Consider the following 60,948-nt stretch of genomic DNA (forward strand, 5'->3'; position numbering starts at 1 on the left):
CAGGTCACGGATTGTTAACAGGTCTATTGGGTATGAAATGAATAGTGACGGTGTCATGACTGCTGGATTTCGTCTAGTCCAATGATGTCACTTGCTGCACACGCTCCAGGCTTTTCAAGAAATCAACCAAGTCTAGGGGGAGGAGAACGAGAACGTGGTGTGGGTGTAAAGGTGGTGAAGTCGGAAGAACATGATCCACATCTAACAGAGGGGTAGGGATGAGAATGTGATTCATCTTCCTATCTGGATCATGTTTTGCTCTTATCTCCCCACCCGCCCCCCACCCCCCCCACATCCTTCGGACCTGCCTCACGTTCCACCCCATCCTCACAGTTTTCTGTGCTCTTTCCTCTCTCCACCCACCCCCCCCCCCCCCCCCCCCCCACCACTCTCTCCTCCTCCCGAGTTGCTGACCTTCTTTACATAATAGGAGCAGGAGTAGGTCATTTGGCTCCTCGAGCATTCAATAAGATCATGGCTGATCTGATCCTGGCCTCAAATCCATTTCCCCGCCCACTCCCCATAACCCTGGACTCCCTTGTCGTTCAAAAATCTGTCGATCTCCACCTTGAATATTCAATGACCCAGTCTCAACAGCTCTCTGGGATAGAGAATTCCAAAGATTCACGACCCTCAGAGAAGAAATTCCTTCTTGTTTCCGTTTTAAAAGGCGACCCCTTATTCTGAAACTATACCCCCTAGTTCTAGATTCCCCCACGAGTGGAAACATCCTCTCTGCATCTACCCTGTCAAGCTGCCTCTGAATCTTATACGTTTCAACAAGATCACCTTCATTCTTCTAAACTCCAATGAGTGTAGGCCCAACTTTCTCAACCTTTCTTCATACAACCCCTTCATCTCAGGAATCAACCCCGTGAATCTTTTCTGAACTGCCTCCAATGCAAGTATATCCTTCCTTAAATAAGGAAACCAAAACTGTACGCAGTACTCTAGGTGTGTTCTTACCAACACCCTGTACAGTTGTAGCAGGACTTTCCTACTTTTATACTCCATCCCCCTTGCAATAAAGGCCAACATTCCATTTTCTTTCCTAATTACCTGCATGCTAACTTTTTGTGGTTCATGTAGCAGGACCCCCAGATCCCTCTGTACTGCAGCATTGTCTAATCTTTCCCCATTTAAATAATAATTAGCTTTTTATTTTTCCTACTAAAGTGGATAACCGCACATTTTCCCACATTATACTCTATCTGCCAAATTTTTGCCCACTCACTTAGCCTATCTATATCCCTTTGTAGATTCTCTGCGTCCTCCTCACACCTTGCTTTCCCACCTACCTTTGTATCATCAGCAAATTTGGCTACATTACACTCGGTCCCTTCATCCAAGTCATTAATATAAATTGTAAATAGTTGATGCTCCAGCACTGATCCCTGTCACACCCCACTAGTTACAGTTTGCCAATCTGAAAATGACCCATTTTTCCCGACTCTCTGTTTTGTTAGTTAGCCAATCCTCTATCCATGCTAATATATTACCAACAACCCCATGAGCTCTTATCTTGTGCAGTAACTTTTTATGTGGCACCTTTTCGAATGCTTTCTGGCAATCCAAATACACGACATCTACTGGTTCCCCTTTATCCACCCTGCTCGTTACATTCTCAAAGAACTCCAGCAAATTTGTCATATGATTTCCCTTTCATAAAACCATGCTGACTGCTTGACTGCATTATGATTTTCTAAATGTCCTGCTACTACTTCCTTTACAATGGACTCCAGCAATTTCCCAACGACAGATGTTTGGCTAACTGATCTATAGTTTTCTTTCGGTCTCCCTCCTTTCTTAAAAAGGGGCGTTACATTTGTGGTTTTCCAGTCCACTGGGACCTCTCCAGAATCCAGGGAATTTTGGTTGATTCAAACCAATGCATCCACTATCTCTGCAGCCACCTCTTTCCTGCCTTCCGTCCCTCTCTTCTCTCCCCACCCCACACTACACCCGATCCCCTAACCTTCACTATATGGAACCGAGAGAAGTGTGGCAGTGCAGATCGCAGCCGCCACCGCACCGTTTGGTGCTGCACATGCGCGACCGGGCCGCGCGCGGTTGTGCAAAGTTAGTCAAAAATGCTTTGCCAATCACTCCAAAATCTTATGTGCATATGTTCGGTACTGGAAATCATCATCATCATAGGCAGTCCCTCGAAATCGAGGAAAACTTGCTTCCACTCGAAAAATTAGTTCTTGGGTGACTGAACAGTCCAATACGGGAATTACAGTCTCTGTCACAGGTGGGACAGACAGTCGTTGAAGGAAAGGGTGGTTGGGACTGGTTTGTCGCACGCTCCTTCCGCTACCTGTGCTTGGCTTCTGCATGTTTATGGCAATGAGACTCGAGGTGCTCAGCGCCCTCCCGGATATACTTCCTCCACCTAGGGCAGTCTTTAGCCAGGAACTCCCAGGTGCCGGTGGGGATGTTGCACTTTATCAAGGAGGCTTTGAGGGTGTCCTTGAAACGTTTCCTCTGCCCACCTTGGGACCGCCTGCCATATAGGAGTTCCGAGTAAGCACTTACTTTGGGAGTCTTGTGTCAGGCATGCAAACAATGTGGCCTGCCCAGCAGAGCTGGTTGACTGTGGTCAGTGCCTCGATGCTGGAGATGTTGGCCTGGTCAAGGACACTAACGTTGGTGCGTCTGTCATCCCAAGGGATTTGCAGGAGCCTGCGGAGACATTGTTGGTGGTATTGCTACAGCGATTTGTGGTGTCTCCTGTATATGGTCCATGTCTCTGAGCCATACAGGAGGGCGGGTATCACTACAGCCAAGTACACCATGAGCTTGGTGGCAGATTTGAGGTCATGATCTTCGAACACTCTTTTCCTCAGGCGGATGAAGGCTGCGCTGGTGCACTGAAGGCGGTGTTGAATCTCATCATTGATGTCTGCCCTTGCTCCCGAGGTATGGAAAGTGGTCTACGTTGTCCAGGGCCATGCCGTGGATCTTGATGACTGTGGGGCAGTGCTGTGTGGCGGGGACAGACTGGTGGAGGACCGTTGTCTTACGGATGTTTAGTGTAAGGCCCATGTTTTGGTACGCCTCAATGAAGGTGTTGACTATGACTTGGAGTTCAGCCTCTGTATGTGCGCAGACGCATGCGTCATCCGCGTACTGTAGCTCGACGACAGAGGTTGCGACGGTCTTGGATCTAGCCTGGAGATGACAAAGGGTGAACAGGTTCCTACTGGTTCTGTAGTTTAGTTCTGCTCCAGCGGAGAGCTTGTGGAGTGTGAGGTGGGGCAGCGCAGCGAGGAAGATTGAGAAGAAGGTTGGCGCGATGACGCAGCCCAGCTTGACCCCTGTCCAGACGTGGATTGGGTCTGTAATCAATCCGTTGGATTGGGTCTGTAATGGGTCAGGATCACGGCTTGCATGTCGTCGTGGAGCAGGCGGAGGATGGTGACAAACTTTTGGGGGCAGTCGAAACGGAGGAGGACAGTGTCAAAGGCCTTTGTAAGATCAAAGAAGGCCATGTACAAGGGTTGCTGCTGTTCCCTGCATTTTTCTTGCAGCTGTCGCTCTGTAAAAATCATGTCCATTGTACCCCGAAGAGGACGAAATCCGCAGTGTGATCCCAGGAGGAGCTCCTCAACCACAGGGAGAAGACGGTTGAGGAGGATTCTAACGATGACTTTCCCAGTGGTTGATAACAGGGAGATCCCTCTGTAGTTGCCGCAGTCGGACTTGTCCCCTTTTTTAAAAAAGGTGGTCACGATTACTTCATCTCTGCGATCTCCCAGCATGCTCTCCTCCTTCCAGATGAGAGATAAGGTCATGCATTCATGCCAATAGTGCCTTTCCGCCATACTTTAGTGCCTCAGTGGGGATTCCCCAGAGGGCTGTGTCCTTGCTGACTCTGGTGTTGAAGTCGCTGAGGAGGATTAGTTTGTCGTCCGTAGGGACGTGGGACAGCGATTTTTCGAAGCCCTGGAGTAAAAACCCTCTTTGCATTGAGTGTTAGGACGTACGCACTTATGACTGTGACGCATTGGTTCCAGGATAGGGTGAGTCAGAGGGTCGTGAGACATTCGTTAATCCCGTAGGGGGAGTCTCTGAGGCAGTCAACCAGCTCGTTCTTGATGGCGAAACCGACTCCGTGGAGGCGGCGTTATTCCTTTGGTTTGCCTTTCCAGAAGGTGTAACCTCCACTTTGTTCTTTGAGCTGGAAATCAATGTCAGTCCCACTCACAGGCACAGACTCTCTCAGCACACATACACACACTAACAACATGCAACTGTAACTGCACTGTAATGAGAGTTTAAAGAGAATATTAAACATGGGCACCACAGAAATAATTACACACTAAGTGTCAAGATCACAGCAACTCATTGCCACGATTCTGTAGATATTGTGGGAGGCCGACTCGTTCGGTGACAAGAGGTGATCTGCCCGGGAAAAGTCAAAACAATCGATCGATTTATAACCATTCTGCATTGTTTTCAAAATTCTGACCCATCATTACCTTAAATTGGTGCCCTCTAGTTACTGACCTTCCTGCCACTGGAAAGTTTTATTTAGTTTATCAAAACCCTTCACGATAAAGCGATATAGAAGGTTCTATACTCCCTTTCCCTGCCTCTACATTGTTTTAAGCTTGTTACATCTCTAACTTATTCCACTGGTGACGAAAGGCCATCGACCTGAAACGTTAACTGTTTTTTTCTCCGCAGGCGCTGCCTGGCCCGCTCAGTATTTCTAGCATTTTCTATTTCCGCAGTATTTTGCTCTTGTGTTGATGTAGTAGGAACTATTCCCGCACTCTGTAAGATATAAAAATGATATGCAAATCTGCAAAGAGCAAAATTAAATAAACTGTCACACAAACGTGACTTGAAGCGAAAGCGCTGACCTGGCCGGGCGCCGTGTCACTAACGGGGCTCCGGGTGGTACTTTCAGGGCTCGCTTTGCAAGGAGTTTCCAGCCATTCGAATTTGTAATTGAAAAAAAAAAACTGTTGTAGCGATTTATTCTTCTTAACTTTACCAGGTATGCTGTTGTGTCGATAGTTTATCCCCACCCCCACCACAAATCGAAAGAATGTTTTCTAATCAAAGAGAATCTAGGTCGTAAAATTAAATGAGATTCGCTTTGCGGCTGCCAAAGTCGCGCCCCGATGACGTCAGGGCGTCGGCAACGCTGTCCCTCCCGATAAAATAAATCCGTCAATTAATTAAAGAGCGATATCGAGCACTGGATGGTTGGTGGGCAACGGAGTCTTAGGCCAATATGCGGTTTCGATGGTTCCTGGGTGTCGGGTATGTCATCTGAGCAGCAAGCGATCGGAGAAAGAAAAAAGCAGGCGCCATTCGTTAAAGAAAAGACCGGCGGGGAGGGAACGAAGGGAGGAGGTTTTCTCAATAAACGTTGTTGGAGGATATTGACGGCGGCCGTCGCTTCGTCGTCACCACCATCATCATCATCATCGTCCTTGCCCGTTGTCAGCCTCCCGGCCGTTTGAGGAGAAAGCTCGAACCCAGAGACGGGGGGGGGGGGGGGGAGAGGAGCGAGCACCAACTGTCCCCTCCCATCGTTGTAAGCGGGAGGAGACTAGGGGAGAAGCTCGAGTTCCGAAACAGCGCGCGCGCGCGCGCACACACACACACACACACCAACCGCGCGAGCGTCAGCTACCCATTGTTGGAAGTGAGAGGAGCCAATAGGGGAGAAGCTCCTCGAGACCAGACAAGCGGGAGCGAGCTACCAACTGCCCCCTTCCGATCGCTGGAAGTGGGAGGAGACAATCGGGGTGGAGCTCAAAGATAGCTCCCGCGCACGCACAACACACATCAACCGTGCGACCGTCAGCTCTCGCGCGCGCGCGCTCTCTCTCTCTCTCTTCCCCCCTCCCCATCATCGTTGGAAGCGAGAGGAGACAATAGGGGAGAAATTCCTCGAGCGAGCTATCAACTTCCCGCGCGCATCCATCCATCCACCCGCCCCAACCGACGCCCGCGCGAGCCGCTGGATGCCCCCTCACCGTGCGCCTGCAAAGCCACATCGTGCCCTGTCGCTGTGCACGCCAGGTGGGTGGACTGTTTTTACTGTTGCACAATGCAGTCTTAATCTCTCCTCAAACAGTTTTAGTTTTATATAAACTGATGGACCGTGCCAGATTTCATCTTGAGGGGGAAAGATTTTATTTTGTAAATGCAATTTTTTTTTAAAGAAACGGAATATTGGAATATGGTTAACTTATTTTTTCTTATTGGGAAAAAGAGCTGGGGATGTAGGGCTTATTGGATAGCTCCTTTTAAAGAGTTGGCACAGGCACGATGAGCCGAATGGCCTCATTCTATGATTATTGTTTTTAAAAGGTGGAACAGTGTTGCAAAAAAAAAATAAAGTCTTGAAAAAGAAACAGAATATTGCCCTCCCTAATCCTCTCTGCCTCCTTTTAATTTGCTCCTTAAAACCCACCTCTTTGACCAAGCATTTTGTATTTCTTTGTGGCTCGGTGTCAAATTCTGTTTGATAACACTCCGATGAAGTGCCTTGGGATATTTTACTGCGTTAAATATGCTATATAAATACAAGTTATTGTTGTGAATCAGGTGTTGCTCCTTTGCACCCGGCTGTAGATCTATTAGTGGGTAAAACTAAGTTGACAAAATTATTTTGTTTTAACTAGGTGGGTTGTATGATTTGTTTTGAGGTGGTTGAAGGAGTTTTGGTTTTGTTTGTATTGGAACCTGCAAATAAATGATTTGTAATTTTAATTTGAAGTAAGCTAAGAAATATCCAAAGCAGTAATGCTGAACATGCTACTTTGTAATTTTTTTGCTTAGTGAGTGAAGAATAATATTTTCAGGATGTAACGAACCCAACCTTTCAGATAAAAGCATAAAATTGTTGCAAATGTTTTTATTTTTATTTCAGATCTCCAATATTTGCAGGTTTTACTTCCTATTTGAGCTCAATTGATCGAATTGAAAATCCAAATCATGGGGCACTTTATTGCATGCTGGTGTGAACATTCATAAATATTTACATGACCAAATATTGTTTTATTGTATTGTACTACCTGTATCATTTATGATTCCAGTTTGATGATTTTTCAAACTTGCAGATTCAGAGGAGTTTTTAATTTGCAGATTGAGGATTATGCAGCAGGGAGATAGGAACTCCAGATTTTTGTAATAAGACGGAGACAGTCAGTGGCAGAGACCAGGGTGGGTTGGGGGAGGCAGAGGGTTATTACTTGAGCCTTTTATCCCACTCTAACCACTACAAGCAAAATGAACATTGCAACTGAATGGTGAAGTGCCAAAACCATTTTGCCTATTTCCTTAGTGACTCTTCCTTTTCCCAGTTCTTCATTTTTTTTGTACTTTGCTATTTTTAATTCACATTTCACAGTTTCATTACTCACTCCAGAAGTGCTTTTACTTTTCCCTTTTCCAACAATTCTGTATAATTTTTTTTTTCTGTGGCTGATTGTGCTTTTTTTCTTGTAAGATTAATTCCTCTTTTTTTGAAGGTTGAAAATGAGATTCCTCGGGGGCGGTTGGCGATTAAGAGAGTGAGCACACTAGCAGGAGCCAGGACAAAGCAGTAGTGTGGCCTGGGATTGGGCAAGCAGAAACTGTATCAACTGGGAAAGGGTAGGGAGAGAGGGAACATCAGCATTAGTCAGAAAGCAGTAGTGAAACTCACAACCAGAGAGCAGGGCTTTGAAAGAAAGAGAGAGAGACTGTCAGCACCAACTCTGACTTGGGAAGGAGCTGGTACCCGGGCGGAGCTTTTATTTAACAATTATTTTTGAAAATGCCTTGCAATTTTCTTTTTTTCAACTGAAATAAAGAGATTGGCAAATCAAAGTAATAATTCATTCAGATCACTGAATACAAATGGGCTTTTTTCAAGAGCTACCAAGGAACTTGCAATGGTCCAGAGACTTTAAAAGATTTATCCTGTGATTCATACTTCAAAAAAAATGATCTTTGCCATGGTGTAACTTGCAAACTCAGTATATTTTATTGAATTACATGTACAGAATTTTATCCCTATTGATTCTTGCACATTTTTGGGGGGGGTTGGTGAGGGCTGACATGAATCACTGGTATTTTAATTGTTTTGCAGGTTGTTTTTCAATCGATGCTGATGATAGTCTTGCAGAGCTAAGAAATTCTAGGTTTAAAAGGTAGCCAAAAATCATCTTTCACCCATTTTCCATTGAACAAAAGCTTGACTTCTCCAGTTATGTAAAACCTGACTGGAGTTGTGTTTGCTATATCTCAACAGGTCTGCATTGTGATCATGTCACTTTCAATATAGCCGTGGTCTAATGGTTGGGTTAACCGTACATTTTTGTTAATCTAATTGTACCTCCAGGAAGTGAACATGAAATGTGACAGTGCCCTCAAAATATACTGGGAGCAATTGATTTAAGATCTGGTTGAAGAAATAGTGTTTTTTCTTTGTAGTATAGTAGCTGGTTTGAACCACCGCTTCAGGGCAATGATGCTTTCCAACTGGCTGACTGTGAACGTTTGCTAAACAGAATTCAGACATGTCAGAGAATGCCTTTCTGTGAATTTTAGTTTTTTTTGGTAACGGTACCATTATTCGTTTTTATGTAATGTGCAAGAATATTTTGTTCTTGAAATGAAACTATAGCCCTGATTTTAAACTCGGGGCAGCAGTCGTGCAGCCGGGGGTCGAGGCAGGCCTATTCCCAGGCCTCAATTGCATAGGCCCCATCAGTCTCCGAGTTGAAGCGGCAGCTGGAATTTGGGCGGGCAGAAGCGGAATGTCAGGCGGCAGGATGCCACCACTGTGGACAGAAGCAATGGTCCCAAATAATAACTTCACGGTGGGGCGGGCAATAAACAAGGGAATAATGGAGGCATGTGAAAAAGGAACGGCAGTAGTCATGTAGGATTTTAACCTACATATCGATTGGTCAACTCGAATTGCACAGGGTAGCCTGGAGGAGGAATTCATAGAATGCATACGGGATTGTTTCTTAGAACAGTATGTAACAGAACCTACAAGGGGGAGCAAGCCATCTTAGATCTGGTCCTGTGTAATGAGACAGGAAAAATAAACGATCTCCTAGTAAAAGATCCTCTCGGAATGAGTGATCACAATATGGTTGAATTTGTAATACAGATTGAGGATGAGGAAGTTGTGTCAGAAACGAGCGTACTATGCTTAAACAAAGGGGACTACAGTGGGATGAGGGCAGAGTTGGCTAAAGTAGACTGGAAACAAGGACTAAACGGTGGCACAATTGAGGAACAGTGGAGTACTTTTAAGGAGCTCTTTCATAGTGCGCAACAAAAATATATTCCAGTGAAAAAGAAGGGTGGCAAGAGAAGGGATAACCAGCCGTGGATAACCAAGGAAATAAAGTAAAGTATCAAATCAAAGACCAATGCGTATAAGGTGGCCACGATTAGTGAGAAACTAGAGGATTGGGAAAATTTTAAGCAACAGCAAAGAATGACTAAAAAAGCAATAAAGAAAGGGAAGATAGATTATGAAGGTAAACTTGCGCAAAACATAAAAACAGATAGTAAAAGCTTTTACAGATATATAAAACGGAAAAGAGTGACTAAAGTAAATGTTGGTCCCTTAGAAGATGAAAAGGGAGATTTAATAATGGGAAATGTGGAAATGGCTGAGACCTTAAACAATTATTTTGCTTCTGTCTTCACAGTGGAAGACACAAAAACCATGCCAAAATTTGCAGGCCATAGGAATGTGGGAAGGGAGGACCTTGAGACAATCACTATCACTCGGGGAGTAGTGCTGGACAGGCTAATGGGACTCAAGGTAGACAAGTCCCCTGGTCCTGATGAAATGCATCCCAGGATATTAAAAGAGATGGCGGAAGTTATAGCAGATGCATTCGTTATAATCTACCAAAATTCTCTGGACTCTGGGGAGGTACCAGCGGATTGGAAAGCAGCTAATGTAACGCCTCTGTTTAAAAAAAGGGGGCAGGCAAAAGGCAGGTAACTATAGGCCGGTTAGTTTAACATCTGTAGTGGGGAAAATGCTTGAAACTATCATTAAGGAAGAAATAGCGGGACATCTAGATAGGAATAGTGCAATCAAGCAAACGCAGCATGGATTCATGAAAGGGAAATCATGTTTAACTAACTTACTGGAATTCTTTGAGGATATAATGAGCATGGTGGATAGAGGTGTACCGATGGATGTGGTGTATTTAGATTTTCAAAAGGCATTTGATAAGGTGCCACACAAAAGGTTACTGCAGAAGATAAAGGTACGCGGAATCAGAGGAAATGTATTAGCATGGATAGAGAATTGGCTGGCGAACAGAAAGCAGAGAGTCGGGATAAATGGGTCCTTTTCAGGTTGGAAATCAGTGGTTAGTGGTGTGCCACAGGGATCAGTGCTGGGACCACAACTGTTTACAATATACATAGATGACCTAGAAGAGGGGACAGAGTGTAGTGCAACAAAATTTGCAGATGACACTAAGATTAGTGGGAAAGCGGGTTGTGTAGAGGACTCGGAGAGTCTGCAAGGAGATTTGGATAGGTTAAGCGAATGGGCTAAGGTTTGGCAGATGGAATACAATGTCGGAAAGTGTGAGGTCATCCACCTTGGGGGAAAAAAAAACAGTAAAAGGGAATATTATTTGAATGGGGAGAAATTACGACATGCTGTGGTGCAGAGGGACCTGGGGGTCCTTGTACATGAAACTCTTTTTGGAGTTTATCTGCAAAACAAAAAACATTAAACCGTGCCACCCGCCCTGGATGACACAGCAGACATTTACAAGGCCCCTTTTTTTTCTTTTTTTTTGTGGTTTTTTTGGGGCGCTAAAATCACATTTTTCACATTTTTTCCAGTGCCCCCTATAAAAGGGGAGGGGAACACTAAAAGCACCGGCAATTAAAACAAATTAAACTTTAAAACGTAAAATCAAATTAAAATTTGGTTGCTGGACGTGATGATGCACTCCAGTCCCTCCGGTGCCCACCTCTCGCGGAAGGCCGCGAGCGTACCGGTGGACACCGCGCGCTCCATCTCCAAGGACACCCTGGACCAGATGTAAGAGCGGAAGAGAGGCAGGCAGTCAGGTTGAACGACCCCCTCGACCGCCCGCTGCCTGGACCGGCTGATGGTCCTTGTACATGAATCCCAAAAAAGGTTAGTTTGCAGGTGCAGCAGGTAATCAGGAAGGCGAATGGAATGTTGGCCTTCATTGCGAGAGGGATGGAGTACAAAAGCAGGGAGGTGTTGCTGCAACTGTGTAAGGTATTGGTAAGGCCGCACCTGGAGTACTGCGTGCAGTTTTGGTCACCTTACTTAAGGAAGGATATACTAGCTTTGGAAGGGGTACAGAGACGATTCACTAGGCTGATTCCAGAAATGAGGGGGTTACCTTATGATGATAGATTGAGTAGACTGGGTCTTTACTTGTTGGAGTTCAGAAGGATGAGCGGTGATCTTATAGAAACATTTAAAATCATGAAAGGGATAGACAAGATAGAGGCAGAGAGGTTGTTTCCATTGGTAGGGGAGACTAGAACTAGGGGGCACAGCCTCAAAATACGGAGGAGCCAATTTAAAACCAAGTTGAGAAAGAATTTCTTCTCCCAGAGGGTTGTGAATCTGTGGAATTCTCTGCCCAAAGAAGCAGTTGAGGCTAGCTCATTGAATGTTTTCAAGTCAAAGATAGATAAATTTTTAAGCAATAAGGGAATTAAGGGCTACGGGGAGAGGGCGGGTAAGTGGAGCTGAGTCCACGATCAGATCAGCCATGATCTTATTGAATGGCGGGGCAGGCTCGAGGGGCTAGATGGCCTACTCCTGTTCCTAATTCTTATGTTCTTATGTCCCAGCCACTTTGCGAAGTTCGGGAGGGCCTTGTGGTTAGATAAAGCCTGGGGCAGGGAAAGCTTAAACTATCTAAAGTAAAAGCATGTAACTGTTTGAACCTCTTCTGGCCCCGACTCCTTTTCCTGTTCGGTTGGCTTGGTGGCAGGTAAATCACAACAAGTTACCCATGCAAGCCAGTAGTTAAAATAGCAATCAGGCCCTGATGATGTCACCCAAGCTCGATCTGCATATTTAAAGAAGGGTCCCTCTGGTTTCCGGCAGGTTAAAGTAGAGACCTACATAAAGGTAGCGGGACCTTGACGAATAAGTCCCACATGTGATTTTAACTGGGTTAAAATCATTCCTGTGTATGCATACATAGGGCCGGATTTTTGGCAGGTTTGCGACCGGGTTTTCGCTGCGATTTGACCCTCCGTGGCGAAAATCTAGTTGCAAAACCTGGGCGGGATCCTTGGGTACCTGTTTACGGCAGCGCTTCCAAATGCTGCCAGGCAGAGGTGCGCCGACGTGCAACAACGCGAATTGCGTTTGCGTCAGATTTTCGGCTTTTTCCCGACCCATTCGCCGTGTCCAGAATAGCGACGGTCAAACCTGTCAGTGCAGCCCTGCCAGCAGCAGTAAGTATGAAAACCTGCAAAAAAGGTAAGTTAAAGTTTTTATTGTAACTTTTTTCAGCGATTCGATAGATAAGGTTCTTGTAAATGTTTTGGGGAATTTTTTCTTGTTTTTCCCGCTCCCAAGGCCTCTCTCAGTATTCCTGGCCCCGGACTAAAGTTGTTCTGTGGGTGCAACTAGTCTGAGAGTGACCTGGAAAGTCTAGATCTAGGATAAAGGGGCCAGCCATTTAGGACAGGTGAGAAGATATTTCTTTCAGAGGGTTGTGAATCTTTGAAATTCTCTACCCCAGAGGGCTGTGGTGCTCAGTTGTTGAGTATATTGAAGAATGAAATTGCTAGATTTTTGAGCAATAAGGGATAGGGTGGGAAGGTGGAGTTGATGTAGAAGTTCAGCCATGATATTGAATGGCGGAGTATGGCCTAACCCTGCTATTACTTATGTTCATAAGCTTGGGATTAGGTCAACAGAAAGCACTGCAGTATACTTTCAAAGTTAAATTAACTCTGTTTCACTCTGGATCACAAATTGAATGATTTTTTTTTCAATATTCTCAATTTGAAGGTAAATTCTACGGTCTAGAAAATACTCCTGTGGAATACAGAATTTATTCCACTGGTGGTGAAGATTTTAACTTGTGAGTAATCTGTTTATCTGACTTTGGAAGTCTGATGACTCACTGGTATGTTCTGTTCTTGATCAAAAATAGAAGAAATTCTGCATTCTAAAGTTCCATGAATTATTGTGTTTACACAAGTCATGTAACTAAAAATAACTTAAACTTTTAATATGCTTACAATACTTCTCAGTGACTTGAGGTAAGCTGTTTCAGGTCTGCTTCAGAGGTGCTTTGCCACATTTTGAAAATCTCTGAAGTTAATGCGTAAATTCATGTTGGTTTTAATTCCAAATGAGGATATTGTACAATTGAGAAAGGAGCTGGATGTAGTAATACCTCTGACAATAGTACAGACCTTTTATTGGCATTTGTTTGATAAATTGTAAGCAATTGGATGTTATGGAACTGAAGCCGTAAAGGATTTTAAAAACACTCTGTTCAAACTTCAATTTTAAGACTGTGTTTTTAAGAACAGCAGCTTTAAAATACAGTTTTCATTTTCTGTTATGGAATTTACCCTGCACTGTAAACATGTAAAATTCCTTTGCACTGGACTCATCTATATTTTTTCTTCCTCCCCACTCCACCTGTCCCCACATGGCATACTCCACAGGTAAATTCCAGTGTGGTAGGCAGCCACATAGTCCAGGAAGATCCCAACTTCAGTATGGTTCTGTGCTGGTTTTGGTGCTCTCAGCCAGGGATTGTGCTCATGAACACTATCCAATGGCTCCTGCTGGAAAATTGAGAAGTGTGGATATCACACAACACAATTCTCTTGTAGTTGTCCCATGATTACATCATATATTTTGGAAAATTTAATTACTGAAATCTTGGTCAAAGTAGAATTAAATTTTGTTTGAGTCCAGGGCATTTTACCTAGGTCAACAGGGACAGTAAGAGGCTGAAATTGCCCTCTGCCCCAAACGGGGCGTACCTTCCGTTTTTTTAAGTGTTCTGTCCACCCCAATGCATGGGGTGATCAATCCGGGAAAATTCAGCTCTATGGTGGGTTTTGTTTGGAGCGAGGCGGATGTGGGGTTGCTAGCAGGGCGGCTCCGCAACGCGGACATGCTGCATCGTGCTGACGAGTCACAACGTCCCTCCCCTTCAGTTAAAGGGGAGGACCACTGCAAACTCTGCAGCCACTTTAATGGCAAACATTGAGCTACCAGGGAGGGGTTTGGCCAGGCCAGCAGCCCGGTACCAAAGAGGGGGTGCCAGGCTGCTTATTGGCGGCTCGGTTGAACCCGTGGCGCCCATTGTTGGGTCGACCTGGCAGTCGGCCAACAATTAATATAAAATGGTGGCTGCAGCAGTGCGCCCTCCCCTTTAAGGGCAAACGTGCTTCCCACCGGGGAAAGCTGTCGGGGACACTGAGAGGTGGCCGATCCGCTCCCGTGGGGCAATTTCCCATGCGGGGCGAAAAGGGGGTCGGTAAGGGGTCTGCACGTACCAACGGAGCGGGAAGACAGCCGGGGCGATCCCATGCACCGCTCCAAAAATAAAGGAGAGCAATTTTCAAAATTTGGCCACTAAATTTTACTTCTGGCTCTAGATAGAATATTCAACTGGGGATTAAATCAGTTGAAGACCTGTTGCACCTGAATTCTGTGTCTACACATTTAACTAGGTTTACATCTTGGTCAATTTATTCCAATCTGATCCTTATTCTTCCAGACATGTTTTTAAACCGTTTAACTTTTCTGGAACCAAATTTCAACATGGATTGATTTCTGGATTCTTTTACCTCAATCTGGTTCAGCAAAATTACTGAAACGAATACTGTTTGTGCTTTAAACAAAGCAAGCTTTTATTTAAAAATCAAATCCCGATCTGGGACTTTATCAGACAGAAGGAATGCAAGTCTGTTCGAACGCACCCACTTCCTACGGACAAAGTGACGTTACATTGTAAAGGGACGATGGTTATACATTTTCGGCAAAAGATAACAAGATAGGGCTCGAGTGACATCCTAGTTCAACCTATCTCTTTTGATCCCTCTTTCCCTTTGTCCACTCATAAGCCGACCTAAGTATGGTCTGATTTTAAACAAAGACCTTCTGTTAATGTTTCAGGTTAATAACATGATTTAATAAGACCTTGAGGTTTTTCTGCAAGCTGTGGGTTTTGTTTCAATATGTGTTAGTGTTGTAACATTTTGCAGTCTCGAGTCTGAGATGTCATGGCTATTCCTCCATGAATTCTTTGTTAGCTTATACTGTCCCTATACAATTCCCACGTTCTCAACTTCAATGTCTCTATACATTTTTAAACATTCACATTCCCCCCTTTTATCATTCCATGATAACACTTAGGATCATTCTAGGAGTATCGCATTCATCCATTCACACTCTATTTCCTGAATCATATTGTTGTTAGTGTCGAGTAGTTCTTTAGTTCGTTGGATCATAACTTGGGAGCCCTTGACCACAAGAGGGTTTTCTAACCTTGCCATCATTACTTTACAACAAAGGTTAAGGCAACCAACAATTAGATAGGATCTCCAAGATCCATCTGATAGCCAATCAAACCAGCTAGATCCTTCTGCTGGTGTGGATAACTTCTTCACCTCCCTTCTTATGTGATCAGCGAGATTGGTTATCTTTTCTGAACTATCAGGAATGTAAGTGCAACATTCAGACCCTATCAGGGCACACGTTCCCCCTTTCTCAGCTAACAGGTAATCGAGGGCCATTCGGTTTTGTAATGCTACGGTCCTTATTGCTACCATTTCACCTTTGATGCCCTCCAGAGCTTCAGCAGTATTGTATTGGCCCCCCTCCTCTCGTAATAGTTTGGCTCTGAATCCATCTGACAGTCTCAGTTAGGGTTAGTGGAACGGGGCGCAAAGGAATTCCCCCTTTGGAATGTATAGGGAATGTGAACACACCCAACATCTAGAAAAGTTCCCATTTTGCGCATAAACATAAGACATGTACAAAAAGGTGTTTACATGGAGCTCTCGTCTCTGTCTCCCCTCCCATGCGCCGAAACTGTCATACATCAACACTATTATACAGACTGTGGCATACAGACAGTTTCATCTTATGGCTCAGGATTCAGATAAATAGTCCAATTATTTTGCTGATTAAAAGAGTTCAGTTTTCCCATCTCTCTTCTCAGGTCACCGTCGGTGTAGCTGGCTGTCTATCACTATGGGTAAAAGTTCAAACTGGTCCACGTTCCAATTAGGATGTCAACGGCCTTGTTCAGCTATGGAGAGGAGGAAGTCTGGAACAGAAACAGGAGTTAGAATAACCAGTAAAATAGGTTCGTTAGCGGGTGGCGAGCTTGCAGTGGTGCAGGTGAACCCAGGCACTTTTCCCCTCAACCTTGGCTGCAGTGGGGGTAGTGAGTAACACCTGAAAAGGCCCCTCCCATTGTGGCTCTAATCCCTTCCGAATCCATACTTCCCTGGTGCCACGAGGGACAATTCGGGTAAAACTGGGAGGTCGAGGTGAGCATCTTGAACCTGGTTGTGAACTAGTCGCAGAGCCTGAGTCAGAGAAAGAACATAGGTGGTCATCAGTCGAGCTGCGATACCATATCTAGGAACAATTTCCCTCATTAACACCTTAACAACAGTTTGAGCCTTATTGTCCAGGGTAGGGTAGGCTTCAATCCATCTGCTAAACACATCTACTATTACTAACACATATTTGTAACACTGAACTTTTTGCAACTCAATGTAGTCCAACTGACATGTCTCAAAGGGACCTTCGGGTAGGGGCGTTTTACCCCAATCACAGGGGACTCCCTTCCCTGGATTATGTTGCTGGCAAACCAGGCAACGACTACTGATGTTCTGGGTGAGCGCCTGGAGTCTAGAGTGCCACCAAGTAGCCAAAAGTGTGTCACTCGTGGTCCTTGCTCCACAATGAGTAGCAAAATGCATACATTCAATAACCCATAGAGCCAACTCGTCAGAAATGCAAGTCTGTTCCGCGGGAGTGGTCCAGAGTATAGAAACATTGTCATAAGTACATCCATAATATTTCCACAACAGTTTATCTTTTTCAGGAGCGTCCTCCTGTGCTTTGATAACATCTTGGATGGTTGGCATTGGTTTTTCCGAGGCTAACTTATCCTTTGCAGGATTTTTAGTCTGACTCATCATTTTGGGCACTACCATCTGTTGGTCACGAGAGGCCTGTTTAGCCTCTTGGTCAGCACAACGATTCCCTACATCAACCAGAGAATTTCCGGTAGTGTGGGCAGTACATTTGACAATGGCAATGCGTTTGGGGAACATGAGGGCTTGCAACAAATCAGATACTAGCTGTTTATGAGATATCTCATTCCCCTGTGAGGTTAGGAATCCCCTATTTTTCCATAATTGTCCGAAATTATGGGCTACTCCAAAGGCATACCCAGAGTCGGTATAGATATTAACCTTAAGGTCTTTAGCCAAGATACAGGCTCGGGTAAGGGCAAATAGTTCAGCTTGATGGGCGGAATAGGCGGTCTCAAAGGCGGCAGATTCCACGGTCTGATTCTCCTGGTTTACTATAGCGTATCCAGAATTTCGTCTGCCTTCTGGGTCAATGGAAGAACTTCCGTCTACATACATAATACAGTCTGGATCTTCCATTGGTACATAACTAAATCCTCCCTGACTGATGTGGCCTCCTGAATTAAAGATAAACAATCATGACTGGGTTCTTCCTCATCTTGGGGTGGCTCGGTAAGAAAACAGGCCGGATTGATGGCAGTACAGTGCCGAAAGGTCAGCCTTGGATTATTTAGTAGGTAGATCTCATATCTACTTTGCCTAGCCATGGTAAGATGTTGAGTCTGCAGTTGACCCAAGAGGACAGCTACGGAGTGAGAGGTATATACAACAATATCCTGCTTAAGGGTAAGGTTGGCAGCAGATTGTAGATAGCAGTTAATATTTGAGTACATACGGGGTGTTCCAAGGCAACGGGGTCTATTTTAGAAGAGTAGTAAGCAACAGGCCTATGTTTATCCCCGTGTTTCTGAGTTAAGACAGCGGTAGCACAATCTTTCATGATCGTACAATACAGTTGAAAGGGACGGTCGTAGAGGGGCCGTCCCAAAGCCGGAGCTTGCAGCAGGGCTGTTTTTAGTTCCTTAAAGGCTTGGATGTCTGTGGTTTCTATTTTAAAGCTGCCTTCCTTGGTAGTGTACGGTGTGAGTTGCTTGCTCATCAGGGCAGCATTAGGAATCCAGGATCTACAGTAATTTATCATCCCCAACCACTGCCGCATTTGTCTAGCCGTGCTAGGGACTGAAAACTGGCAGATGGGTTTGATTCGACATGCCTCCAAGGCTCGGTGGGTGCCTGATAAAATGATCCCAAGAAATTTGACTTGAGACTGGCCAATTTTGACCTTTGACGGGGATACTATGTATCCCAGGGAGGACAAGTAATTCAATAACTGATTAGCATCCTCTCTATTACTTGGTTCATCTATGCTGGATACCAGTAAATCGTCCACATACTGAATTAAAGTAGATCCCTTAGTCAGCGTGAGAGATTGTAACTGTTTCTGCAGGCACCTTGAGAATAAGGTTGGAGAGTGGATGAACCCTTGGGGAAGTCTAGTCCAGGTATATTGCTGTCCCTGATAAGTGAAGGCAAATAGGTACTGACTCGCCTGGGCTAGCGGTAAAGCGAAGAAGGCGTGTTGGAGGTCTATTATTGTGAAGATCTTGGCGTCTGCTGGGATTAAAGACAGTATCTGTGCTGGGTTGGGAACCAAAGCGTGCAGGGGCTGGACAATAGCATTGATAGCTCGAAGGTCTTGGACTAAACGGTATTCTTTTGGTCTGCCTGGCTTAGGCACTGCCAGTATAGGAGTATTACACTGGGACTGGCATCGGACCAAAATCCCCTGTTCCATTAGCCCCTTAATCAGTCGGTGGATATTGCCTGTGATTTCAGTGGGTACTGTTGGATAGAGGGCCAGTCCACATTGCCCTTCACTGGGATCTCAATCGGATCAATGGGAGTATAACCCACATGGGAGGGGTCCTCTGCCCACACATGAGGATCCACATAGTCAGGTATGTCAGAGCCAGTATGATGCTGTAGAGTCGTTAAGACTTTCTCGGGGTCCCCATGAAATTGGACTGTTCGGCCATGTTTTATGATTTGCACATCCCGGCTGGTAGGGTCAGCCTCATCTATGGCCTTGTGTACCATCACTCCCAAATCTTTAGCATGGTGAGGGGCTAATGCTTCACGAGCAATATGCGGTGCCATTGTTAGGGGCTGTTTCCACAGATTCTTATCCATTTCCACAAAATCTGCCTTTCCTTCCGGTCCAGTCACTCTAGCCCTTAATAGAATTCCCTTCACTTCCCCTTCGTGATCCTGATAAAAGTTCTGCAGGTCCTGATTCCTTCCGCTGGGATCGTATGCTAGGGTTACGTGATAGGGTGCCTGCGGCAGGTCCAGAGACCACCACTGAGGGGTTCTAGTGGTATAATACTGCCGCTTAAGGGTTCCCTGTTTTACAATAATCCCATCATCTCCACACTCCAAATGCAACTGGAATTTGCAGAGGAGGTCTCTAGCCATCAAGTTACAGTCCAGATTGGTAGTGATGACAAATCGATGTTCTACTGATTCTTCCTGGTAACCCACTTTAACCGGTTCTGACACCGGGAATGTCGAGATTTGTCCCAGGAATCCTGAAAGTTCCTGTGTTTCAGTAGAGGCAGGGAGTTTAAGCTTTGATTGTACAGAAGACATGAAGGCTCCCGTATCTATCAAAAAGGGTTGCCACTCATTCAGAATTTTTAACAATATCATTGGCTCGTCGTCCGGGGAGGATCCCTGCACAATCAAGCTGCGTAGTCCATCAGGGGACAATTGACCAAAGGGGTTGTTCTGGGAGAAGTTAGTGTAAGATCCTCCTCTTCCCCCCCTTGCCCCCCTCCTCTTCCTCCTCTTCCTTTTCAATGCTGACGGTAGGGGCAATTTTTATTCCAATGTCCTTCCTGCCCACAATTAAAACATCCATCTCGTCTTTCCCAGCCCCGACCTCTTCCCATACCATGCCGGGGACAATAGGGAGGTTTATTAGCAGGGCTCGGGCCGTTTGGTTGTTTAGTATAACCGTATCCTTGCTTATCCATCCAATCCTGTATGCAACACTGCGGTTCTATTGATCCTTCCTCCCGAGATGGCTCTTCTTTTCTAGTCACGTATTCAGTCTTGACCCGGGTTAGGGCGCACCTCCCCCCTCCCCTTTCTTTTCCTGCCAATAATATCTAACCGCCCTTTCCATCTGGGCTTTACTGTTATCTGCCCAATTCATATTATTTGTCCGGATAGCGTGAGCAATCGAATAGGGCAGGCACTGAAGTAGGATAGTGCAGAATTGAGGAGAATCCTCTCCTGCCCTGAAGGCATTATCTCCTGATTGACTCCCGTATATTTCAATCGGCAGTTTCTTCACGCTTGGGTTTAGTTTCTAATACTGTGGCCATACTGATGGGCTTCTGAAGGGTCATGGTGAGAGAATTGAAGATAGCATTTAGGCGATCCTGGATATCGTTAGGGTGAGCAACCAACAATGCATCATGAGTAGCACGTCCTAGGTGAGTTAGAAATCGGGTGTGTTCAGTTGGGCTCAAGGTTTGCTTTACCAAGGCCCACAGGTCCCTTGATTCTGCATTATAAACTGAAATAGTTGTTCGAAGATCACATAGACATCTATAGTGGGGTGGTCTGCAGCTTGTTGTGCATCAGGGTTTGGCATTGGTCTGACAGGGAATTGGTGTCGGGACTTTGGGATCTTGGAAATCATTTCTAGGTCGGAGGATGTTTCAGAGCTGTCTGACTGCTTGACAGTTCTGCGTCTCGATCGGCGGGGGTGTTTGCTATGTCTTTCACAACTTGACTAGAAGATTTACGGGACTGTCTGTGATATCGAGATATAGTTCTGCCCTTTCGAGTGTGAGATCTGGTCCTTTCGGCTATATTGCTTGTGAACTGGGGATCCGAATCGCTATCAGAGGATGATGAGTCAGTTTGCGTTTGTTGCTTTGTTGGTATGGGGTTATTTTTAACTCCTCTCGCCGGAGTGTAAGGTGGAGGGTGTTTGGAAGAGGACTGGAGCAAGGGGCCAGGGGGTGCGGGAGGCACCGTTGGGCGCTGAGTCAGTGACCACTCATCAATTTCATCATCAGCCTCGGTTAACACAAGGCCAGCCATTTGACTACGTAGTCGGTCAATACCTTTCTCAGAGGATCTCTTAGTAAGTTTCTCGTGCGCACATTCTTTTATTAAGACGTCTACAGTTTTAACATGTGTTCCCTCTGTCAATGAGAGTCTTAATTTAATAGCATTTATTTGCCAACTTGACAGAAGTGATGCATCTTTTAATTTTTGACAATAGTGTCGCCATGTTGCAATTAAATTTTTGTCCCCTTTTCCTCGTCCCCTTCTCCAAATTAATCCCTGTGCTTTTTTTGCTACCTCTACGCTTCTAGTGCCACCTAGAGGCCACTGGTCATCTCCTAATAACTTGTTCAGGGCTCCTGATAATTTTCTAAAGTCTTCAGCTCTTTCAGGGAATTCCTCACATAACTTTTGTAGCGGACTATCTGCATCCGTTGTTTTATCCAACTGATTACCCATTTTCACGCTGCCCCTCGTATTACCGTGTCGTTACGCGTTCGCGTCGTCGTGCGATTTGAACAAACTTAAAATAAACACAGACTTTACTGAAATTAACACTGACTTTGAACAAACTCAAAATAAACAGACTTTACTAAAGCATCAAACAGGAAATTAGGAGTGCATGCAATAAAGGTGCAGCAGTTATAATGGGTGACTTTAATATGCACATAGATTGGGCTAGCCAAACTGGAAGCAATACGGTGGAGGAGGATTTCCTGGAATGCATAAGGGATGGTTTTCTAGACCAATATGTCGAGGAACCAACTAGGGGGGAGGCCATCTTAGACTGGGTGTTGTGTAATGAGAGAGGATTAATTAGCAATCTCATTGTGCGAGGCCCCTTGGGGAAGAGTGACCATAATATGGTGGAATTCTGCATTAGGATGGAGAATGAAACAGTTAATTCAGAGACCATGGTCCAGAACTTAAAGAAGGGTAACTTTGAAGGTATGAGGCATGAATTGGCTAAGATAGATTGGCTAATGATACTTAAGGGGTTGACTGTGGATGGGCAATGGCAGACATTTAGAGAACGCATGGATGAATTACAACAATTGTACATTCCTGTCTGGCGTAAAAATAAAAAAGGGAAGGTGGCTCAACCGTGGCTATCTAGGGAAATCAGGGATAGTATTAAAGCCAAGGAAGTGGCATACAAATTGGCCAGAAATAGCAGCGAACCTGGGGATTGGGAGAAATTTAGAACTCAGCAGAGGAGGACAAAGGGTTTGATTAGGGTAGGGAAAATGGAGTACGAGAAGAAGCTTGCAGGGAACATTAAGGCGGATTGCAAAAGTTTCTATAGGTATGTAAAGAGAAAGAGGTTAGTAAAGACAAACGTAGGTCCCCTGCAGTCAGAATCAGGGGAAGTCATAACGGGGAACAAAGAAATGGCAGACCAATTGAACAAGTACTTTGGTTCAGTATTCACTAAGGAGGACACAAACAACCTTCCGGATATAAAAGTGGTCAGAGGGTCTATTAAGGAGGAGGAACTGAGGGAAATCTTTATTAGTCGGGAAATTGTGTTGGGGAAATTGATGGGATTGAAGGCCGATAAATCCCCAGGGCCTGATGGACTGCATCCCAGAGTACTTAAGGAGGTGGCCTTGGAAATAGCGGATGCATTGACAGTCATTTTCCAACATTCCATTGACTCTGGATCAGTTCCTATCGAGTGGAGGGTAGCCAATGTAACCCCACTTTTTAAAAAAGGAGGGAGAGAGAAAGCAGGGAATTATAGACCGGTCAGCCTGACCTCAGTAGTGGGTAAAATGATGGAATCAATTATTAAGGATGTCATAGCAGCGCATTTGGAAAATGGTGACATGATAGGTCCAAGTCAGCATGGATTTGTAAAAGGGAGATCATGCTTGACAAATCTTCTGAAATTTTTTGAGGATGTTTCCAATAAAGTGGACAAAGGAGTACCAGTTGATGTGGTATATTTGGACTTTCAGAAGGCTTTCGACAAGGTCCCACACAGGAGATTAATGTGCAAAGTTAAAGCACATGGGATTGGGGGTAGTGTGCTGACGTGGATTGAGAACTGGTTGTCAGACAGGAAGCAAAGAGTAGGAGTAAATGGGTACTTTTCGGAATGGCAGGCAGTGACTCGTGGGGTACCGCAGGGTTCTGTGCTGGGGCCCCAGCTGTTTACATTATACATTAATGATTTAGACGAAGGGATTAAATGTAGTATCTCCAAATTTGCGGATGACACTAAATTGGGTGGCAGTGTGAGCTGCGAGGAGGATGCTATAAGGCTACAGAGTGACTTGGATAGGTTAGGTGAGTGGGCAAATGCGTGGCAGATGAAGTATAATGTGGATAAATGTGAGGTTATCCACTTTGGTGGTAAAAACAGAGAGACAGACTATTATCTGAATGGTGACAGATTAGGAAAAGGGAAGGTGCAACGAGACCTGGGTGTCATGGTACATCAGTCATTGAAGGTTGGCATGCAGGTACAGCAGGCGGTTAAGAAAGCAAATGGCATGTTGGCCTTCATAGCGAGGGGATTTGAGTACAGGGGCAGGGAGGTGTTGCTACAGTTGTACAGGGCCTTGGTGAGGCCACACCTGGAGTATTGTGTACAGTTTTGGTCTCCTAACTTGAGGAAGGACATACTTGCTGTTGAGGGAGTGCAGCGAAGATTCACCAGACTGATTCCCGGGATGGTGGGACTGACCTATCAAGAAAGACTGAATCAACTGGGCTTGTATTCACTGGAGTTCAGAAGAGTGAGAGGGGACCTCATAGAAACGTTTAAAATTCTGACGGGTTTGGACAGGTTGGATGCAGGAAGAATGTTCCCAATGTTGGGGAAGTCCAGAACCAGGGGTCACAGTCTAAGGATAAGGGGTAAGCCATTTAGGACCGAGATAAGGAGAAACTTCTTCACCCAGAGAGTGGTGAACCTGTGGAATTCTCTACCACAGGAAGTAGTTGAGGCCAATTCACTAAATATATTCAAAAGGGAGTTAGATGAAGTCCTTACGACTCGGGGGATCAAGGGGTATGGCGTGAAAGCAGGAAGTGGGTACTGAAGTTTCATGTTCAGCCATGAACTCGTTGAATGGCGGTGCAGGCTAGAAGGGCTGAATGGCCTGCTCCTGCACCTATTTTCTATGTTTCTATGTTTCTAACACTGACTTCCGCGTCGCCCCGCGGTTCGCGTCGCCGCGCGATTTGAAACACTTAAAATAAACAGACTCTACTAAAGCTAAATGATTTCCGCGTCGCCCCGCGGTTCGCGTTGCCGCGCGATTTGAAACACTTAAAATAAACACAGACTTACTGAAACCAGCACTGACTTTGGCATCACTCCGCGGTTCGCGTTGCTGCGCATTCGCGTTGGCCCACGTTCACTCTGCCGCGCACTCGCGCCACCGCACGTCCCACGCCGCTACGCGTTTCAGCCTGCTGCGCGTCTGCGTCGGCCCACGTTCACTCGGCCGCGCGCTCGCGCCGCCGCACGTCCCCCGCCGCTGCGCGTTCGCGCCACCGCGCACTTATCTAGCCCTACCTTTCAAGTTGCTGCGTGATTTAAATTCAATCAGTGCCTAGGCGGGCCAAGTGATATACGAGGTCGACGTCACACCTGACTTGAACACCTATCCTCTATTTAATTCCCCATAAGCCTTACTTAATACCCAGTGAGCCTAATTTTCTAAATTTGATTTCTTATGAGCCTTATTTAATTTCTTTTAGTCTCCAAATTTCCCTATCCTTTCGCGTCACTGCGCAGTTTAAATCCAATCAGTCAATGAAAGCCCTAATTTAATGGAGTTTTTCTGCCAACTGGACAGGAGTGATTTTTTTTTTAGACTGCAGTGGAATTTTTCTCATAATTTAAAATCTCAGAACATTTTTTTTTCAGCACCTATTTAGTACGTTACTTTTTTTTTGTCTTTTCCATAACTAGAGAGAAGTCTGGCACGTAGGCTGTGGACTGCTTTTCGTTATCTCAATTGTTCCAGCCTCAAGGTCGTGTTGTTTAATATATATTTTTTTTGAATCCTTTTGAATCCATCTCAGTTGTTTTGCTGTGCCTTCTCTGAATGTTTTCTTTCGACAAGTAAGTGAGCATGTTAAATCCTTTTTTTTTAACCACCGGGACCATGTAATTTTTTCTTTTTTTTTTTACTCAACAAACCTATCCTTTCGCGTCTCCTGACTCCGTAACTTATCATCCGAATATACGTAATTCAATAAGGTTCACACTCTTAAACTTCCCACATACAGGACAACACTACGAAGGGTTTAAAAAAAACTTTCATTCTGTTTGAAAAAGTAGGTGGAGATAAAACAAACCACAACTCCCCGGCTTTTTTTTTACACAGTAAAAATCACACAAGCATTTCTCATTTAAACAGACGTTCACAAGAGTCTCTTTTTTTCTTTCCTATTAATTTTTGGATCCATGATTGATCATCTATCCCTATCTAGTTCTAACTATAACCTATCTTTCCAAGTCGCCGCTTGGTTTGCATCACCGCGCAATTTCCCTATCTCTATCCCTATTCTAAGTTTGAAAGGTATTCACCAGATTGTCCTGGATCTCGTTCAGACACTACCTGAGAACCAGCGAGTGGCTAAACTTTCCTCAGACTTTTGAAACCGGGGGAAACTGGAGCAGTATTGAAATCATACTCACTCCAGTGGCCACTTTCCCCTCGTCTCGTCCAAGGCTAGTCTGGCTCTTAATTCGCAAGTTTTCGCCAGTCGTCCGTTGAGATCCCACTTCTGACACCAAATGTTGATTTCTGGATTCTTTTACCTCAATCTGGTTCAGCAAAATTACTGAAACGAATACCGTTTGTGCTTTAAACAAAGCAAGCTTTTATTTAAAAAGCAAATCCCGATCGGGGACTTTATCAGACGGAAGGAATGCAAGTCTGTTCGAACGCACCCACTTCCTACGGACAAAGTGACGTTACATTGTAAAGGGACGATGGTTATACATTTTCGGCAAAAGATAACGATAGGGCTAGAGTGACATCCTTGTTCAACCTATCTCTTTTGATCCCTCTTTCCCTTTGTCCACTCATAAGCCGACCTAAGTATGGTCTGATTTTAAACAAAGACCTTCTGTTAATGTTTCAGGTTAATAACATGATTTAATAAGACCTTGAGGTTTTTCTGCAAGCTGTGGGTTTTGTTTCAATATGTGTTAGTGTTGTAACATTTTGCAGTCTCGAGTCTGAGATGTCATGGCTATTCCTCCATGAATTCTTTGTTAGCTTATACTGTCCCTATACAATTCCCACGTTCTCAACTTCAATGTCTCTATACATTTTTAAACATTCACAATCTGCCCATTGATTTCCCACAGCAGTTGAAAGGAACATGTGGTAAGGCTCTCACTAGACCACTCGCTAAGGAGGAGTGAAATGTCAGCTGATGTTCCTCCTTGCATTCAAAATAAAGCCACAAATGCGCCATTACTGATCTTGCTGTGGAACTCAATCTTGAGCAACATGTATAACAAAGTATCTCCCATTTTCTGGAAACATTGTGGAAGTGGGGGCTCTTATCTTCCACGCGCTCTTGGGAGTGCTTAAAACAGCGCAATGTTGGCACCATCACCTCTGATTCAGAATGTCATGAATTCCTCCATGGCCTCTCCCTTCCCTATCTCTGTAATCCCCTTCAGCCTCACAACCCTCCCCCCCACCCCCCCCCCCGGCCCTAGATGTCTGCACTCCTCAAATTCTATTCTCTTGAGCATCCCTGATTACAACTGCTCAATCATTAGTGGTTGTGCCTTCAGCTGCCTGGGCCCTAAGCCCTGGAACTCCCTCCCTAAACCCCTCCGCCTCTCTCCCCCTTTTTTCTCCTATAAGACACTCCTTAAAATCTACCTCTTTGACCAAGCTCATCTGCCATAATTTCTTCTTGTGTGGCTCAGTGTTAAATTTATTTGTTTTGTCTTGTAAAACTCCTGTTAAAGTCACTATATAAATACAAGTTGTTGTTGTTGAATTTAAGTCCCACTCCAGAAACTTGACTCCATCATCTAGGTTAATACTTCAGTACAGTAGTGAGGGAGTGATACATTGTTGGAGGTGCCATCTTTTGGATGAGACATTAAACCGAGACCCACTCTGCCCTTTCAGAACATTAAAAAAAATCCCATGGCACTATTCAAAGAAAAGCTGTGAGTTCCCTCGGGTGTCCTGGCCAACGTCATTTATCCCTCGACCAACATCATAAAAAGAGAACATCTGGTCATTTATCTCGTTACTCTTTGAAGGAATTGCTGTTTTAAAATATTAAAAAGGATTTGATAGGGTAGATATGGAGGAACTATTTCCTGTGGTAGGAGAATCAAGAACAAAGGGACATGATCTTAAAATTAGAGCACGGCCATTCAGGATAGAAAGCAGGAAGCATTTTTCTATACGAAGTTGTAGTAAAAATCTGAAATTCAACAATTTTTGGGACATCCTGAAGACGTGATAAGAAACATAGAAAATAGGTGCAGGAGTAAGTCTTTCGGTCCTTCGAGCCTGCACCACCATTCAGTAAGATCATGGCTGATCATTCACCTCAGTACCCCTTTCCTGCTTTCTCTCCATATCCCTTCAGCTGTAAGGGCCGTATCTAACTCCCTCTTGAATATATCCAATGAACTGGCATCAACAACTCCCTGCGGTAGAGAATTCTGAGTGAAGAAGTTTCTCCTCATCTCGGTCCTAAATGGCTTACCCCTTATCCTTAGACTATGACCCCTGGTTCTGGACTTCCCCAACATCGGGAACATTCTTCCTGCATCTAACTTGTCCAGTCCCGTCAGAATTTTATGTTTCTATGAGATCCCCTCTCATCCTTCTAAACTCCAGTGAATAAAGGCCCAGTCGATCCAGTCTCTCCTCATATATGTCAGTCCTGCCATCCCGGGAATCAGTCTGGTGAACCTTCGCTGTACTCCCTCAATAGCAAGAATGTCCTTCCTCCGATTAGGAGACCAAAACTGAACACAATATTCCAGGTGAGGCCTCACCAAGGCCCTGTACAACTGCAGTAAGACCTCCCTGATCCTATACTCAAATCCCCTAGCTATGAAGGCCAACATACCATTTGCCGCCTTCACCGCCTGCTGCACCTAAATGCCAACTTTCAATGACTGATGTACCATGACACCCAGGTCTCGTTGCACCTCCCCTTTTCCTAATCTGCTGCCATTCAGATAATATTCTGCCTTCGTGTTTTTGCCACCAAAGTGGATAACCTCACATTTATCCACATTATACTGCATTTGCCCACTCGCCTAACCTGTCCAAGTCACCCTGCAGCCTCTTGGTGTCCTCCTCACAGCTCACACCGCCACCCAGCTTGGTGTCATCTGCAAACTTGGAGATATTACACTCCATTCCTTCTTCTAAATCATTGATGTATATTGTAAATAGCTGGGGTCCCAGCACTGAGCCCTGCGGCACCCCACTAGTCACTGCCTGCCATTCTGAAAAGGACCCGTTTATCCCGTCTCTCTGCTTCCTGTCTGCCAACCAGTTCTCTATCCACGTCAATACATTACCTCCAATACCATGTGCTTTAATTTTGCACACCAATCTCTTGTGTGGGACCTTGTAAAAAGCCTTTTGAAAGTCCAAATACACCACATCCACTTGTTCTCCCTTGTCCACTCTGCTAGTTACATCCTCAAAAAATTCTAGAAGATTTGTCGAGCATGATTTCCCTTCCATAAATCCATGCTGACTTGGACCGATCCTGTCACTGCTTTCCAAATGCGCTGCTATTTCAACTTTTATAATTGATTTCAACATTTTCCCCACTACTAATGTCAGGCGAACTGGTCTATAATTCCCCATTTTCTCTCTCCCTCCTTTTTTAAAAAGTGGTGTTACATTAGCTACCCTCCAGTCCATAGGAACTGATCCAGAGTCGATAGACTGTTGGAAAATGATCACCAATGCATCCGCTATTTCTAGGCTACTTCTTAAGTACTCTGGGATGCAGACTATCAGGCCCCGGGGATTTATCGGCCCTCAATCCCGTCAATTTCCGTAACACAATTTCCCACCTAATAAGGATTTCCTTCAGTACCTCCTTCTCGCTAGACCCTCGGTCCCCTAGTATTTCCGGAAGGTTGTTTGTGTCTTCCTTCGTGAAGCCAGAACCAAAGTATTTGTTCAACTGGTCTGCCATTTCTTTGTTCCCCATTATAAATTCACCTGAATCTGACTGCAAGGGACCTACGTTTCTTTTCAATAATCTTTTTCTCTTCACATATCTATAGAAGCTTTTGCAGTTTTTATGTTCCCAGCAAGCTTCCTCTCATACTCTATTTTCCCCCTCCTAATTAAACCCTTTGTCCTCCTCTGCTGAATTCTAAATTTCTCCCAGTTCTCAGGTTTGCTGCTTTTTCTGGCCAATTTATAAGCCTCTTCCTTTGATTTAACACTATCCTTAATTTCCCTTGTTAGCCACGGTTGAGCCACCTTCCCTGTTTTATATTTACTCCAGACAGGGATGTACAATTGTTAAAGTTCATCCATGTGATCTTTAAATGTTTGCCATTACCTATCCACCGTCAACCCTTTCAGTATCATACGGCAGTCTATTCTAGCCAATTCACGTCTCATACCATCGAAGTTACCTTTCCTTAAGTTCAGGACCCTAGTCTCTGAATTAACTGTCACTCTCCATCTTAATAAAGAATTCTACCATGTTATGGTCACTCTTTCCCAAGGGGCCTCGCACAACAAGATTGCAAATTAGTCCTTTCTCATTACACATCACCCAGTCTAGGATGTCCAGCCCTCTAGTTGGTTCCTCGACATACTGGTCTGGAAAACCATCCCTAATACACTCCAGGAAATCCTCCTCCACCGTATTGCTACCACTATGGTTAGCCCAATCGCTATGTAGATTAAAGTCGCCCATGATAACTGCTATACCTTTATTGCACACATCCCTAATTTCTTGTTTGATGCTGTCCCGAACCTCGCTACTACTGTTTGGTGGTCTGTACACAACTCCCACTAGCGTTTTCTGCCCTTTGGTATTCCGCAGCTCTACCCATACAGATTCCACATCATCCAAGCTAATGTCCTTCCTTACTATTAGTTAATTTCCTCTTTAACCAGCAATGCTACCCCACCTCCTTTTCCTTTCTGTCTATCCTTCCTGAATGTTGAATACTCCTGGATGTTGAGTTCCCAGCCTTGGTCACCCTGGAGCCATGTCTCTGTCATCCCGATTATATCATATTCGTTAATAGCTGTCTGCGCAGTTAATTCGTCACCTCATTACGAATTCTCCTCGCATTGAGGCACAGAGCCTTCAGGCTTGTCTTTTTAACACACTTTGCCTCTCTAGAATTTTGCTGTAATGTGGCCCTTTTTGATTTTTGCCTTGGGTTTCTCTGCCCTCCACTTTTACTTTTACTTATTTCTATCTTTTGCTGCTGCCCCCATTCTACTTTCCTCTGTCTCCCTGCATCGGTTCCCACCCCCCTGCCATATTAGTTGCTACATAAATGCAAGTTTTGATGCTTTTCTTAGAATACATTTTAAAGGCACTTCTATTCTTAGTTTTATATTTCTACGCTACATTTCCCGTTTGAAAAAAGTTCTTTCTTAGTTATCATGGCGTGCATAGTGTAATTTGCGTAAAAATGAAATTTTCACGTACCATTCCTGCTAACCTGTCTGCCTCTGTGTAGCATTGTTTGCACCTTTAGCAACTGCTGCTTTCCATATGTGTCATATGCTGTTACTTTACTGTAATATTCATGCGGTAGATTTTTGTATTGTTCAGATCATGCCTAGGTCTTCTGAGTTCTTGACACTGGACTGACTTTGTTATAGTGGCATGATTATGGCCTCTTTTGTAAATTGCGCTCTAGTCTCCTAAAAATGTGTTGCCATTTTTCCATTACGGCAGTTACCAGTGTATCCAGGCTAGACGTGTAAAGCAAGCTTATCTCACTTTATTGTGCCAATCTCCACAAGTTTTGCATACTATCTTTTCTGATCTCTTCTACATTTATACAGGTACTGGCTAAGTAGCCCATTTTCTGTTTGAGAACCGAGGATCAGTATTGTACATGTCATGATTGGCTCCTATTTTTTTTTCCATTTTCCGGAATTGCACGTCTCAAACTGTAGGTTCCTGCAATTTAATTAGGTTGTGAATTATGATTCAAAAAACACAGGAGAAATCATGGTTTTTAAAAACGGGAAATGTAGCTTAGAGATATAAAGCTAAGGATTGAAGGGCCCTTAAAATGTATTCTAAGAAAAGCATCAAAACTTTGGGTGTTTGTGTATTTTTAGCCAGAAAATAAAAAATAAGTTAACAAACTGTGACTCAGATTAGGAGAAAAAAAAGTTAGTGTTGGGAATAAAGCTTTGAAACCATATTCCACGAATAAATTACCAAACCTTTGTTGTAGCTCCAGTAGCAAATTCCATTTTTCAAGATGGTTTGAGACAGTAAAATAAAGGTCCCAAGTTTCCACAGGATAAAAAACGGGCGCCCCTCTGAGCTGGGCGCCTGTTTTTCGCGCCTAAAATGGCGCCAGAAAAAAAACGCGCTACTCTCGAGCGCTTTGCAGCTCCTTGTCTGTTTGGCGCGGCGCCCAGGGGGGCGAAGCCTACACTCGCACCGATTTTGTAAGTGGGAGGGGGCGGGTACTATTTAAATGAGTTTTTTTCCTGCCGGTAACGCTGCGCGTGCGCGTTGGAGCGTTCGCGCATGCTCAGTGTGAAAAAACATTGGCACTCGGCCATTTTTGTAGTTCTTTGTAGCTGCTTAATTTTTGAACATTTTTTAATAAAATCACATTGCCATCAGCACATCAGCACTGAGGCTACCCTTCTCACTGTCTCCTTCCCCTCCCTCCCCTCCGCGGCAACAAACGGCTCTCTCCTTCCCCTCCCTCCCCTCCCCTGCGCGGCAACAAGCCGCTGTCTCCTTCCCCTCCCTCCACAGCAACAAGCCGATGTCTCCTTCCCCTCCCTTCCCTCCCTCCCCTCCCTCCACGGCAACAAGCCGCTGTCTCCTTCCCCTCCCTCCCCTTCGTGGCAACAAGCCGCTGTCTCCTTCCCCTCCCTCCCCTCCCCTCCACGGCAACAAGCCGCTGTCTCCTTCCCCTCCCTCCCCTCCACAACAACAAACCGCTTTCTCCTCTCTTTCCTCCCCCCCCCCACCTCCCGCTCAGCGGCACGAACGGCTGCAAAATTCTCCCTGGCTGAAGCACTTTCACACAGGTAGGAAGATGGTTTATTTAATCTTTTCTTTGCTTATAAATGTTTATTCAGGTTGGATTTATTTGTATAATATTTGTATAAGTATAAATAAGGATTTATTGTAGAATTTAATGACTTCCCTTCCCCCCCCCCACCTCGTTCTGGACGCCTAATTTGTAACCTGCGCCTGATTTTTTTGTGTAGAACAGGTTTTTTCAGTTCTACAAAAATCTTCACTTGCTCCATTCTACTTTAGTTTGGAGTACGTTTTCACTGTGGAAACTTTGAAATCGGGCGTCAGTGGCCGGACACGCCCCCTTTTGAAGAAAAAATTCTGTTCCAAAGTAGAACTGTTGTACCTGACTAGAACTGCAGAAAAAAAAATGTGGAGAATTGCGATTTCTAAGATAGTCCGTTCTCCATCAGTTGCTCCTAAAAATCAGGCGCAAATCATGTGGAAACTTGGGCCCAAAGTCTGGGCTCATTAACTGATAAGTTATTAAATGTATCCAGGTAAGTATCTTGCTTGTTCTCACTAAAGAACTATAAGAATTGACTAATATTCTAAGTAATAAGTTGCATGAGAAATTAAAAAAAAGCTGAACAGGATTTTTCTATTCTGTGTTGCTATATTCAGAGTCTAATGTTGGTGACAGTTGATTTTACTAATCGTTGGATAGAACTGTGGTTCAGAAAGTTTAAAAAATAGTCCTGGTTGAAAAATAATTGCGATTGGTTCAGTGGCTAGCTATTAGTCAGCTTTTGCCGTTCTAAGTTTTTTTGAAAACAAAAATAGTTATCTTTCTTTCCTGAAAGTGGTGACTAAGTTAGTATATGGTTCCACGACCACTGGTAAGCTTCCAATACTGCGCTCAAATGGCCATTCTAAATGTGGTGGCTTGCACAGTGAGTCAAAGCGTGCTATTCAACCATAAGTGCCAAAGCCAGATGCTGTCCTTGACCAACATCCATTTTTTTTTTTTAATTTGAGAAATCAAAGTGAAGAGGCCACCTGTAGGATACCACCAAGGTTAAAAAAGGTAAAAGAGAAGACAAAGTCAATCAGAAAGTAGTGATTGGGTGACTCTGATCTTGGTTTTTAAATGCTTTTAAGATTTTTGGAGGAAGCAAAGACTTGAGAGATAAGTTCAAAAAAGAACTTGTAAGACTGATGAGAGGAGGAGCAGGAATGAAATAGGGTCTAATGAGCTTGATGTCTGAGGTGGCATAGATAGTACCCAGGCAAATCGAGATCTACCACCTATTTGGAAGATTCTATCTCTCCTTAAGGTGGGAAGGATGGCCCTCTGCCTAGCTCTCAGTGGTCAGATAAGGGATTTAAAATGCTTTTCTCTAAAGAAAATCACCAAGAATTAGGGAAGCTGCATAGGTTTTCAAACTGCGGCCCATAGACCTTTAGGGAATCTGAGAAGGTCAGCAAGGTCATAAAATATCTGCATCTGTCGTATCACTAGTACATATTTTCTGCGCTGATTATTCCTGTTCTCCTTTGGGTAGCTGACTCTGTCTTTGGAAATTGGGACAGGGATCCCTGTGAGTCAGTATTTGCAAATTGTTCCCCATACAGAAAAGTTTGATACCAATGTCCTATAGGGCCATTGCCCAACAGTATACATGGATTTGGAACTCACTGACTGACCCGCCCCCCCGGCCCAGGAATGGAAAGACTTGCTAATTTATGATACCTTCTTGGCTAAATAGCTTAAATGTCTCCAATCTTTCCTCATATCTCAGACCTCTAACAGCAGAGATAAGCCTTGTGATTCTTCTCTGCATTGCCTCTGGCACATGAATGTCGTGGGACCAGTGTGGTAATAGCTCCTGTCTTTTTTTAAGTTTCCCTCACTTTTTGTAGGCAAATGTGTGGCCCTTTGGTGTCTTGCCATAGGAACACTACTGAGATCAGGAAATATCAGGGGTCACTGTTATTATTGTCTATTCTCCAGTGTAGAGTGTATCAAAATGGTGGCATCAGATTTTACTATAGTAAACAGTTTTTATTTGTAACCCTGAAGTAACATTTTTCTTTAACTTTTATCTGCAGGTGAATGCAATGTGATCGAGCAACTGTCTGTGGGGGGTAGGGAACATCAGGAAGATCTAGATCATCAACTTTCAGTGACATTGATAGTTTCTGAAAGAAATTCCATTTTTTACCACTGACCATGGCCAGCAAAAGGAAGTCTAAAATTCCTTGCATGGTTCCTGCCAGTGAGACCCTGGACCAGGACCCAGATCTGGATATGATTGCAGATGTCGATGATGATCTTCCTCCAGATATTTCTGATGAGAGCTTGACAGTAGATGGTGCCGTAATCGACGATGAGAATATTCCTGAAAAGGAAGTGCAAGATACCCAAATCAAGAAGCTGGAAGGAGGCTATGAATGTAAATATTGTACTTTTGAAACGCAGGACTTAAATGAGTTTACAGTGCATGTTGATTCAAAGCACCCAAATGTTATTCTTAATCCATCCTACTTCTGTGTGGAATGTAATTTTACGACCAAAAGGTATGATACTCTTAATGACCACAATGCCAGATATCATTCAGGTGAAATAAATTTTAAGCTTAAAATGGTAAAACACAATAATCAAACTGTCTTTGAGCAAACTGTCGAAGAATACAATAGTAATGGTGTTTTTACAAATGAAGAGCTGGCAGAAAGCACTGACACTGCTACAGCAGGAATTTCAATAAGTAAAACTCCAATTATGAAGATGATGAAAAATAAAACTGAGACCAAAAGAATCTCTCTCTCTCCCAGTTTGGTAGATGAATTTACTGCTGGACAAGAAAATGATGATGAGACAACAGGGGCCAACTCAGCCTTGGGCTCTACCAATACCAATGAAATTTGCATTAACCAGGAAACAAATGAGGTAACACTTGATTCAGTAGGTGTAAGTCAAGTGATATCATCTCCAAATTCTAATTTAATTCCAAAAGTTATGATTCCTGCAAACAGCATTCCAACTTACAACACTAATATGGATGTAAATACTCACCTAGTGAATTCATTCAACAAATTTCCTTATCCCACACAGTCAGAAGTTGTAACACTAAAAACTCAGACGAAGTATGCAGAGGAGCAGATTAAAATCTGGTTCACTGCTCAGCGTCTCAAGCATGGCATCAGTTGGACCCCAGAGGAAGTGGAAGATGCCAAAAAGAAACTGTTCAATGGTACTGTGCATACTATACCACAAACAATTACAGTCATACCGGCACAGATTTCAACATCTGCTAATGGATTGCAGCAGATCCTTCAGCCTTGTCAGATAGTCGGCCAGCCAGGTATTGTCTTGGCACAGGTCGCCAGTACAAATGCAGTTGCTGGGAATTCTCCAATTACTGTGACCGTTGCAGGGGTTACAAATCAAATGCAGTGGCAAAAACGCAGAACACAAGACGGTGACGCAGGTCCTGAAGCAAAAAGGGCAAACAATACTCAGCTTTCTCACCTTGCTCCACAAGGAAGTTCTCTTAGTTCTGCCTCAGCCACGGATCCGTATGGTGTGCGCCTCAAAAAGACAAAAGAGCAACTGACAGAACTAAAAGCCAGCTTTAATAGAAATGCATTTCCCAGTGACACAGAGATCGCTAGAATTATACAAGTAACAGGCCTTTCGAGGGGTGACATTAAGAAGTGGTTCAGTGACACAAGATACAACCACAGGAATTCAAGGTGTAATCAAAATATCAATGTTGCCGAGGTCAGCAGCACTATCATTTTGGATTCAGGTGATGAAACAGCATCAGAGTCTCTTGTAGTAAATCAACAGCGCAAACATGGGTGGAATGCTTTCCCTGATTTTACGCCACAGAAGTTCAAAGAGAAAACTACAGAGCAGCTTCATCTCCTTGAAGAAAGTTTTCTTTTTAATCCATTTCCTACTGATGATGAGATTAACAAGCTAAGGACTGATACAAAACTCACCAGGAGGGAGATTGATGTCTGGTTCTGTGAACGAAGAAAAGCTAAAAGTTCAGAAGATAAAAATGAGGAGAATGAAAAAGCAATCGGAGGTGAAGTCGATATTAAATACAAAGACTCTGAAGGGGGACGTACCAAATCACATTATGGGCAAATTCATACCACATCTTTGGCGAGTGGCCTTGCAATACCAAGAGTTATGGCAGCTGCAGCTAGTAGGCTATATAAGAAAACTCCAGAGCAGTTACATCTCCTTAAAAGTGCATTTGTCAGCACACAGTGGCCATCCCCAAAGGAATATGACCGATTAGCAGCAGACAGTGGACTGGCCAGAACTGACATAGTAAGTTGGTTTGGAGATACCAGATATGCTTGGAAAAATGGCAACTTGAAATGGTACTATTACTATCAAAGTGGTAATGTGGACAGCCAAAATGGACAAACTCAAGTTTCCTCCAAAAAGAGTAAAGGTAGAGGTAGATCAAGAGGTAGACCACGAGGAAGAGGAAGGCCCAGAGGAAGTGGAAGGTCAAACAATTGGAGTGGAACATCAACCAGCAAAACATCTTCAAGCCATGCCTCTTCAGGGAAAAATATTCTTGAACAATATTACTTGAAACACAAATATTTAAATGAAGAGGACCTTGACGATCTTGTTGCAAGATCATGTATGAATTATGAAAGCATCAGGGAGTGGTTTCTACAAAGGCAAACAGAAGGTGGAATTTCTGAGAGCAATAACTCAGATGGACAGTACCCTGGTGACGATGAGAAGAATGAACCACTTGAAGAGGATGAAGATTGGCTCGGTGAAGAGAATGCTAGCCAGGAGGATGAAGATGATGCCTCTGATGCAAGTGGCAGCAGTGATGTATGGAAGCCTCCTTCACAAAAAGAAAATGAAGTAACTGAACCAGATGGTTAATTCTTGAGAGTTCCAACATATAAATGTGAGTTGTAGAGATAACCTTTTACATTCAGTTGAAATAGATCTAGAAACTGAAATTGGGAAATAATGCACCAATGTAATACTAAAAAGTAGTATAGTGGAATGTAATTTATCTAAACACTTTTGGTATTTCCCATTTGAATAAGTGACTCTACAATAGTCAGTTTTTGTCTGTCTTGGGGCAGGGGCTGGGAGCACATGGTCCGGGCTGAGTGTTGCACTGACCAATGGGCTATCGGGGCCCGTCCTGCCTCGCAACCAATCAGGGTGGGGAGCATTGGCGCGAATTTGAAAAGTTTGATTGACTCTGGGTCTACTTCAATGAGGAGGCGGCAGTGGATGCGATGGGGCCAATGGGTGCAGGCATGGGGGGCGGGGCCAAGAGTAGCGCATGGCGGGAGGGGGCCGGGGGAGGGGGGGGGGGGAAAGAGTGGGAGGGTGGACAGGAGGGAGGACATCAGCGTTGATTCTATAGACAAAGATGATAGTCTAAACAAGTACTGTTGCAATAAGATACTAATTTGACCACAAATGTGTTGCGGGTCTCTGCTAGTTACTCTTAATACCAATGTTGTATTCCATCAAACCATATTAATTCAGCACAGATATACATATCAACAAACAATGGGATTTATTTTATTTTTACATGGTTAAAATGGTATTTGGATAAGTAGTTTGGTGGCATCCCACGGTATATACTAATTTAATTTATATAGATTGGACCTCCCTTATCCGGCACCACCCCTCGTTCGGCATCAGGTGGGGGGGGCATATGCGCAGCATGCGGCCGGGTCAACAAATGAACAAATTGAAGTCCTTCCTCGCTGCCGACTCCCGCAGTCGTGGGCCTGATCACATGATCCTGGCCCCCAACGCCCAACGATCTCTCTGCCGCACTCCCAGCCAGCCAGCCCCGATATCCACGACCGCTCTACTGTAAACTCCTCCTGACTCCGCGATTTCCCCCGCCTCGCGGCCTTCCTTGCTGCACCCCCCAGCCTGCTAGCCCCGATATCCCCGACCGCTCCAATGCAAACTCTGCCGGACAGGCGGTCCAACTTGCCAAATTTTTTTTTACTTACTGAGAAACAGATGACCAATGAGAAAATATGACTGGTGTTGGCGATCTCTTCCACCGCCAATGATTCCACCCCCCCGCTGCAGCACTCCCAGCAGCCAGCCCTGATATCCCCGAGTGCCAAGGAACGTCCAAAACATGCAGATAGTCATAACTCTGCCTACCTTTCCAGCACTTTGCTTTCATCGGGGATATCTGGGTGGGCAGGCTGGGGGCTAGGAATGCAGCAGTGAGGAAGGGTGGGGAGAGGCTGCAATCGACAGCGGTGGAAGAGATCACATAGAGTTGGTCCGGCAGAATTTGCAGTGGAGCGGTCGGGGATATCGGGGCTGGCTAGCTGGGGGCTGAGAGTGCGGCAGAGAGATCGCGGGGTCAGGCCAGCAATCGGAGTTCATGAAAATTGTAGTAATTATGCTTGATGTAAACAATGTGTGTACATGGTCGCTATGAGCACAGAAATGAAGACAAGATACGTTTTTGACCAATGAAGTTGTAAAAACGGTTTGTATAGCTTTGCTCCCCTTATAACACGTGACCTCCCCACGTCTGGCAAAATCCCTTATTCGGCACAAGCCAGGTCCCGAGGGTGCCGGATAACGGAGGTTCAATCTGCTATTGTATTTATATTTTGTTGATGTAGAGGTATTTCCATTCTATTTGACAAACTACACCACTGCTGCACTTGAATCCTGATTTGCAAAATTGCTTATCTTGCAGCATTTAGATATTGTAATATTTGTGGTGCTTTTGTCTGTGAATTTGTGTCAGCTGAGGCTAGACTGAGACTGTCAGAATTTGTTTCACTTGGAAACCTTAACTGCTTTCAGGATTGATTTTATTCCATCTATTTGATTTAAACACCCAGGTCCCAGAAATGCTGAGACACTTTCCATCCCTAGAACTATGGAATGTTTATACAGTTAATTATACCATGGTACATTTTCTTGATCTTGTACTTGTAGGAGTATATATGAATATTTTGATCTATGTATACTTCAAACAGTACTAGAACAAATGGGGAATTTGTACCAATTCTAAACATAAGTAAATATATTTTACTATCTGTGCATTTTTTTTTTAAAAAAAGCTCGTCAATTTAAATTTTGACTACTGCCACAGTCCATGTTCAGCTCAACATATACAGGCGACTGTAGATGAAATCCATGGCTTTTGTATTCAGTTGAATACACTGGGAATTCTTCCAATGCAGATACATTTTGCTTGCAACTTGAATAGAGATCCTTAATTGAAAACTATTTATTCTGTGGATGGTCAATTAAGACTAGAGGAATTTGCTGTCAGGTGCCAAATGATTGTAAACCGGTTAGTTGGGTACTTATTTAAGTATATATTTGTCTGGCAGCTTTATCTAATATTTGATACATTTTTAATTTCCCTTCCTGTTTGAACCTCAAAGCATACCAGGGTATATTCCAGGAGTGCTCTCAATCCACCATTATTTCTGAGACCATTAAGATACGGCTGAAGACTGAAGGAACCCCAACGTATAAATTATGTTGCGGAGGCAGGTACATGTTTAGTCTCGGTAGAGTTAGGGAAATGTCAGGCCTCTTGTTATTTTCTATCCAAGCAGCGAGTGTCAATTTAAAAAAAAAAGTTAAAACAATCTAAATTGCTTTATTTGCCTTTTACTGTTGCTTATTTGTTTTTAATAAACCTGCCTAGTTTATAGCAAGAGCTACTGTTGATCAGGATGTTTCCTCTATCACTTTCTGAAAGTTAGGAGATCACAAGAGCGTCAGAAAGCTAAATACAGTAATCAGGATTTTTGTTCAGCCCTTGAGCTCACTGCATTACCAGATATTGGGTGGGTCATAAAGAGCGATGGCTTGCTTGCAGAGGTGGTCTTTGGCGCTAAGCACAAGGGAAATATATGTGAAAATCCCAAATATAACCAGTACACATCAAGAGCACCCATTCATTACTTGTTTGGACTCTAGTAAATCTTTATAGGTGTTTTATCCACATATTTTGAGGGTGGAGAAGCTATGTTTGCTATTATAAAGGATATGTATTTTTACCACTAATAATGAGAACTTCCCCAGTCTACATGCCCTGTGATTCAGAGAAGCAAGAGATTTTTTTTCTGCAGCATTCCAAACATGGTTTCAGTTTCATTACTCGGCAGAGCATTGGTGCTGAGCTGGCTTAAAGATTGATGCTCTTCAAGCTTTTCTGGCCACCTCTGCCCCTGCATGGACTGGAAATGCCAACCACTCCATTTTCCTCCACTGCCATTTCTCAATGGTCCACTTATGAGGGATTATACATGCATCTGTCCTCCCAGGGTATTTGCAGGATCTTGTGGATCATCGTTGGTGATATTTCTCCAGCGATTTGAGGTGTTTACTGTATATGGTCCATGTCTCTGAGCCATATAGGAGGGCGGGTATCACTACAGCCCTATAGACCATAGGCTTGGTGCCAGATTTGAGGGCCTGATCTTCCTCAGGCGGCCAAAGGCTGCGCTGGCACACTGGAAGCGGTGTTGAACCTCGTCGTCAAAGGCTGCCCTTGCTGATAATAGGCTCCCGAGGTATGGAAAATGGTCTACGTTGTCCAGCGCCGCGCCGTGGATCGTGATGACTGGGGGGGCAGTGCTGTGTGGCAGGGTCAAGTTGGTGGAGGACCTTCGTCTTAGGATGTTTAGCGTAAGGCCCATGCTTTCGTGCGCCTCGGTGAAGATGTTGATGATGACTTGGAGTTCAGACGCAAGCGTTGTCAACATACTATAGCTCAATGACCGAGGATGGGATGGTCTTGGATCTGGCCTGGAGGCGACGAAGGTTGAACAGGTTCCCACTGTTCCATAGTATAGTTCCACTCCAGCGGGGAGCTTATTGAGTGTGAGGTGGAGCATTGCAGTGAGGAAGATTGAGAAGAGGGTTGGCGCGATGACGCAGTCCTGCTTGACCCCAGTCCGGACGTGGATTGGGTCTGTGGTGGATCTGTTGGTCAGGATCATGGCTTGCATGTCATTGTGGAGGATGGCGATAAACTTATGGGGGCAGCCGAAATGGAGGAGGACACTCCATAGTGTCAAATGCCTTTTGTAAGGTCAAAGAAGGCCATGTACAAGGGTTGGTGCTATTCCCTTGCATTTCTCTTGCAATTGTCACGCCGTAAAGATCATGTCCATTGTACCCCGTAGTGGACGGAATCCACACTGAATCTGGGAGGAACTCCTCAGCTACAGGGAGAAGCCAACATCCCCAGCATCGAAGCACTGAACCACTCGATCAGCTCCGTTGGGCAGGCCACATTGTTCGCATGTCCGACACAAGACTCCCAAAGCAAGCGCTCTACACGGCAAGCGAGCCCCAGGTGGGCAGAGGAAACGTTTCAAGGACACCCTCAAAGCCTCCTTGTTAAAGTGCAACATCCCCACCTACACCTGGAAATCCCTGGCCAAAGACCGCCCGAAGTGGAGGAAGAGCATCAGGGAGGGCGCTGAGCACCAAGTCTCGTCGCCGAGAGCATGCAGAAAACCAGCGCAGACAGCGGAAGGAACGTGCAGCAAACCAGTCCCACCCACCCTTTCTTTCAACAACTGTCTGTCCCACCTGCGACAGAGACTGTAATTGCCGTTTTGGGCTGTTCAGTCACCTGAGAACTCACTTTTGGAGTGGATTTCAAGGGACTGCCTATGATGATGCCTCGTTCCAATTTCTAGCAATAGTTTCTCCCTGTTGACTCCACACAGTTGCCTCTGTAGTACGCCAAGATCCAACTTTGGCTTCCTCTTGTTTGCCTCTAAGAGACTTGGGGGTGAAATTATTTTCCAGGCAAAAAGGACCAATTTCGGGCCACGACGTCCCATGACTGATCTGCGCCTCCATTTTAGTTGGTCATCTAAAACAGGCTTTTGGACCCTTGAATGTGTTGATGAAGGGCCTAACGTCCATCTAAGGATGTCTCTCGGAAATTCATTAGCACGGAGCGACGCCAGGCCTCGGCTCAGATTTTTGGTTCCTAATGTAACCTAATCAGGATTTCTAAGGGCCTCAACCAAAAAAATAAATATATTTTTCTATGTAGAGCCGGCAGGAGCAGTACTCCTCACTCCTCACTCCTCACTCCACAGCATGCCACTTCCAGCCCACACTTGTATCCCTCCTGCTTCGCTCTGCTCCCATGCCTTGTCCCATGACCCTGCTAGCAAAGCAGTTGGCCAAAATTGGGCCTCTTCAAATTGGAAAACTGCCTCTGGTTGCCCGATTGGCACCCGCAGCAATATGCTGATGAGACCCGAGGCGCAATTTGGGACAACCCTCTGGCCTCTAGGTTCTGACGGACCACCTATTTCAGGCCCAAAAGTGTTCAAGTGTCATAGGAGATTCGCAAGTTTAATTTTAAAAATCTTCGGAATCCCTTTTAATGATATTAATGGGGTTTTGAATTCCTAACCATTTATCAAGAGAAAGGAATAACTTCAAACTTGATTTTATTTTTAACTATTGTCCAAAGGAGGTTCTATTAAACCCACTTGTGAAGTGCAAGGTATATTTTAGAATCTTTTGTCCTTATCTGATTTCAACAGGTGAATACAAACGTTGGATTGATATCCTGTAGTTTGTAAATTTTAGAAATGTAATATTTCATCTGCTGTAGTGAGAAATAACTATAAGAAGCTGCTGGTTACCGATTTGGTTCACTATTAATCTATGACGTGAATAAAATGAAGCTATATTGAGCCTTGTGACAAATGTCCTTGTGTAAATTGCTTCTTATTGCAAATAATTTTACCATTTTAATTTGAAATTGTGAAAAATATCCCCCATACTTGCCTTTGGATTTTAGTGGCTTCTCCTTGTTGTTCCCCCTCCATGGGCAAGAGAGAAGCAAGTCACAGATACAGCCTGTATAGTTGTAGTTGTTTGCTATATTTTTTGACCTACTTTCAAAATCTAACAATTGCGCATCCTTTTCAGTTATTATACTATTTTTACTTGCAAAGGATGCCAATTTAACATCATTCTATCTGAATGTATCAGTGGATAAATGCACAACATGAGTGATATGACCAGCAAGTATCAGCTTTGATCCCTGTTAAGTTGTTGTCAGCAGATCTTGGCCAACAGCAGTAGAGTAGCTAGTTATAGTTGGTCTTGCCCTCCCTGCTGTGGACTAAGGAGGGGTACAATCAGCCAGGATTTTGCTTCTATTTGCTGACTAGTAAATACTGTCTGGATTCAAATGAGAACACGTTGAGACCTCATGTTAAACAGCTTCAAATGTTGCAAACAACCTGCGAGTACAGATTGTGAATTTTGGAAAAGGCTGGTTTGGGGCGCACGCATCCTAAGCATACTTTTTAAAATGGAGAGGGTGAGCTTGCTGGCAATGCTGCGGCTTGTTTAAACAAACCAAAAGTGGTCTGTAGTAAGACTTGTATAAATGAAGGTTGGTGGTATTATGTTGATGTGTTGTGTTTATACAGGGATTTTATTTGATTTTAATGCATGTTTGTAGTTAAGTACTAGTAAGTCATAATTCTGCATTTATTCCATAAGCACTAAGAATTTTTTTCACTTGGTAGGAAATACTTTTTGAAATAATTACAATCTGGCGTGTGAGCTAGTTTGTTTACAGTTCTAAACACAAGTTAAATGATGGAAGCAGTGCTCATCATAGCAAACCTGTTAATTTCTAGAGATTTGTTTTAATTGTGAGAAATTAAGTTTGAACTTGTATTAATTTAGGTGAAATTCTGAGATTTGCAGATGTGTGTATTTTTCAAATAAAAACTAGAATTTTCATCTGAATTTAAAGATTGTAAAGTTTTTTTGATATATGCAATAGGTTATTTGTATTCAGTTTTTTTTCACCTTAAGGACAGGTTAGAGAGTGTGTGCATGTGCAACTTAATGCAAACACAGGTCACACGTAGTACAAATTGTTTTCATGATCAGTTTTTATGCTGGAATGGGAACAATAGATCTCGTACATTTGAGTTCTCCATTGATAGGTATTCACCAATCTTGGCATGTCATACAATAGTGGTAACTGGGGTCTTCCAGAACATGTTGCTTTCTCTTCTAGTCCATCAGATTGCACATGTTCTGATTCTTGGATACAGGCTAGAAAAGATGAGAATTATTGGTGGAAATATCTGACATAATTACACCTGTTTGTGTAATTTCTGTCATGGCCATTGATCCTTTAAGTTCATGATTTGGATGTATTGATACCAAGATTCATCAGCTGCTCCTAAGAAACCGTTGACTGTTACTATTTTACTGGTGTGGCCTACTACCTGATTGTGACAGTGTCAAGTTTCTACATTTTCCTTCTCCTCTTTGGTATCTCACAGGATCTGATTTTTCCCATCTAGCCAGTGTTGCAGTACTGGGGTCAGCATTGCCCTTGCTTCCTCATTTGAATGACAATCCTAAGGACTGTGTTATTGGTAGTGGAATTCTTTTTAATTGCAATGTGGAGGCACTTTAGCCCTGTTTCCTGATGTTTTCCTTTTTGGTTATTGGTGAACAAAAGGGAGATGAGTGTTTATATCCTAGCAACAACACAGATGAGCTAACCTGCCACCAAGACACCTGGGTGGGTTGGATGAAAAAGGGAGAAGAATGGGCATGGGAGGGGATTTTTGGCAGAAAGGCAGAATAATCTGTCCAACTGAATCTCATCTTTTTTTAAGAACTGCAAATTTGAACATTATTTTAGAAAAGGTAAGCTGTCATCAGAAAGATCAGTTAATATCTCTAATCCTGTAACAGTCTTGGAGCTAGAGCAAAATACCGCAACCTGGAACAATATATTTTTGTTGCTCACTTGTTTTATTCATATATCTACAAAATAGTATTAATAGACTTTCTACAAAATTCCTAATAAACTACTCTCTTCTCCCCAGGAACTGCGAATATGTGAAAATCTTCAGTGGACGCTTGGGTCAAAGAATTAAAACAGAGAATCCTCAACTCAGCTGCAAGATTATTTCCATAAAGAAATATCCATGCACCACATATTTTATTTCTCAGTAAAATAAAGGCTTTTTAAAATTTCCATAGTGCCAAAGTTTTAATACTGCAGTTGAAAGGATTTTTGTACATAAGTGATTGTTTTGGAACAGATTTGTACAGTTTGGGATTTTACTACATTTTTACTGAGGTTTAATTTTGGAGATATCATGTCTTTGAGCACATTTTTTTTTAGGTTTAGCAACCACTCGTTTTTTTTCATGTAGGCTGTTACATTATCCATGTAGTTTTGGCTCATATGCGATATAGTTATCTGCCGCCTTGTGATATTGGCAGTTGCAATAAGCTTTGAGCAACCAAATGACATTTCAACATTAGTTTAAAATACGCATCTATCAGTAAAGAAGTGTAAACTGATATATTTGTGACTTAATTATGCATGCTGCTTTTTGTATATGCTTTGGAAAATTCGTCTGTTCAATTTTATGCTTTAAGCTTTAGTAGTTGCTTGAAATTACACATTGTAGATGTCGATAAAGTCAGCAGATTTCTGTTTTTCCCCAAATATTTTCTTCAGAAGCCATATTCTCAGTTACTAGTATTTTTCAGTATCATCTGCAAAAGTCATTTTGTATACTGACATTAGAAAAATGCTGCTTCTATATATACAGTACTACGTTTATATAATATGTATAGTATTTAAATATTGTAAGCATTGAGTAAGGGGGTTGCAAGCTGTGGTTTGAATAAATCAAAGTCCAGTTCGAATTTTTCCCACTATTTATTGTACTTTTTGGTATGAGTACTGAGAAGAAACTTCCAAGTTAATTGGTCATGCCTTTTTTTAATAGTTAGCAGTTCACCACCATAGTTATTTGCATATAGTTTGTTTTGCTTGTGTAAGAAATTACCATTTGTGCTCCATCCATTTCAAGAATTTTTGTTTAGATTATTTTCTGAAAGTGAAATGATATCTATAAAGCATTAGTAGTAAGGCAAACCAGTTAACATGTACCTAATTTTTGACAGATTCTTTCTATTTCTATAGAAAATATTGATCTCTTTACAAATTTAAATAATGATTACAGTAATGGCTGGTGAATGTGCATTTTTATAATGCAAAAAAATTATTTGCACGATTATTATACAAGTACTGTATACTAAATTCTTCAAAGTTTGATCATTATTAGAACTTTGGTTGTCCAACCACTACTGGCACACACGTCATCAGTAGTTTGGACATGCACTAGTAATTCACAAAAGCAGTTTAGCTTTTTATTTTCCTTGATATTCATCAAGAATCCTGGGAAAACCTGACTTGTCTAAATTTGCCATAATATAAACAATTGGTCTTGGTCACCTTTTCAGGTTTAAAATATGTGAACAGTATTTTAGTTTCTAAATTTAGCAGGATGTTTTGTTGCACAAATTATGTAGTAGATTTTTCAAACACTTTTTGGGAAACGCCTAGCATGTTGCGCCCACTGCTCTTCCTGGCTCGCTAGTGCTATAGTTTTTAGTTTGCACACATAGCTAGTAACCTAAATCTTAAGATTTAGCATCCTATATTTTTACGGTGTTAACAATTGTCACTGTAGTTATAAACAGTAAAATGTTAACAAGACCAAGCATTATTTAAATGGAACTCGAGAAAATACTTCCCCTACTACCCCCGAAGACTGACGCAGAAAATGCAATTGAAAGTTTTTAAATGTCAGAACTGCATTTAGAAAAATATTAGAAGCCTTAATACATCACATATGGGTGGTCTTCAGGAAGCTTAAGTAGTATTTAATCCTGACCTTTTTGATAAGTAACCTGGTGGCTTGGGTGCAGTTGGCTATTACACTGGCTACAGCCTTTGTAGAGCTCTTCCGCCAATGGAAATTGACTGCAGTGAAGGTGAATCGGCAGAGAGGACCAATGTCCAATAAATCACTTAACTGGAAACTTGAAAGTAAATTTAAACAAAAATTGCTACATGATCTCCACTTAACCTATTTTTTTAGGTTTGCACTGCTGTCTTGTTTGTCCAACCACCTCCTCTGTAAAGTTCTGTGAACAACCATGTGTTAAAGATATTTGACATAATCAGCCAGCATTCGTGCCATTCTGAGAGCTTTCCAGGAGACTTAAATGTGCTGTTGAAGTGATCAGTGGAGATTTTATATAGGCTTATTTTTTTAAAATATTTTCAGTTTTATTACTACAGATAATGTTTTTAAAATTACATCTGTTTAGCTACTGCAATTCTGTCTTGAAGTTTTTTTCTGTAGCTTTGACAAATCCTTTTCCATTGACTACAATGATTGTAACATGTGAAAATAACACATTTCAAAATAAACCTCCATTCTGTGATTCATAAAGTTGTGGGATTTACATTGCTTTCTGATCATGGTGTCAGCCGTGGCTCAGTGGTAACACCCTTGCTTCTGAGTCAGAAGCTTGTAGGTTCAAGTCCCCATTCCAGAGACTTGAGCACAGATATCTAGGCTGACACTCCAGTACAGTAGTGAGGGAGCGCTGCACTGTCAGAGGTGCTATCTTTCAGCGAGGCCCTGTCTGTTCTCTCAGGTGGACGTAAAAGATGCTATTTCGAAGAGCAGCAGCGGTGTTATCTCTGATATCGTGGCTAATAATTACACTTCAATCAACATCAGATTAGTAACGGTTCAGTAGAATTCTCTTGATACAACAAAGCAACTTGCATTTATATAGCACCTTTAACATAGTAAATTGCCTTAAAGCACTTCACAGGAGTGTTATCAAACAAAATGTGACACTGAGCCACATAAGGAGATGGTCAAAGAGGTAGATTTTAAAGAGTGCCTTAAAGGAGAAGCAAGAAGTAGAGAGGTTTAGGGAAGGAATTCTAGAACTTAGGGCTGAAGCAGCTGAAGGCACAGCCACCAGTAGTGGAGTGAAGAAAATTGGGGATGTGCAAGAGACCAGAATTGGAGGAGCTCTGAGATCTTGTAGGGCTAGAGGTGGTTACACTGACGGAGGGCCGAGGCCATGGAGGGATTTGAAAACAAGGATGAAAATTTGTAAATCAAGGCCTTGCCAGACCTGAAAATTAGTGGATGTGGTGTAATTGGACTTCCAGAAGGCATTTCACAAGGTGCCGCATAAAAGGTTACTGCACAAGATAAAAGTTCATGGAGTTGGGGGTAATATATTAGCATGGATAGAGGATTGGCTAACTAACAGAAAACAGAGAGTCATGATAAATGGTTCATTCTCGGGCTGGCAATCAGTAACTAGTGAGGTGCCGCAGGGATCTGTGCTGGGACCCCAACTATTTACAATCTATATTAATGACTTAGAAGAAGGGACCGAGTGTAACAGCCAAGTTTGCTGACGATACAAAGATGGGAGGAAAAGCAATGTGCGAGGAGGACACAAAAAATCTGCAAAAGGACATAGACAGGCTAAGTGAGTGGGCAAAAATTTGACAGATGGAGTATAATGTTGGAAAGTGTGAGGTCATGCACTTTGGCAGAAAAAATCAACAGCAAGTTATTATTTAAATGGAGAAAGATTGCAAAGTGCAGTGGGACCTGGGGGTGTGAATGTTTAAAAATGTATAGAGACATTGAAGTTGAGAACATGGGAATTGTATAGGGACAGTATAAGCTAACAAACAATTCATGGAGGAATAGCCATGACATCTCAGACTCGAGACTGCGAAATGTTACAACACTAACACATATTGAAACAAAACCCACAGCTTGCAGAAAAACCTCAAGGTCTTATTAAATCATGTTATTAACCTGAAACATTGACAGAAGGTCTTTGTTTAAAATCGGACCATGCTTGGGTCGGCTTATGCGTGGACAGAGGGAAGGAGGGATCAAAAGAGATGGGCTGAGCTGGGATGTCACTCTAGCCCTATCTTGTTATCTTTTGCCGAAAATGTATAACCATCGTGCCTTGACAATGTAAGGTCACTTATCCGTAGGGAGTGTGTACGCTCGATCGAGAATGTATATCCTCTGTCTGATAAGTCTTGCCTGCCGGTAAAATAAAGACTGCTTTGTTCAAAGCACAAGAGGTATTCGACTCAGTAATTTTACTGAACCAGATTGAGAGAAAAGAATCTACATTTACCTTTGGTGTCAGAAGTGGGATCTCAACGGACGACTGCCGAAAACTTGCGAATTAAGAGCCAGACTAGCCTTGGACGAGACGAGGGGAAAGTGGCCACTGGAGTGAGTATGATTTCAATACTGCTCCAGTTTCCCCCGGTTTCAAAAGTCTGAGGAAAGTTTAGCCACTCGCTGGTTCTCAGGTAGTGTCTGAACGAGATCCAGGACAATCTGGTGAATACCTTTCAAACTTAGAATAGGGATAGAGATAGGGAAATTGCGCGATGACGCAAACCAAGCGGCGACTTGGAAAGATAGGTTATAGTTAGAGCTAGATAGGGATAGATGATCAATCATGGATCCAAAAATTAATAGGAAAGAAAAGAGACTCTTGTGAACGTCTGTGTAAATGAGAAATGCTTCTGTGATTTTTACTGTTTAAAAAAAAAAAGCCGGGGAGTTGTGGTTTGTTTTATCTCAAACAGAATGAAAGTTTTTTTTAACCCTTCGTAGTGTTGTCCTGTATGTGGGAAGTTTAAGAGTGTGAACCTTATTGAATTACGTATATTCGGATGATAAGTTACGGAGCCAGGAAATGCACAAAGGATAGGTTTGTTGAAAAAAAAGAAAAACTTGTTGAAAGAAAACATTCAGAGAAGGCACAGCAAAACAACTGAGATAGATTCAAAAGGATTCAAAAAAATATATATTAAATAACACGACCTTGAGGCTGGAACAATTGAGATAACGAAAAGCAGTCCACAGCCTACGTGCCAGACTTCTCTCTAGTTATGGAAAAGACAAAAAAAAGTAACGTACTAAATAGGTGCTAAAAAAAATGTTCTGAGATTTTAAATTATGAGAAAAATTCCACTGCAGTAAAAAAAAAAAAAATCACTCCTATCCAGTTGGCAGAAAAACTCCATTAAATTAGGGCTTTCATTGACTGATTGAATTTAAACTGCGCAGTGACGCGAAAGGATAGGGAAATTTGGAGACTAAAAGAAATTAAATAAGGCTCATAAGAAATCAAATTTAGAAAATTAGGCTCACAGGGAATTAAATAGAGGATAGGTGTTCAATTCAGGTATGATGTCGACCTTGTATATCACTTGGCCCGTCTGGGCACTGATTGAATTTAAATCACGCAGCAACTCGGAAGGTAGGGCCGACGCGAACGCGCAGCGACGCGAGACGTGCAACGGCGCGAGCGTGCGGCCAAGTGGAGGGCTGACGCAGACGCGCAGCGACGCTAACGCGTGGTGACGCGAGACGTGCGGCGGCGCGAGCGCCGCCCGAGTGAACGTGGGCCGACGCGAACGCGCAGCAACGCGAACCACGAAATATCAAGTCAGTGCTGATTTTTGTAAGTCCGTTTATTGTAAGTTTGTTAAGTCTGTTTACTTTAAGTTGGAATCGCGCGGCGACGCGAGCCGCAGGGCGACGCGGCTTTGTGTTAGTTTAGTAAGTTTGTTAAGTCTGTTTCAAGTTGGAATCGTGCGGCAACGTGAGCCGCGGGGCGACGCGGCTTTGTGTTAGTTTAGTAAGTTTGTTAAGTCTGTTTCAAGTTGGAATCGCGCGGCGCCGCGGGGCAACGCGGCTTTGTATTAGTTTAGTAAGTTTGTTAAGTCTGTTTACTTCAAGTTTGAATCGCGTGACGACGCGAGCCGCGGGGCGACGTGGCTTTGTGTTAGTTTTAGTAAAGTCTGTTTGTTTTAAGTTTGTTTAAATCGCACAACTACGTGAACGCGTAACGACACGGTAATGGGTAATCAGTTGGATAAAACAACGGATGCGGATAGTCCGCTACAAAAGTTATGTGAAGAATTCCCTGAAAGAGCTGAAGACTTTAGAAAATTATCAGGAGCCCTGAACAAATTATTAGGAGATGACCAGTGGCCTCTAGGTGGCACTAGAAGCGTAGAGGTAGTAAAAAAAAAAGCACAGGGATTGTCAAAAAAAAAATTTAAAGATGCATCACTTCTGTCAAGTTGGCAAATAAATGCTATTAAATTAGGACTTTCATTGACAGAGGAAACACATGTTAAAACTGTAGACATCTTAAAAAAAGAATGTGCGCACGAGAAACTTACTAAGAGATCCTCTGGGACCTCTGAGAAAGGTATTGACCAACTACGTAGTAAAATGGCTGGCTTTTGATAAAATTGATGAGTGGTCACTGACTCAGCGCCCAACGACGCCTCCCGCACCCCCTGGCCCCTTGCTCCAGTCCTCTTCCCAACACCCTCCACCTTACACTCCGGCGAGGGGAGTTAAAAATAACCCCATACCACCAAAGCAACAAACCCAAACTGACTCCTCATCCTCTGATAGCGATTCGGATCCCCAGTTCACAAGCAATATAGCCGAAAGGACCAGATCTCACACTCGAAAGGGCAGAACTATATCTCGATATCACAGACAGTCCTGTAAATCTTCTAGTCAATCTACCAGTCCAAGTTGTAAAAGACATAGCAAAAACACCCCCGCCGATCGAGACGCAGAACTGTCAAGCAGTCAGACAGCTCCGAAACATTCTCCGACCTAGGAATGATTTCCAAGATCCCAAAGTCCCGACATCAATTCCCTGTCAGACCAATGCCAAACCCTGATGCACAACAAGCTGCAGAACACCCACTATAGATGTCTATGTGATCTTCGAACAACTATTTGATTGCTCACGCTATCCAGACAAATGGAAAGGGCAGTTAGATATTATTGGCAGGAAAAGAAAGGGGAGGGGGGAGGTGCGCCCCCAATCCGGGTCAAGACTGAATACGTGACTAGAAAGGAAGAGCCATCTCGGGAGGAAGGATCAATAGAACCGCAGTGTTGCATACAGGATTGGATGGATAAACAAGGATACGGTTATACTAAACAACCAAACGGCCCGAGCCCTGCTAATAAACCTCCCTATTGTCCCTGGCATGGTATGGGAAGAGGCCGGAACTGGGTAAGAGGAATTGACTGTTTTAATTGTGGGCAGGAAGGACATTGGAATAAAAATTGCCCCTACCGTCAGCATGGAAAAGGAAGAGGAGGGGGGCAAGGGGGGAGAGGAGGATCTTACACTAACTTCTCCCAGAGCGGCCCCTTTGGTCAATTGTCCTCCGATTGACTACGCAGCTTGATTGTGCAGGGATCCTCCCCGGACGACGAACCAATGATATTGTTAAAAATTCTGAATGAGTGGCAACTCTTTTTGATAGATACGGGAGCCTTCATGTCTTCTGTACAATCAAAGCTTAAACTCCCTGCCTCTACTGAAACACAGAAACTTTCAGGATTCCTGGGACAAATCTCGACATTCCCGGTGTCAGAACCGGTTAAAATGGGTTACCAGGAAGAATCGGTGGAACATCGATTTGTTATCACAACCAATCTGGACTGTAACTTGATGGCTAGAGACCTCCTCTGCAAATTCCAGTTGCATTTGGAGTGTGGAGATGATGGGATTATTGCAAAACAGGGAACCCTTAAGCGGCAGTATTATACCACTAGAACCCCTCAGTGGTGGTCTCTGGACCTGCTGCAGGCACCCTATCACGTGACCCTAGCATACGATCCCAGTGGAAAGAATCAGGACCTGCAGAACTTTTATCAGGATCACGAAGGGGAAGTGAAGGAAATTCTATTAAGGGCTAGAGTGACTGGACCGGAAGGGAAGGCAGATTTTGTGGAAATGGACAGCCCCCAACGGTGGCACCACATATTACTCGTGAAGTATTACCTCCCCACCACGCTAAAGATTTGGGAGTTATGGTGTGCCAGGCTATAGACGAGGCTGACCCTACCAGCCGGGATGTGCAAATTGTAAAACATGGCCAAACAGTCCAATTCCACGGGGACCCCGAGAAGGTCTTAAGACTCTGCAGCATCATACTGGCTCTGACATACCTGACTATGTGGATCCTCATGTGTGGGCAGAGGACCCCTCCCAAGTGGGTTATCACAGGCAATACCGAGTATCCACCGAGCTTTGGAGGCTAGCCGAGTCGAACCAATTTGCCAGTTTCCAGTCCCTAGCACGGCTAAACAAATGCGACAGTGTTTGGGGATGATCAATCACTGCAGATCCTGGATCCGTAATGTTGCCCTGATGACTAAGCACCTCACCCCGTATACAAATAAGTAAGGCAGCTTTGAAATAGAAACCGCAGACGTCCAAGCCTTTAAGGAACTAAAGACAGCCCTGCTGCAAGCTCCGGCTTTGGGCCAGCCCCTCTATGACCGGCCCTTTCAACTGTATTGTACAATTCTGAAAGACTGTGCTACCGTTGTCTTAACACATCTCACTCCGTAGCTGCCCTCCTGGGCCAACTGCAGACTCAACACCTTACCATGGCCAGGCAAAGCAGATATGAAATCTACTTACTAAACAATCCTAAGCTGACCTTTCGGTACTGTACTGCAATTAATCCGGCCTGTTTTCTTACTGAGCCACCCCAAGATGAGGAAGAACCCAGTCATGATTGTTTATCTTTAATTTAAGAGGCCACATCGGTCAGGGAAGATTTAGTTGATGTACCAATGGAAGATCCAGACTGTATTATGTATGTAGACGGAAGTTCTTCCATTGACCCAGAAGGCAGACGAAATTCTGGATACGCTATCAGATCGTGGAATCTGCCGCCTTTGAGTCCGCTTATTCCGCCCAACAAGCTGAACTATTTGCCCTTACCAGAGCCTGTATCTTGGCTAAAGACCTCAAGGTTAATATCTATACCGACTCTGGGTATGCCTTTGGAGTAGCTCATGATTTCGGACAATTATGGAAAAATAGGGGATTCCTAACCTCACAGGGGAGTGAGATATCTCATAAACAGCTAGTATCTGATTTGTTGCAAGCCCTCATGTTCCCCAAACGCATTGCCATTGTCAAATGTACCGCACACACTACCAGAAAATTTCTGGTTGATATAGGGAATCGTTGTGCTGACCAAGAGGCCAAACAGGCCTCTCGTGACCAACAGATGGTAGTGCCCAAAATTATGAGTCAGACTAAAAATCCTGCGAAGGATAAGTTAGCCTCGGAAAAACCAATGCCAACCATCCAAGATGTTATCAAAGCACAGGAGGACGCTCCTGAAAAAGATAAACTGTTGTGGAAATATTATGCATGTACTTATGACAATATTTCTAAACTCTGGACTACTCCCGCGGAACAGACTTGCATGTCTGACAAGTTGGCTCTATGGGTTATTGAATGTATGCATTTTGCTACTCATTGTGGAGCAAGGACCACGAGTGACACACTTTTGGCTACTTGGTGGCACCCTAGACTCCAGGCGCTCACCCAGAACATCAGTAGTCGTTGCCTGGTTTGCCAGCAACATAATCCAGGGAAGGGAGTCCCCTGTGATTGGGGTAAAACGCCCCTACCCGAAGGTCCCTTTGAGACATTTCAGTTGGACTACATTGAGTTGCAAAAAGTTCAGTGTTACAAATATGTGTTAGTAATAGTGACAGTTTCGGCGCATGGGAGGGGAGACAGAGACGAGAGCTACATGTCTTATGTTTATACGCAAAATGGGAACTTTTCTAGATGTTGGGTGTGTTCACATTCCCTATACATTTTACTCCTAGAATGATCCTAAGTGTTATCATGGAATGATAAAAGGGGGGAATGTGAATGTTTAAAGATGTGTTTAGCAGATGGATTGAAGCCTACCCTACCCTGGACAATAAGGCTCAAACTGTTGTTAAGGTGTTAATGAGGGAAATTGTTCCTAGATATGGTATCTCAGCTCGACTGATGACCACCTATGTTCTTTCTCTGACTCAGGCTCTGCGACTAGTTCACAACCAGGTTCAAGATGCTCACCTCGACCTCCCAGTTTTACCCGAATTGTCCCTCGTGGCACCAGGGAAGTATGGATTCGGAAGGGATTAGAGCCACAATGGGAGGGGCCTTTTCAGGTGTTACTCACTACCCCCACTGCAGCCAAGGTTGAGGGGGAAAGTGCCTGGGTTCACCTGCACCACTGCAAGCTCACCACCCCCTAACGAACCTATTTTGCTGGTTATTCTAATTTCTGTTTCTGTTCCAGACTTCCTCTTCTCCATAGCTGAACAAGGCTGTTGGCATCCTAATTGGAACGTGGACCAGTTTGAACTTTTACCCATAGTGATAGACAGCCAGCTACACCGACGGTGACCTGAGAAGAGAGACGGGAAAACTGAACTCTTTTAATCAGCAAAATAATTGGACTATTTATCTGAATCCTGAGCCATAAGATGAAACTGTCTGTATGCCACAGTCTGTATAATAGTGTTGATATATGACAGTTTCGGCGCATGGGAGGGGAGACAGAGACGAGAGCTACATGTCTTATGTTTATGCGCAAAATGGGAACTTTTCTAGATGTTGGGTGTGTTCAGATTCCCTATACATTTTACTCCTAGAATGATCCTAAGTGTTATCATGGAATGATAAAAGGGGGGAATGTGAATGTTTAAAAATGTATAGAGACATTGAAGTTGAGAACGTGGGAATTGTATATGGACAGTATAAGCTAACAAACAATTCATGGAGGAATAGCCATGACATCTCAGACTCGAGACTGCGAAATGTTACAACACTAACACATATTGAAACAAAACCCACAGCTTGCAGAAAAACCTCAAGGTCTTATTAAATCATGTTATTAACCTGAAACATTGACAGAAGGTCTTTGTTTAAAATCGGACCATGCTTGGGTCGGCTTATGCGTGGACAGAGGGAAGGAGGGATCAAAAGAGATGGGCTGAGCTGGGATGTCACTCTAGCCCTATCTTGTTATCTTTTGCCGAAAATGTATAACCATCGTGCCTTGACAATGTAAGGTCACTTATCCGTAGGGAGTGTGTACGCTCGATCGAGAATGTATATCCTCTGTCTGATAAGTCTTGCCGGCCGGTAAAATAAAGACTGCTTTGTTCAAAGCACAAGAGGTATTCGACTCAGTAATTTTACTGAACCAGATTGAGAGAAAAGAATCTACATTTACAGGGGTACTTGTGCATGAAACACAAAAGGTTAGTATGCAGGTACAGCAAGTGATTAGGAAGGTCAATGGAATCTTGGCCTTTATTGCAAAGGGGATGGAGTGTAAAAGCAGGGAAGTCTTGTTACAGCTACATAAGGTATTGGAGAGGCCACATCTGGAATACTGCATGCAGTTTTGGTTTCCATATTTACGAAAGGATATACTTGTTTAGGAGGCAGTTCAGAGAAGGTTCACTAGGTTGATTCCGGAGATGAGGGGGTTGACATAAGGAAAGGTTGAGTAGGTTGGGCCTCTACTCATTGGAATTAAGAAGATTGAGAGGTGATCTTATCGAAACGTATAAGATTATGAAGGGACTTGAGATGAGGAGAAATTTCTTTTCTCAGAGAGTTGTTGATCTGTGGAATTCGCTGCCTCAGAGAGCTGTGGAAGCTGGGACATTGAATAAATTTAAGACAGAGATAGTCAGTTTCTTAACCGATAAGGGAATAAGGGGTTATGGGGAGTGGGCAGGAAAGTGGACCTAAGTCCATGATCGGATCAGCCATGATCGTATTAAATGGTGGAACAGGCTCGAGCGGCCATATGGTCTACTCCTGCTCCCGCTTCTTATGTTATATTGTAGGTCAAAGAGCACAGGGGTGATGGGTGAATGGAACTTGGTGCAAATTCGGATAGCAGAGTTCTGGATGAGCTCAAGTTAGCAACTGTGGAAGATGGGAGGCCGGCCTGGAGAGTATTGGAATAATCAAGTCTAGAGGTAATAAAGGCAAGGTTGAAATTTCAGCAGCAGATGAAGCCATATAGCCCAGTCATGGACAGTCATAGCTATGGAACTTTACTGTCTAACTGTAGTTGTTTCCATGGGTGGTTATAACCAGCTGTTTAATCGAAACATTGATTCATTTATGTTAAGGGAACATCTAGAAGTTCTCATACTTTAACTAATATAGAATTATATTTTTTGTTTTGTATTTTTATGACCTCTTTGTCAACTTGATCTAACTTAAAGCTGAAGGAACAGGTGCATGGCAGTGTCCCTGGAGCTCTTCACCAGGAATGTGCTAGAGATTTCCAGTTGCATCCCTCTCTTTCTCATGCTGGAAGGTGATGGAGATTCTGCTAAGAGCCTCCCCACCCCCCGACATCAATAGGCTCAGACTAGCATCTGAAAGGAATGGAATTCAAATCCACAGCTTTCCCCATCCCATGGCACTAATATTCAACACCACCCTCCGAGAACTCTGCATTTCTCCAACTCTGGCCTCTTGAACATCCCATATTTCCTTGGCCCAACATTGGCAGCCATGCCTTTAGCTGCCTAGGCCCTAAGCTCTGGAGTTCTATCATCAAACCTCTCCGCCTTTCTACCTCTCCTCCTTTATGATAACATAAGAAATATGAGCCAGAGTAGGCCATTTGGCCCCTCGAGCCTGCTGTGCTATTCAATAAGATCATGGCTTAGAGAATTCCAAAGATTCACGACCCTCTAAGAGAAGAAATTCCTCCTCATTTCTGTTTTAAATGGGTGACCATTTATTCACCCCTTATTCTAAAACTATGCCCCCTAGTTCTAGATCCCTCACATGAGGGGGAACATCCTCTCTGAATCATTAAAACCTAACTTCCCCACAAAGGCCTCCATATTCAATGTAGGAAAATTGAGGGAATTGCAGTTATGTGTCCCTGAAACATGCCCTTTGACCTTGCCATCATGCCCCAGGCAGGGACTAATTAGCAATCTTGTTGTGCGAGACCCCTTGGGGAAGAGTGACCATAACATGGTAGAATTCTTTATTAGGATGGAGAGTGACACAGTTAATTCAGAAACTAGGGTCCTGAACTTAAGGAAAGGTAACTTCGATGGTTTGAGGCGTGAATTGGCTAGAATAGACTGGCAAATGATACTTAAAGGGTTGACAGTGGATAGGCAATGGCAAACATTTAAAGATCACATGGATGAACTTCAGCAATTGTACATCCCTGTCTGGAGTAAAAATAAACCAGGGTAGGTGGCTCAACTGTGGCTAACAAGGAAATTAAGGATAGTATTAAATCCAAGGAAGAGGCATATAAATTGGCCAGAAACAGCAGCAAACCTGAGGACTGGGAGAAATTTAGAATTCAGAAGAGGAGGACAAAGGGTTTAATTAGGAGGGGGAAAATAGAGTACGAGAAGAAGCTTGCCAGGAACATAAAAACTGACTGCAAAAGCTTCTATAGATATGTGAAGAGAAAAAGATTAGTGAAGACAAACGTAGGTCCCTTGCAGTCGGATGTGAATTTATAATGGGGAACCAAAGAAATGGCAGACCAATTGAACAAATACTTTGGTTCTGTCTTCACGTAGGAAGACACAAACAACCTTCTGGAAGTACTAGGGGACCGAGGGTTTAGTGAGAAGGAGGAACTGAAGGAAATCCTTAGACGGGAAATTATGTTAGGGAAATTGATTAGATTGAAGGCTGATAAATCTCTGAGGCCTGATAGTCTGCATCCCAGAGTATTTAAGGATATGGCCCTAGAAATAGTGGATGCATTGGTGATCATTTTCCAACAGTCTATCGACTCGGGATCAGTTCCAATGGACTGGAGGGTAGCTAATGTAACACCACCTTTTAAAAAGGAAGGGAGAGAGAAAGTGGGTAATTATAGACCAGTTAGCCTGACATCAGTATGGGGAAAATGTTGGAATTCATTATTAAGGATGAAATAGCAGCGCATTTGGAAAGCAGTGACAGGATCGGTCCAAGTCAGCATGGAATTATGAAGGGGAAATCATACTTGACAAATCTTCTGGAATTTTTTGAGGATGTAACTAGTAGAGTGGACATGGGAGAACCAGTGGATGTGGTGTATTTGGACTTTCAAAAGGCTTTTGACAAGGTCCCACATAAGAGCTTGGTGTGCAAAATCAAAGCACATTGTATTGGGGGTAATATACTGACGTGGATAGAGAACTGGTTGGCAGACAGGAAGCAGAGAGTTGGGATAAACGGGTCCCTTTCAGAATGGCAGGCAGTGACTAGTGGAGTGCCGCAGGGCTCAGTGCTGGGACCCCAGCTCTTTAATGATTTGGATTAAGGAATTGAGTGTAATATCTCCAAGTTCGCAGATGATACTAAACTGGGTGGCGGTGTGAGCTGTGAGGGGGACGCTAAGAGGCTGCAGGGTGATTTAGACAGGTTAGGTGAGTGGGCAAATGCATGGCAGATGCAGTATAATGTGGATAAATGTGAGGTTATCTCCACTTCTGGGGCAAAAACGCGGAGACAGAATATTATCTGAATGGTGGCAGATTTGGAAAAGGGGAGGTGCAACGAGATCTAGGTGTCATGGTTCATCAGTCATTGAAAGTTGGCATACAGGTACAGCAGGCGGTAAAGAAGGCAAATGGTATGTTGGCCTTCATAGCTAGGGGATTTGAGTATAGGAGCAGGGAGGTCTTACTGCAATTGTACAGGGCCTTGGTGAGGCCTCACCTGGAATATTGTGTTCCGTTTTGGTCTCCTAATCTGAGGAAGGACGTTCTTGCTTTGAGGGAGTGCAGCGAAGGTTCACCAGACTGATTCCTGGGATGGCTGGGCTGACATATGAGGAGAAACTGGATCAACTGGCCTTTATATATTGGAGTTTAAAGGATGAGAGGGGATCTCATAGAAACATATAAGATTCTGACGGGACTGGACAGGTTAGATGCGGGTAGATTGTTCCCGATGTTGGGGAAGTCCAGAACCAGGGGACAAAGTCTTAGGATAAGGGGTAGGCCATTTAGGACTGAGATGAGGAGAAACTTCTTCACTCAGAGAGTTGTTAACCTGTGGAATTCCCTGCCACAGAGAGCTGTTGATGCCAGTTCATTGGATATATTCAAGAGGGTGTTAGATATCGCCCTTATGGCTAAGGGGATCAAGGGGTATGAAGAGAAAGCAGGAAAGGGGTACTGAGGGACTGATCAGCCATGATCTTATCGAATGGTGGTGCAGGCCTGAAGGGCTGAATGGCCTACACCTGCACCTATTTTCTATGTCTATGTTTCAATGAAAGACTCAGTGTCACGTCAATTATTATAGCTGACTCCAGTACAACATGAATAAAGCGGGAACTCGCTGTAATTCAGGATATGATACATTAACAACCAATTTCAAATCAAATGAAGATGAGAGCAAGTGACATTTTATTTATGACAAGAAAAAGGGACGACAGTCCTCATAAAGATTCATAGAATTATCAGCGTGGTGGATGTGGAATTGTTAGGAGTGAGACTCACGATCACCAAGTGACATAAATTGTCAAGCATCTAAACACCTGGAGCTGGGTTTATTTTTCCAAAAATGTCAGTCACCAAAAGCAGATTTCATTTTTTTAATGGTGGTCACACTTAATGAGCCCCAGTTGGCTTTTTTTTGCATTAAACTAGCATTGGCAACTTTGGTTGGATATGCTCCTGGAAGGTTCATCATGTGACCTTCCA

General features: G+C 43.7%; 1 protein-coding gene and 1 long non-coding RNA gene across 6 annotated transcripts; both read left to right on the forward strand.

Moving 5' to 3' along the window:
* The first annotated feature begins 5,151 nt into the window (after positions 1 to 5,151).
* LOC139272602 (zinc fingers and homeoboxes protein 1-like) lies at positions 5,152 to 47,741 on the forward strand. 5 transcript variants are annotated; one of them, XM_070888689.1, is made up of 4 exons: positions 5,152 to 5,277; positions 13,022 to 13,094; positions 34,522 to 37,364; positions 45,331 to 47,741. In XM_070888689.1, the coding sequence occupies exon 3, from the start codon at positions 34,643 to 34,645 to the stop codon at positions 37,337 to 37,339; it is 2,697 nt and encodes an 898-aa protein (XP_070744790.1). In that variant the 5' UTR covers positions 5,152 to 5,277; positions 13,022 to 13,094; positions 34,522 to 34,642; the 3' UTR covers positions 37,340 to 37,364; positions 45,331 to 47,741. The 5 variants fall into 5 exon arrangements, 4 of the variants coding, with proteins under 4 accessions (XP_070744790.1, XP_070744795.1, XP_070744796.1 ...); XR_011594916.1 differs by lacking the exons at positions 5,152 to 5,277; positions 13,022 to 13,094 and adding exons at positions 5,587 to 6,045; positions 39,859 to 39,970; XM_070888695.1 differs by lacking the exon at positions 5,152 to 5,277 and adding an exon at positions 5,587 to 6,045.
* A 1,251-nt stretch (positions 47,742 to 48,992) lies between these two features.
* Positions 48,993 to 56,415, forward strand: LOC139272626 (uncharacterized). Its single transcript, XR_011594919.1, has 2 exons — positions 48,993 to 49,608; positions 55,536 to 56,415. It is a non-coding gene; the product is annotated as an uncharacterized lncRNA (long non-coding RNA).
* The last annotated feature ends 4,533 nt before the right edge of the window (positions 56,416 to 60,948 follow it).

This window comes from Pristiophorus japonicus, chromosome 1 (assembly GCF_044704955.1).
Source record: "Pristiophorus japonicus isolate sPriJap1 chromosome 1, sPriJap1.hap1, whole genome shotgun sequence".
Taxonomy (NCBI): Eukaryota; Metazoa; Chordata; class Chondrichthyes; family Pristiophoridae; genus Pristiophorus; species Pristiophorus japonicus.

What these genes read in the sequence shown, in the direction of transcription:
- LOC139272602 (XM_070888689.1), top strand. Translation starts at nt 34,643, where the DNA reads ATGGCCAGCAAAAGGAAGTCTAAAATTCCTTGCATGGTTCCTGCCAGT.